Below are 72,089 nucleotides of genomic sequence, written 5' to 3' on the forward strand. Positions count from 1 at the left end.
TTATTGACTTGAATTACATCATGCGGTACTTGTAGGAAATTATATTGAAGTCAGATTAGCTTCAAAAAGAGAAAGCTCGCTTTTCATTCTTTTTCAGAATTTCATTATTCTGCTGATGAACTCAGCATAAATCACTCTGAATGAGTGCATCAGCTAAATGACGTTCTTTTTTTTTAAACGTTTCAAAGTATTTGGCGATTCGCAAGCTTCTCCATCGCTGGGTATGCCATTCTCCTCAATCCATCCATGCTGTTTATCTTTAGCATTGCATTTGGCAGATTGAGGTTTCTATACGAATGGCCTGATATGTTTGGATATAGGAATGTGGTTTTCCTGTTTTGGCACTGTGAGAGTGTCTTTTCATATACCATCCTGACACCAAACACTGGGTATGTAATATGTAAAGGCCATCTGTGGCATTCACTCGTGCTCACCGATGGCTTGGCAGCTGTATAGTGAGGCCTAATAATACTGGCCTGATAGACTGCGGTATAAAGCAATGGCACAAAAATGTTTCCTTACGGTGCTGCCTTTTTCAGGAGGGCTGAGGTGAAATGATATTTAAGCTAGATTTCTGTTGATATAAGAGAGCAATTAGCTTGACCAATCATCCTTCAAATCACACCGTGGCACATGCCAAAGGTTTGTGTTATGCATTATATTTCTCCCAGCTGGTTTAATGCACATAAAATACCCAGTGTAATTGGTGATTTTGTTGAAACTTTTACCACTTACACAGATTATTTTCTTTATTTCTTTATTTGATTTGATTTAAACTTTAATTAGAAATGAAAAACCTTGAAAAAAAATTGGAATCAAGACTGTCCTGGCCAAGGCAGACATAGTTAGTCATACCAAACATATGGTCCATCACATTGGATTGAAAGACATCACATACGTCAAACATCAAGCACAGCAACAGCAATAGCAAGCAGCAATGAAGCATAGTCTGGTAACTTTACAAAGTCAACAGAAAACCATAACTTATGGAGTTTGACAGCTTTTTCTGGACCTTTCAATTGCATCTCACAGTTGTTCTCCACAGAAGGAGTTTGATCAGTCATCATTGCCAAAGTACAGAAGCATGAAACCTCAAAAATCAGATCACCTGCTGTCTATCTGCAATTGAAAGCCCTGTAAAAAGTTACAAAGGGCTATAAGCCAGCCATATGTGTACCTGCTGCAATGTGCGCAGTGTTTTGAGACACAGTAATACAAATTAGGGTTTTTTTTATGTTGGATGTAGTGTATGGGCAGCACATCACACAGTATCATGTTGGAAAGTATTGAGTAAGATGTTTTGAGGACAAGAAGAGAGTGATTCACTGATAAATTATATAGTTTGTATTTGCATCTACATGCTTATATCTCAGGTAACATAGTTTTTATTGTCCAAAAGGAAAGATGAAGCAATAAAAAAGCCATTTTTTGTTGCTATAAGCCTTTCCCCCTCATCTCTCAGGCTTTCAACTATTTAAAAATCCTTCCTCTGTTTTTATCTCATCAAACACCATAATGCAGGGTCCATAGTAATAAAACAAGCTCGTATTCTTCATGATTGCATATCAAACAAGTCCACTCTTTCTCCTTCAGACTTAAATACAATGCGGTTTCAACATTAAGTGGTAAAATACCAGATCTCAGTGGGCCAGTAAATTTTCTTAGATAAAGTATACACAACATAATTCTCGGTACTGTGTTCATAGTCTATCACTGTAAATGTCTGTAGTTTTGTTTTTCTTCAGATCAGTCACAAAACCACTTTTCTTTATTCTCAGAAAACACTTAAGTTTCTTTTTCTCATCCGAAATTTAACACTGAGCACATTCTGGTAAGATAAATTGCTAACATTCTTTTAGAGCGGAGCATTTATTTATTTAATCTAACTGAATATCCCTGAAGTGGCAAATAAGATAATCCAGAATATGTTACAAGATCAGACTTGAATTAAATGAATTCTGAATTACTGATTGGATGCTTTCCTGATCAGCCACACTATCAAAGCCACCTGCTTCATATTATGTAGGTCCTTTTGGTGCCGCCAGAACAGTTCTGGTCTACCGGGTGATGGACATTGGACCTGTGGGGTTGTCCTTTGGTGTCTGGGGACATTAACACAAATTTTTGGTTCTGTGGGTTATCGGGTGGGACCCAAATGGACCTGTTGGTTAGGCTTGTGCAACGCATTCCTTGGATACTCAATCAGCTATGGATCTGGGGAGTTTGGAGGCCTGCTCAACACCTTGGGCTTTTTGTTGTGTTACACGAGCTGTTCCTCGGGCAGTTTTTGAGTTGTGACAGGACATATTGTCCTGCTGGGGGAGGCTGCTGCCATCCTAGAATGCAGTTCACATGGACAGGTGTTCATGGTCAGCAACAACATTTAGGTGCATGTCAAAGTCATGTCCACATTATTGCCAGGACCCAAGGGTTCCCAGCAGAACATTGCATTGTAGCAAGATGATCAATGTTTTTCTCCTCAGTTGTCAGTAACTTTAATGCCAGTGTGAATGTCTGTAGTCTGTCTCTTTGGCCTCATAGCTGGAAGTCCAGTCTAAGGTGGGCTCAGTGTCCAATGTGTCTCTGGCATCCCGGGACTGGGCCTGGCATTGGGCTGCTTGTCAAACACAGGTTCTCTTTGTTGTGTCAGCCACACACTGAACCTTGCTGGGGCCTCACATACACAAAGGAATGTTTGGATGGATCCGTTACACAGCCACACACACTGCTTGTTTGCCTGGTTGACTCCACAACAGTAATCTGACATCTAAATTAGGCCAGTGAGGTTCTTGTAGTGCTCAAAGGCTGGACAGTGGAAAAAGAGACAGTCAGAGGAGAGGAAATGCTACAGAGACAGTGAAGTCAATCTGGGTCAGGAGGGCCATACTCGGAATTGCTTGAATCGTCAAGAACAATGAAAGTCAAAGACGTACTTCTGGTGACATTGGTGTGGAGACACGGACAGATTGCCGACTATCAATTTACATACCAACACATGTGCTTTGAGGATAAGCAGACCACAAGGAGGTGTTTTTTTTCCAAAATACCAAATGAACTTCTCATGAATGTATACATTATCTGAACCCATTTTTCTATTTAGATTGTTTACTTCAATTTTATTTTTCCCCAGACTGTTTTAAGGACATGAATCCCACAAAATTTGCATGGACAGTCAACACACACTCTGGTTCAACTCTCATCTCGTTCCTGGCCTCCGGTTAACCCCACACTTTTCTTCCTGTGTGTTTGTGTCTGCAAAAGCCCACTTTGTTGTGTCTGAGCAGTGAAGCATCACAGTGAGCAACGACTTCCTGTGAAAAGTGGCTGCTATTTCAACTCCAGAGAGCTGCGCTGCCTGCGGTTTGTCTGTCTGTCGGTCTGTGTGTCTGCCCTCAAGTTTCCCCTCGGCGTGCAGAGGAAGAAGACATTTCCGCGGAGACAGAAGAGTGACAGCCAGCGTTGCCAAACCCATAGCTCCCTGTTGACAGGCTCAGCTCCACTGGATCTGCAAACAGAGAGGATTCCGGGATGTTTGACAACGGAGGGCAAAGGGCATGTTAGGGATCCACTGGACTTGGTCTGTGGTCGCTCTGAGGGGTTCTCCTTTATTCTTCTACCTCTTCCTCCTCGTGTCCTCTACATATCCTCCTCAGGTCCTCCTTCCATCTGGTGTGAGGGTTTCTGGGGAAGATTACAACTGCTGCTGGCGGACACAGAAGAGGAACCATCCTCCACACTGAGGCTGGAGCCATTACCTCAGCTTGCACCAGCATGACAATGATATTTTCAGTCATAGCGTAAACCCCATTATAAACTAAAGCTGCAGAGACATGAAAGGATTCCCATTTGGTTTTATTTTGTTGCGGTGCAACACTTTTTTACTACATGCATTCCCTCAGAGAATTAAAAGAAGGTCTCTTTTGTTTGGACTGTCTTATAACAATCAAGCTAAGTGTGAGAGCAAAAGTCATCATCAGCTCCTGATGTGAGACTGGTGCAAGATGTTCTTACGAAAGGCTTTAATATGGAAGATATTAGCATGACTCAAAAGAATTCCCAGATCACGTTGTAATTTGGGATTAGTAATTGAACAAAAATAACTTGATGCTTCAGTGTCAAGGAGTTTGCACTGATTTTCGGCTCATCAGAGCAGTGAAGTAGCTCTAGTTCTTCCCAGCAGCATTTTCTACTCTCTGAATTCAGTCGTAACATAATCAAAAATGACTATAAGAAAACAGAGACCAAAATGTTCTTCCGTTCCCCATACGCTGTACTTCTGAGTATTTATTTTATCCTTCACAGAATTTATTTGTTTTTGGTCAAATCGGCCACCTCTGTATCTCCTGGAGCCAATATTACACAAGGGAGTGGTTGGCCTATGAGTGGATTAGAACTTTTCCATTGACCAGCGGTTTGCAGAGGTTATAATCTTGCACCCCAAAGACAGATTTCCCGTTAAGCCCAGGAAAGCTGTCTGAAACCACTTACTGGAATCTAGCGGAATTTGTAGAAAACGCTTGCTGGCAGAGACGCAGATGCACATAAAGCTCACAGAGAGTGGCAGATACCAAATGTGGACAATGCAATTCCTCTTATTCGATCAATGGTGCACGAGGGCAATAAATTTGTCTTTCCTTTATCTTCATTTAGCTTGAACAGAGTAATGGCTCCCAAACGTACACGGTGCTGGCGCCGCACGCTGTTGGACAGATAAATCATTCATAACCAAGCGATTAAATATATTGAGGGATATATTGGTGGTTAATGGATGGTTGGATCCTGGCACTCCTGTATGAAATTCAGACTTGACCGCTGTCATCAGGAACCCATTCGAATGATGATGTGTTTGGGAATCACTGCTCATCTGTGTGTGGTACAATAAATTAGACCAATATGTCAAAGATTCAGCTCAGGACATTATAATCTATACGTGTATGAAACATTTTGTTCAAAAGAAGTCTTTCTTGTAATGCGATCTGTACGACTGCCTCCAAAACTCATGCAGAGTCATAAAACTTTTCTGTTCTGTCGTGAAATATACAGCAAAAAAATGTGCAATATCTCTAAATATTACCAACTTTAACAGTCAGACTTGAATCCGACATATTTTATTCTGTGTTATTCATTCATTGTAAAATATCTACAGTTTGATGTGTTTGCGATTAGCTGCCAATGAAAGATTTGGAATCAACTTGGAAAACAAAGTGGCAGCTGAGTCTTCCCAGTAGATGGAGACAAAGTATGCAGCACAGAATTGTACACAATGAGCTTGAACCATTTTCAGTCAGCCTGTTTTCTGTCTCCCCCAGTTGACTGTCAAGAAAAAATATACAGAATGCACGAAGGTAATTTTTTTTTTAACTTAGCGATGACAATAATTTTGACTCCCACCAGTAAGTGCAAGCTGAAGAAAACAGATGAAACATGCTTGGTCGAAAGAGTGCAGATAATGAACTTCCTGTCTTTTTGTGGTTTAAATCTTTTCAAAGTCTGATGGAACAGAACTGTCCTTCCTTTCTAGGTTGTGTGGACACCCAGCAGAGGGAGTCGTTGGACAAGCGTTGAGGCAGCAGTGGGAAAGGAGGTCCTTCTTTAAGCAACCCCATTAGTGGAGCCAGTGGATCCGGGACACATGGAGCAGAGGTCTGACTGTCCCCGAGTCCCTCTGGCATCTTAATTGCTGCCATCTTTGTAGGGGTAAGTCGCTGCTTAAAAGTATCGCCATGAGAGTTCCTCTTCTCTTCCCACACCACACATGAGGTAAAGGGCAGTGCTACATTGCATTTGTGTTTCTGTTAATCGTCACATACTTGAGGGCCTATCTGCCATGATAGTTTTTGTTCTCTCAAGTTCAATAAAACTGATGAACAACAGCGAATAATGAAACCGTCCAAACAGCCATCAGTGCTATCGAAGTATTTTTCAGGAGATTTACCAGTAATCTCTTACTCACTTGCAGAAATCCCCCGTATTTCTTAAGTGACCTTTTTATTCCTCTTTTCGCCTGTGTCATCTGTTTGTTTCATTTTTACTTGACGAGGCTCAGAGTAAGGGTCTCTTTCACTCTTTTTCTCCCCCACTTAATTAATCACCATGAGCTAAAGTTGAGACGGATCTACCAGCTGGCTAATGGAGGCCCAGTCCCTGCTTGCACGCCACTGCACACATGAATATCATTAATAACTTCATTAGCACTTCCTGACTACAGCCAACACTACAGTGGATTGGATTGCCAACTTGATTGTATATGTGTGTGCGTGTGTGTGTGTGTGTGTGTGTGTGTGTGTAAGTGACTGTGTAAGGGCTTTTGGGGGTGGGGGCTTGACTCTTGATTGCATACCACTTTCTAGATTCAGAGGAGCACATCTCCTCCAATTCCAGCCTCGCCGTGTGATTGAAACAGTGTCTGGCTCGGACACCCCACACTCCCAGTCCCACCAGGCGTATCACTGTACAGTAACAGTACCCCTATTAAGACTCAAAAAGAGCTTGATCAAAGATAGACATTGTGCCCACTGCTCCGAGTCAAAGTGCATTATAGCACTGGGCTCTGTTTTAGCATGTAGCACAAAGCATTTAAAGATCAAACATATGTAAATACTCTATTTAAATGTACAATCGTTGGTAGATCTCGACCGGAATTAACAGTCAAACCTGTCTCCTCTCATAGTGTTTGGACTGACATTAAAAATCTGGAATATATATAGAGGTATACACAACTTATACAAACTGAATAATAATCGCAAATGCACTCAACGATCTGATTATTCCCCTGTGAGGAAATGTCAGTCATGTCCATGATTGCATGGAGTAAAGTTTTTAAGGCTTGCAGAGCTGCATGGTTTCTATCAGCGTCCTGCATTACAACTACAGCCTGTTGGCCACCACATTTCTCCTTGGGAACATTAGCTGTTAGGGCTTAATATAACACCTATGCCGCCTTTAGGGACAAAGAGTGTTTACTCTATCCATTTATATTTTTTTGGCCGATGTTGACGGACAAGTCTGTTGACTCTATGATGTATATTTTTGTTATTTTTAACAATTTCATGAAACCAACAATGACTTGACCCTCACAAGTATTACTTGTGTAGCTAGCATTTGATCTGACATAGACTTGATTTGTAATTTTAAAAAGAAAGTGTTAAATGCATCAGCAAGCCACATCGCAGGACTGGAGGATGTGCTTGTTTCATTGTGATGAACATGAGCACTGCTTATTTTAACTGGCACTGTCCTGCTTTTGTACAAATGCAATAGTGCACAGATTTTACAGATTAGCACAGTTCTGAACTGTTTATACTTACTTTTGACTAATTTCAGCAAAAAATTATGTGTTGGCTTTGTTAGGGACTTTATTTTCCCTATTATGCCTATTATATGTAGATGTTAACAGATAGAATCATGATGTATGTTTCAGTAGAGCCAAATGGACAAAGAGCTGAGTGCCACAGTTAGGATAGGTTAAGATGACAGTATTAAGGAGTGGGACAAACCCATTGTTGACTTTGGTCTGTGGATTTGTTGACAATACAAAAAAATCTAATACATGACGAACCACATCCACTGAGTTATTTATTTTTGCTGTTTAAGGTAGTTTGTGTCTCACAATTTGAGTCTCATGTTCATGCCAAATGAATTGCTAAGATCTGGGAACAAACAGACATCTTTAAAAACAGTCTATTCAGTCAGACAGGTGTCTGTTGTCTCAGCGACAAACTTATCTCCAACATTACAGCGCTTGCAGTATAAATCTAGTGGCTCACTGGTCCTTGTCACCTGCAAAGCAGCACCCTTGTTATTTTTTGCCTGCCCTCCTTTGTCTCATTCACCAGCTCTGCTGTCATTGCAGACTCTGCCACTCCCACATGCCCTGCAATGCCCTCATCGTCTTCCACCATCCCAGTCACCTGATTTCTCACACTCACTCACCTGTTCCCCAATGCCTCATTAGTTCCCATTTCCTCTTATTTCCTGCTGGACTGTCTGGTGTGCCCATTCCATGCCAGTTTCTCAGCCTTTTGATTCTGTTCTACCTCAGTCTAATTTTTGCTTTGAAATATTTGCCCACTCATTGACAACCCAGGCATGGCTCCTGTCCACAGCCCTCACTATTCCCCTTTCCCAGTTTTACCTGCATTAAAGCTGGTGAACTATCTGAACATTTTAGTCCTGCTTTTTTTGTTTTTGTTTTACTGTGACATGACAACTGCTATTCTAAACACACCCAGATACAAAAACTACTAAATTAAGGTTGAAAATGATTGCCCTGTTTGCTATTAATGACCTTTGGTCGTCCATTCTTCCCAGAGTTGTGCAGTTTTTCTGTGGAATGAGAGATTATTACTGACATTTCAAATGCACTCAGTTTAGGTTTTTACTTGCGGAAAAAAAACACAACTATATTAGTTAGATTGTTTGCAACCTGTTTGCTTGAGTTTCTCACTTCGTAGGCCTTCATTGTTGCATTGACAACATTTGTCCTTTCATACGGTTGACAAATTAGAACATAATTGCTTTCATTACACTGTACTGCTCTCATTTTAAAAGCTGACTCAACCTTTCTCCATTTGCTTCTTCTGTGTGTGTCAGCAGGCATCCTGTTGCATGTGGCAAGAAAATATACTGCTACCAATGAGATAATGTTTTGTCCAAATTCTTCAAAGATTTTGGGAAAGCTAAAAATCAAAATGCAGTGACCCAGTAAATTATACTGGCTGAAAGTGTGCCAAAATTTCTGTCCATACACAATCAATCTTCGCTGCGTCTAGACCAGTTTACACCTTTTAACAGAGCAGACCCTGCAGCTATAAACAGCTCGACTCGTGTAAGCGCCACTGCTCCAGCTCTTCCAATCACACAGGTCACACAGAAGTTCACAGAGAAATATTCATATACGTACCAATTTACACCGATCTCCTTTGCTCCTTTGCTTAATGTTTAGTTAACGCGCAGGGTTGAAATGTACCCTTTGACCATGCATTTCATCATGACAAATACTCTGTGGTTTTTACACAGCAAAAAGTGAACACAGATGCTTTTTAAAAGTTAAAATGAGAACAAGAGCCAAAACAACATTACAGAGAATCTCCATGAGCTCTTTTTGATTTATTGGGCCTGTTTCTCCTTAAATCTCAGTTAAGCAAAGCTTCTTTTTTTTTTCTTGTCAGTGATTCTTTCACTTGAGCCACCTCGGCTGTTTCAAATTCGTTTCCCCGCTTACCCTGCCCCTTCTCGCTCTGTCACTGGGGGAGACAGCTCTGTGTCGGTGATGCATGTGCCGCCTCGCCAAAGCAAGTCTGTGGTGATGCCATTGCAAAGCGACACCAGGAGGCCCAGTGTGCTGATTCAGCCTGTGTGGAGAAGGAGGGGTGAAGGAAAGGAAGCAGTGATGCAGGGAGGAGCAAAACTGTCCTCCTACAGCAACTGAAATATCTTGAGCAGAGCTCTGTGCGAGAGAGGAGACTTCGTCCTAACAGGCGTGTGAGCATGTTAAATGTAAAAATAAAATAGAGATGCATGAATAAGAAGCTTGATTTCATCTGGTGATAAAGAGTTTAGAGTAAAATACACTGCAATTGCTTCTATAAATAGCCTTCTTGTGAATAAGTCCTATTTTCCTTTCCACACATATGTGCATTTTTTACAGTCCTGCAGTTCTTAAAGATCCTTGACCTTGCTTGACCCCTGAGCATTCCACCACAAAGGAAGTGATTGTTCTGGCCTTGCACAAGGACAATGCATGTTTGTCATCTCTGGGAGCAGTGCGGGAGGCGGGGGGTGCAAGAGATATACAGTAATCGCATTGTGCAGTGACCAGCGTTGATTGCTTCATGCTGTAAGTTCTTTGAGGTCACTCACAGCAAGGGAAAGTATGTTGTCCTGCGATAAATCCACACGTTTGACCATTAGTTTTACTAATGTCTTTCCTGTTGTTTTCTCAGCTTTTTTTTTTTTTTCACAGCATTGGCAGATGGTGACGAATGTTGCTTTTCATTGACTTTGCAAATGAAACGTCCTCCTGCCTTTGAGTTATGGCACCACATGCCCACGAAACAGATTTTACACGTGCAGTGCAGTCGACTGTGGGTGATAATGGTGGTTTGAAATGTGAGGCCAACGAGATCGTTTCATAAACAGAAAAGCAGCATTTCTCATGTCTGCTTCTGACAGTTCATGACAACATGTGATGGATAACACATGCCGTGTTGAGTAAGAGAGCTGCAGCGGGGTTGTGGAGATGGCCCAACAGATAAGTCTGTAACTGCAAAGATCTTCTGGGTCAGCTCAAGGAATAAAACCCTAAATGGAGACCATGCATGAGCGCTGACAGAGATCAGATGCATCAACAAACACTCAACAATGATCAAGTTAGATGCCACATGCAAAAATCTGTTGTGCATCAACACAAGCTTAACAGGTGTGTGTGTGTGTGTGTATATATGTGTGTGTGTATATATATATATATGTATAATGAATGCAACAGTGAATGCAAAACACACGTGTAAATGTGCCTGAGCCACAGCATTTATTTATTCTGATGAACATAGCAACTAAACAAGGTTCCTGCTGTATTTTGATATTTGAATCTGCAGTCAACTGTTTTTCATTTGCCGGGGTGAGTGGGTTCACGGAGTCTCATGACCAAAAAAATAGAGCTCATCTGAGTGCGTTATCAAGGCCTGCCCCACATCTTGTTAAGGCACGTCTGCCAGTCTATCTAAGCCTATCACTGTGCTCTGAGGGAAAACAAACAAAACCTACATACACACACCTAGAAAAACACTTGGCAGCATGGGGGCTCTCATCCTTTCCGACTTGTCCTTAAAAAGCAGGTCACAGGTAAATTAAGGGGAGTCCCATGCCTTGTTTGTCTAGCAGCTTTTGCCTCGTGTCAGTGTCAGGCTGACTTTCCTGCAGCATATGGGCAAGCTTTTGTCAACAATAATAGGATGAAGTGCCAGACCTGAAGTACCATGGGAGACCACATGATCACTTTACCTTAGATGACCCTTCTGCACATGAACATGACTCACCCTGTGGGTGTTGCTGTGGTTTTCATGTCTCCTATAATATTGTAACATGACCTTCGTGTGCACATTAAACTAAACCACTATCTGAATGGTTTCGCTGGAGCTTGTAAAAATGGCTGTTAGCTGTGTGCTTTACTTTTTAAGTTGCCATATTTAAATTTGACCCTGTTTGCCTGAGATATAAAATTTTGTCAAAGACAAACGTGCATATTTAATTTAAAGCTAATCTTTATTACGAATGTGCTTAACAAGCTGTTATGTGTATTTGTATGGCTAATGTGTAATGTCTTGGACTTTATCATGTGTTACAGGGATTTTATAAAAAATATTTTTTGAGATGTTTAGTCTCTGTAAGTGAAGATACATAAAACTCTAGAGGCCAAAGTGAATAAGTAGTCCCATATTTATTGAAATCATCATCATGAAATATGGCAGGGAGAAATATAACTTAATGCACATGCTTGCAGGTATTTAGTTTTGACTACACAGAAAAAAATAAAGCCATCTTTCAGCCAGCTGATACACTGGAAAGGCACATTCATTTTGTCAACTACCTAAGGCTTCTGAGGCAAATCCTGATAAACATACTACAGGAACGTCAATTAAAGCAATTAAATGCATTTATAAACAAATATTTAAAAAAAAACAACAAAAGTCCACTGGAAGTGGTTTGCTTTGCAAGTACTACACAACATAAATCCAGTGTTCAAGCTTTATAAAGTTATATCAAAGATAATTAGTTAACTAAAAAACAGGGGTTGGGATTTCATATATACATATATATATATGTAATTTCCTAGGTTTCTCAGAGTTCTCCTTGATGATGTCCCATGAAAATAAGCTGATTAAAAAAGAAAGAGGCAGAAATGGCAGTTTTAAGATTGGATCGAATAACATTCACACTGACAAGGTGGTTTTTCATATTGTTTTAAAGACCCTACACCTTCTCACCGTTTAACAGTCTGTTGGCATTAGACTGTCTGATTGACATGTGGTGTCAGAGCCAACACTTTCCAACATTAGCTCAAGCAATATAAAAGCACAGAGAACTAGTTCAACAAAATATAATGTTCCTCTCCAAACACTGCTGTTCATTTAATAAAGACTCAGTTTCAGTTTAACATGCAAGCCCCCAGAACTGGATACGCTCGATGAAAGCTAAATTATTAAATGGTAATGTTTTTGGAGTTCGAAGAAAATAGTCTCCTGGAGGGTTTGCAGGCCTGTGTTTCCACAGAGTATTAAGATTTTAACAAATATCAGCCAAGGCTGATAACAGGGATGGATTATAATTTTACTTGCTGATTAAGCAGGCAAATGGTCATTATTTGATATTTACATCTCAAATATAATTCATGTTTTGCTGCAAGTAGGTTTGAAGTGCAAACAATAGAGCTGATCGTAGTTATAGGCTGTTAAAATTTAAAGTCTGAAGAATGTGTTTAAACAGCTAAAGGTGCTGAAATTAAGCTGTGTATGTGCACATGTATTGTATTTCAGTAAGTCACTGAACAGCATTTTAAATTTTAAAAATGAGCTTTCAAAAATGTCTTTCAGTCAAAGTAATTACCAGGTTTCATCTTTTGTAATTTGACACAAACTGTAAATGAACCGGGACAAGAACAGATGCTGATGACTGTAGAGCATGCCTGTTATAAGGCTTTACCTCAGAGAGGCTCAGGTAGCTGCTGCAAAATAACTTGTAACTTGAGCTACATTAGCTGAGACCGGTAGGCTGGTTATGTCTTTTCCACATGCTGCTTCTCTTTGTTCTTCATTAGTTCTATCTAGTTAGGTTTCTTTATTGTGTCTTTCTCATTTTTATTTATTGTTTTTACAATCTGCTATAGAAAACAAAAGACCACCAGAGCAGGTGATTTCTTCTTGCTTTCAAATAATGACAACATAAATGTAAACATTTATTCTAATCTTTATTTTATAGAAGTGCAAAAAAATAGAATGACCGATCTGAGCTATGCAGTGAATTCATATCTCAGCACTGTGTCAAACATACTTTGAAGTGAAATGATCAAAAAGGAATGATGGAACATAAAATCAATAAGGACTGCAGTACAGGTCATGTATGCTTGTATACTGGAATAATTTTGATAAATGTGACTAGATGTATACAGTATGTGCACATACACCTCCCTAATATTGTGTATCTCCCATTCGTGTCACAGAAACAGCTCTGATCTGAGCAGATCTTTTGGGTCTTGTGTGTTGCTGGGTGGGGCTTGTCCAGTGCCTCCAAAAGATGCTTGATTAGATCAGGCTCTGGTTAGTTTGGACATCAGCCAAATGCCTTGGCCTCTTTGTTTTGTTGCTCAAGTCATTCCTGAGGAGTTTTTGCAGGTGTGTCAAGGTGCATTGTCCTATTCGGGGTGGGTAGCTGATAGACTGGAATAGACTGGTGCATACATATATAGAAAATCTCATTATACGTGTGTACAGTCACATATGACATTTGAACATTGGTGACATGGCCACCTCTGTTCACAAAAATAAAATAAAAAAATTAAATTTAGTAGATAAGTTATAAAAGTTTTTCATCAATTCTAACATGTAGAAGAAGTGAATGAAAGTCTGAATCAGTTGTAAATGTGAAAATTAATTCTGACAAAGGCATAGTCACATTGTCAAGTCTGGAAAAAATATGTATGACAAAATGACAAAATGAAAAATGTAATTATGGAGATGGTGCTTAACTGTAGAAAACAAGCTTGAGTAACAATTTTTTCCTGCTCTTGAAATTTGAGGGAAGACTTCATTTTGTTTTTTGGACAGTCGTTTACCATCCAACATGCAGCTTGCACAGAGAATAAAGACACTGACAAACAATTATGCAGAGGGTTAAGACAATTCGTGCCATTTGGGGTGATGGGGGTATACAGGTGGGTGTCGTCTGCATAAAAGTAATCAGCCATGTTAGGTTTTTAGACTAAATGACCCAGTGGAAGCATTGAATGTAGAGCAGAGTTTCACGGCACTTTACAAGTGATGCTAGCAGAAAAGAATAAGGAACAACAATGAAATTCTATTTTGATATGGTCGTATGCCAGCATGTTTGAAACCGAAGACTTTTAGGATTTTAAGCGATAACTGTACCTTGTCGGGTCTTTACTTTCAACTATGTTCTAGTCTATGGTATTGAGATTTTAGTTTGTGAGTTTGTGTTTTAAGTCATTTATATTATTTTGGTTTAAAAGGTGCAACAGCTTGAGTATCACAGACTGTGGTGATGTGGAAGAATTTGAATAAAATTCAATTCAATTTTATTCAATTTTATTTGTATAGCGCATATTTACAACAACAAGTCATCTCATAGCGCTTAGCAAAGGCAGAAGCACCCAACCATCCAAAACATTTGGATTCCCTATAAGCTTCCCCCTGCGGGGGAAAAAAAAAAAACCTCCGACAGAACCAGGCTCAGGTAGGGACGGCCATCTGCCTCGACCGGTTGGGTGGATGTGGGATGAATTATACAATTTAGTGTACAGTTAAACAAGTTATTAGAAGTTATTGTCCTTTTGTTCCTCCATTTCAAATGGACCAATGAAATATTCCATTTCGTAGTTGGTGGAGGTAACAGGAGGCATCATGGTGGGGGCAGCAGGATGCAGAAGGTGAGGCCAGCGGTTGTAGTTCAGGAGCTCCAGATCCAGAGACATCCACCGAGAGAACAGGTGCAGGAGAACCTCGGGGGGAGTCACAGAGTTAGTCATATGTAACGGTGATATACAACTATATAAACATATACATACATAGACATATATATAAAGAGGAGAGGGGAGGAGAGAAGCCCAGTGCATCATGGTAGTCCCCCGGCAGTCTAAACCTATAGCAGCATCACTAATAATAAAACACTCCAATTATTACCATCCACTTTCTGAGGTGGTTCTATGAAGGACATGTTAAATTGATAATTCAGTGATCAGATATCCAATATGTAGTTATACGCTGCATCTAAAGAATCCAAAACAAATATCAGATACAAGAACAAGAGCCAGGATATGCCATTTTATGTGTACGTGCCCTTTAACTGACTGAAAGACTAAAAGTGTCAATCAGATTAATGAGGTCAGTGGAGAGATTAATCTGAAGGACAACAAACATGAATATTAAAATCACCAAGTATCAAAACTCTATAATATTTAGTCATAAATTAAAGATAGCAGCTCTGGAAATTCTGAGATAAAAAAAAAAAAATGACTTGAGCCAAAGTGATATTTAATATGTAAACTAAGTCAATCTTTAATAGACTGATGTGGTGTTTATGAGGAAGCCGTGGGAAAGGTAGTGTCAGGTCCACCCGACATATCACCGTGAACTGAACTAATTGAAGATTATGGTGGGGAGTATGCCGTGCCTCTGCCAGCAGATAATCCCTCATCAGCTGCTGTCTGGACTCAGAATGAGGAGTGCATTTCATGGAGGGACTCCCCCCATGGAGCTGCAGAAACTGAGAGGCAGCCTGTTTAATTACTAGCCCCACTAGCAGCACTCAGAGCTGGTGGAGGCCGGGGTGGGACAACGGGGCTGAGGTTCTGGGAGTCTTATGGGGTGGGGGGTGGGTGAGGGAATGCCTAACCCCCCCATACACACACACACACACGCACACACACACACACACCCAACTGTGGAAAACATGAACAATGAGATTTTGTTTAGACTGAAGGCTCTACAGCTTTGCCTCAGTTGCCATTGTCCCCCAGACCTTTTCTTAAACCCTCGTAGGTTACAAATCCAGACGCATATTGAGTCATTCATGAATCTGTCAATGACACGGTGAAGCCCACATAGAGAATCCTGCTGTGAATTTAATGAACGTGTTTTCCTATGGATGTAGCTCTGAAAGTTAACAGAGCAGCACAAGTGAGAATAGGAGGAAAGTTAGTGACAGCCAAGAGTGTGAGATCTGCTGCCAGATTTGCTTTATGACCTTGTTGGATTTCATGCAGCATTTTAGGGGAAGTATTGTTTGTGAGTCTGGAGGGCCGTGCACCGAAAAACAACTGACCTTCAAGTGAGCGGTCAGTTTATTAAGTTAAGTATGCTTTATGTGAAAACAGTCCCAGTTTCTCTCAATCCAAATCGAATAAAAGCTTCTGCTGCAAATATAATGCAGAAATGGGGTCAAAACATCAGTGAGAATGTTCTCTTTGTAGATGGTAGCCCTATTCAGAGGCTGCGGAGTGAGCTTCAAGAGCTTCTGCAAAACACTTTGTTTACCAATAAGCATGGCTTAGTGTGCAAAGAGCCTCCAGACAGGTCAAGGAGCATTCAAGCAAAACATCTCAGCAGAATCACAAGGAGCTTCAGCATTTTACCCCATGGCTAGAACTCACACTTATGGATGACTTATGGAAGCGCTACTGAATTTGAGGAAAAGCAATGAGACAAGTCAGTCATAATCTTTAATTTAAATATCAAGTGGCTTTACAGTTGCAAGCCTGATGTGTCTGAACTCTTGGTTAAGCAGCAGAAAGGATTCATTACTGTAAGTAAAGTATAAGAAGTATATGTTTGTATAAAATCTAATAATTAAGTATATAATATATAGTAGAATATAATAAAATTTTTCTCGGATTAAAACTCAATATTTTGTAAATAATTCAAAGAAGTAATTAAGTGTAGCTATTAAGGAAACGTAAACTGTAAAAACTTACTAGATTAGTTTTTTATTATTATTTTTCTAAATGACAAATTAGGCAACACACAGTGAGGCACATTTTGCGAGTTAATCTTGCAAGTGCTAAAAATGGGGACAGACCATAATCATAACAAAGGAGTGTGCATTCCTTAAGCACTCACAATTTGTGCACGAAGTGTATCTTGTGCAAACACAAAACATCTCGTGCAATCGCTGTGGTTTTTCTTCTCCTTGCACTCCCTGAAGAAACGTCCTTATAAAGCAGTATGACCGAAACGTGGTGCTGCAGCGCTGAGCCAGTGGACACTACAACACTGTATTGAAGGCGAGCAGAAGTCTCTCCTCAACAGCTTAACATCAAGCCCACAGTAGTCATTTGATTTGACAAGCAGAATCATAGTTGTGTCTTTGTCCTTGGATTCGTGTCTGGAGCAGCCAGACGGGCTGCTGCTGTAGGCAAAACCTTGGTGTTTCCAGAGACTTTCGCTGCGCAGCCTGTGTGCATGTCATCAATCCAGCAGCTAAAGACCAACATATGGCTTGACCAGACCTGATGTGATCAAGATTCAGGCTGTTCTGAGAGATCATTCATAATTCTGCGACTGGCGTTTCAACTACAGATGGTCTTCTTCAGGTATTGTTCTGCTTCGCTTGTGGATAAATGCTCTGACATAGCAGATCTGAGGTCAAACTGAGATATAAATGGATTTAAAAGAGTTTCTTTCTTAACCTCTTGTTTTGTATTGATATTTCTAAGCACACGCTGTCAAATATATCACACAATATTGCTAATAATAGCTGTGAAGCCAAAATGCATTGCAGGCACATTGCAGTTTTGAGTTAGCGACAGACACAGAGAGCAACAAGTTAATTCCACTTATGTGGCATTCTAGGAAATGTAGAAAGTCCTAGAAATAGAAATCGATAAGGCAAACCTCAAAATAACATAATCACTGTTTAAGATGATCAGTTTGGACCCATTCTTTGACATTTATAGACCCAGAAAAGGGAAACTACGCAAATAGAACTATCTCGAGGGATTAACTCATGACCTTAAAGGTGAACTATTTGCCTCAGTGTATTGAATATAACTTACTTGGAATTTCTTTCTGGAAACAGTCAGAAATCCCTGACGCTTTATGTCATTTCCTTTGGCACAGGCTCATGGTGCCTGTCTTGCCCTCAGCCCACCGCTCTATGAACTCGATCACCCCGCCCTGTAAATCCCTGCTCTCTTAACTGCTATGATTTTGTCACATGAACTGCAGAGGCTGAAAAGCTGTGCACGCACAATTATGTGAGGACACGTCACAAACGATGGTCACACTCATGCACAGCTAATCTCATTACCCTTGTCTCTATGCAGCGCGGGGTCAACAGGGTTGCATCGCTTACGCCAGCACAGCGCGCCGGGATCAAAACGATCACTGAAGTCACCTCGATCTGAGAGGCGGTGTTAGTTCGCTATCAAGAGGCATGAGGAGCAAAAAACATGTTGCTGGGCAAAACTTGTTTGTGTGCCCAGGGTGAAAAGTCAGCCCAGGCTGTGTTTACTGTCTGTCAGGTCTGGTATTTTAGAGCAGCTCATGCAACAGGTGCAACTTAAGATACAGTGAGAGTGAGCTATTCTGAGTGATAGCTCAAGTCACCATTCAAACACCCCTAAGGCCACTCAGTCTGTCTGAAGGAGAGCGAGTTACTTGACTGCTCAAGTGCACAGCAGACGCTTGGTGCTCAATTGCTGACAAATGAGAATGTGCTTATTCCAAAACGCCTCCTTGCAACACAACAAAGAAATATAATGAAAATAAGTCGACGTATTAGCTGCCCTTGTAAGGCACAAAACCTTTGGCCAGTATTGCTGAAGTGTGCATGAGATTTGATGCATCAAAGAAACCATAACCATGTCTTCAAAATAGGTGCACTAGCAGTGCATTCTAGAGAGAGGAGAAAAAATACTATTCACAATATTTCCTCTTCCATTTGTGTGTGCTTCACAGGAAGATGAATGCATTTTGCATTGACCACAGGGCAGAATCACATCTGTAACAGCCTGCATCACACATGCATTAGTTCATCAGTTGGTTCCATTGACAATTTTAACTTGCGTGATGTTTTAATTCCTGCTACTCTAATATTTTATCAGCTAGACTTTGTACAGGGATGCTTCACCAGCCAAGATGAGTATTTTCCAATAATATTTCTAATGCTCCTTTCAGACACAGTTTACAATTTGAGCAGTTTGTACCTTCTAAGTATGGCAATGATGATTTTTTTTTTTTTTGCATTCATCCTAAACATCATATGACCTTCATGGATACTAAACTGCACCTACAGCTACACTGGAAGTCTAACTTTTTCAACAGAGCAGATTGTGTGAGTTTGGCAGCAAATATTAACTCATTAATCCAGCAGCCTGAAGCAAATAATATAACTGGTTGTGTAGGTATCTTAAAATAAACCTGGAAGTCATGGTGCTCCAGGAGTAAAGGCACAGCAGGACCTGAACCATCCGCAGAAACCAAATCAGAAAAACCAAACGAAGCCAAATAAATATTTTTTTTGCTTCCCACAAACGTTACCAGTCAAAAAGAAAAAAAAAAGCCTTGTCGGCTGTGATAATAACTTGCAGCCTTTTACGCACAGCGGAGTGAGTCAGATTCGCCGCGCAGCCGAGGGGAGATATTGGGGACAGACTGCGCAGCGGATAAAACAGATGAAAAGCTTTCTGTGGGATGTGTATAATCCTGTCCTCACGACAGCCGTCAGACCACCTCGTAGATTATAACTCGGCGGATCATCGTCGTTCTACGCTATTTGAATTAATTGAAGAGCAGCGGTGGCGACAAATATTCCGTAAATATTTCACTCTTGCGCTGAATTTCCTGAGAAGTCAAACAGCAGCAGAAAGCGGAGAGATCTCTTTTTTGTGTGTCGCCTGTTGCGCTGTGCACGCACAAGACGCAGACTTGCAGTTGACAAGCACATGGTGCCTTGTTATGGTGAGTCTCCTGCAACTTTTCCTTTTCCATTTAACTTGTTAGGAGTCGTTGTGGAAATGTTTAGCAAAATTGTAATGGACACATCAGTAGTTGTTACCCAACAGGAGGAGATATAATTGGAAAAACCTACAGTATTCTTGGAATATTTACACTGGGGCTTGTAGTGTGCTCTTTAAATGGACTTTCTCTTGTAGTTTTGCTCTGGTGTGACTTTAAAAGCTTCTGTGTAGCCCTGATAAGAAGCTGGAACATCACATCTAATGCCATGTTTTGTTATAATAATTATTCTGTAGGATTTTTACACTACATTCACGAGGTTTTGAACTGATCAATGCAATACTTCTGTGGCTTTTCACTTCATTTGTATTTGTACACACAGTTGGTAGGTGTCATGTGGCTTCAGGTACAAAAGCGCAACGCTTTACACTCAACCTTTGCCGTGTTCAGTGCAAAATGTGCAGCTGCTGAGTGCAAACTCCAGCTCAAAGGAAGGAAATCCGTGCAGCACAAACAGTTGCCTGGTTTCTGTTTGATTATTCTGAAAAAGAGGTGAAGTTTAGTGGTGAAAAATGATCTGATGAGACACGCAGAGAAACAGAAAATTGTTATTTTCAGCATTTTAGTTCAGTAAGATTGAGGAGTGTTCACACAACTTGTTGATGTGAGGCTGACACGTAGCTGTGAAAGTTAAAGTCTGTGTCAGAGGTCTGGTTTAGGAATATAATTTACTGATTTTAAATTATATTATTTGGTCTGATAAACCAAAGGGAGGAAGAGCACCTGATGAGAATTTATTTAAGTAATGAATGTCAAAAATAAAATATATAAACGTTACTCATGAAAGTTACTTTAAAAGTATGTTGGGATGACACTTCAGTACTTGTGTCAGCTGTGCAGCACTGTGTAGCCTCTTGGTATGATAATATTTGAAGTACATCATGTATTTACAGGAGTTTAAAACACACACACACACACACACACACAGGTTGTGCCGTAAAATCTCAACGTACTCATTTTATCTTCTTCTGATGGTTGAATTTTCGACACTGGATGTGGTGTTTGTAGTTTTTCTTGCTTGTGACCTCTTTTTGAGTCTAAAAGAAAAGTGAAGCACCAACTCTGAATCAATCTAACGTAATGACCCGCCGCTAACGGCTGAGCATAACCAGACTGATGGGCTTTTTCTGTGTCTGCGAAATACAGAAACACCTGGAATGTGATGATAACATCTTTCATATCCTAAAGAGGAAATATTGCTTTTTCTTCATGTACAGTTTCAGAATAAGCAACATAAAAAAACAACCTTTAGAAAACCCACCAAGTGAAGTTGTGCTTGTCATATTCTTATGTTACACTCTCATTGCCAAAAATATTTTTTGCAGCCACAGCCACCACAGTGGTCACAGTTTTGCTACCATTTAAAAATTAGTCATTTAATGTGGCCCAAAGGAGATTTGTCCTCACCTTTATGCATTTATCGACAATTAGTGTAAATCAGTGATAATGCAGGCTGCCGTTCTCACTTCTAATCTCTGTGTCATTGTCAAAACACATCCACGTCTCTGTCCAGATGTGTGTGTGTGTCCCGTAATGTTACCACGCTATGTTTTTTAGCTCTTATTTGCTTGTACAGCTCCTCAGTTGAAAACGCTGTGGTGTTTGTTGCAGGAACATTGAATCTTTAATTACATTACAGCTGCTTTTAAAGATTCCTGAATATGAATTGGAGAACAAGGTCACAACAGCGACGGTTGTTGTGAATGCATATTTTGTGCCTCATCGATCACCTCCTTCATTCCTTTTTTATCTAAATCTGCTCACTGATGTTCTGCAAGACAGTTGCACAAATATCTTCTGTCATTATCAGCAGCGTAGTTATTAGTGCATTAAAGCTTCTGGCAATATCATACAAAAGGCTTTTATCTTTTCTGTGTAACCTAATGCTTAATGTTTGCTTAGTGCAAGATCTAATTTGACTATGAGACTTAATGAGTGTATATTTACAAAGTCAGCTGCACTCCTCCATCAGCAGCTTCATATATCATGCTATGTTGACATATAAATGCCGACTGCATTTTAGGAGCAATTATACATATATATATATAGAATTTTTTTGTACCATTTATCAATAAAAGGTCAATGTTGTTGGTATTTATGTCAGGTTAATAATTAATAGCACCTGCTTTTCAACGCCGGTCATTCTCGGAAACATAATTACGAATAAATCTGCGAGTCTGGTTGTTGCTGTGCTGCAGCAGACTGTTGACTGTCATCCTGCAGTGGGAAGAAGGAACAGGTGAACACTGTCAGGCAGCTGAGCCAGACAAGCCAATAAACCAGCCTCAGGACACTGCTGACTGATGCAAAACTTGCCTTCAGTCGTCCCTCAGTGCTGCTGCTGCTGCACTGAAAACTAAGTACATGCTAAAAATGCTGTTTGTCCAGGAGTTACGGTACAAGCTGTTAGTGTACAGTGCAGGACATGTAAAATGGCACTTACCCGTCTCGACTTCTCTTATTCGGGAACGCATTTCCCCTGTGACTTTAGAAATGTTTTTTTAAAGTAGAGCATGTTTGTATGTGTGTCTGTTTGGGGCTTTTATGTGCATTACCTAATTCCACAGTGAGCAAAGATTCCGCAGTGATGGCTGTGTGGTCATGTGTGTATGTGTGTGCGCACACACACGTGTGTATGTGCGACTGAGTGTGCACGCTCCCTCCCCTCCCCCATCGCTTCCTTGTAAAGCCGACAGAGAGCACACTAAGTTCATCTAAGGACAGGGAAATGCTTTTCTTTCCAGTGTGAATCATTTTGGAAAAATGAGCCTCTGGACTGAATTGCCCCAGCAATTTGGCATGTTTCTCCATTCTGCTTTATTGTCTATTTTGGCTGAACTTGCAGTTCTTCATTTCACTGCCAAGAAAACTTCAGGTCCTATACAACAGGCAAAGCCAGTTTCTGAGTCAACTGCAGCCTGTAAGCAAATAAAATAAATCTCGGCAAAATACTGCCACAGCTTCCTGTTTAGCTGGGAATTCCAAAGAGAAGCGAGCGAGCCCATACTGTAAGTCCAGTGTCCCCAACACCTTGCAGTGGCGTGGACAATGCACCTCTGTGGGCTTTACACCTTGAAATAAAATTGCACAGGGGAAGTGACACAAGCCCACATTTTACAGAGGTGTATAACGTGTTTAGATTGCGACCCACCTCTTTTTAAAAGCCATTTTCACAGCGCAAAGTATCTGCTCTCATGCAGTTTGGAGGAAAAAACTCTGCAGTGCAGTGAAAAGAAAGTGGGAGTGGGACTAGGGTGGGGGGGAGCAATTTTGCAGTCAGCCAGCCAGCCAGCCAGCCAGCCCCCTTATATTTCTGCTGTTCCCCCCATCGGAGGGAGCAGAGATGGGAGAAGGGGAGAGGGAGTGGCCTGTGCTGAGGTTTGGGTGAGCCAGTGGTGGGCTGTGGCAGCCGGCAGCTGGGCTCCCACTACCTCTGTCCTCCAGCTCCAGCCTGAATTATGAAGGCTTGGGAATGGCAGCAAGCCTAATTACAATGACTGATTGCCCGTCTGTTGGCATTTCTCAGATGGTGATTGTCGTGCTTGTAGGATACGAGGCGAAGGAGGAGGGCCATTTCTCATTGGCCTTCCCCTTTCTTTCTTTGCATGAGAACAGCCACAGATTGAGATCTGATTGGTTGCAGAGAAAAGAGATGTTTCATGATTTGGCGAGGCAGAACTGGTGGAAAGCCAGAGACAGGTGATGTTGCACTGTTGGTGCGTTGTTGTAGGCTATTCAGCCATTGGCACAAATCACCAAAAAGCTGTGTGTTACACCACAACAGACCAATAAAATATGTTCTTGCTATTATACAGAAATACTGACGGAATTAATATGTTTTTGATGCCGTTAAGAACCTTGTCTTAACCGGTCACTAAAAGTGGCAAATTTTTAACTTGTTGACTTCTTACTGTGTATCTTGAGCATTTTCTTCGTCTATACCCCTGGCATTGTCAAACGAAAATAAAAAAAGGAAAAGGAGAGGTCTTGAATTGGCCATTTGTATGTCAGCAGAGCACTCAGAGGTGTGATGTGTGTGTTAAGTGGGAGCTGGTTTGAGTTGGTCTGCCCTGCTTTGTCCAATGCTTTGGCTTTTGTTCCTCTAGTAATGAATTGTGGAAGCCTTGGCTTCAGCTGGAGTGTCTCATAGCAACTGAAGAGAGAGAGGGAGAGCTGAAAAGGCCAGGGGAGATCATGTGTTTCTTTCAAAAGGGCAAGACAGACCAGACCATCATTTGGGCACTTTTGTGAAGAGGAAAAATCAAACTGGACAGTTTGTCCTGTCTGGACGTGACATTATTTGGTACCTTTATTTTAAAAATGACTAAATTTTAGGGCCTGAAATGGCAGAATGTGTTCTCTGAAATGTTTCTGCTTGTTAGAAAGTGCGTTGTACGACTGTGTTGACCACACATGTGAGGTAATGCAGCAGTGGAGTGAAGTGATAAAACAACACGATTAAAGATTTAAAAGGAAAATGCACCGAGACAGGCAGCCTGCTGTTGTGGCAAAGACCGTCCTGTGAATGAAAAATCAGTCGAGGCTTTATGATAGGTGGAGCTGCAACTTTTACAATGATGTTTACCATTGATTAATTTGCAGATAATTGTTTGATTAACTGAATAATCTTTGTTGCTATGAAATCAAAATAATAAAGAAGGCCTTTCTAGTGTCCATGGTGTCCTGTAATGTCTTCACATGTCTCGTTTTGCCTGAACAACAGTCCAAAACCCAAAGACATCCAGTTCAGAATCCTAATATTGGAGTAATTGGAACCGTACAATCAGTTATCAAAACAGTTGCGTAATCATTCTCTAACTAATCACTTCAGCTTCAATGATAGGTGTTCTTTCTGTCTTACTTTGATACCAAATGTGACCTTACTACATTCTGACCCATTTGGACACAGTAAATACATACATTTTGACATGTCTTAGACCAAAGCAATGAAACAAACAGGGTTTTTTGTTGTTGTTGTTATTGTTGTTGTTGTTTTTAAAACAAATACGTAAAACTTTCACATCACTCTACCATTCACCTGCATTCAACTCAAGGTGTTTAGTGATGGTTAAGCATCTTGAATATCCAGCGGCACCGTTGATTAACTGAAACCCAGTACCGCTCTGGGTTCCTATCAGTTATCAGGTCAGCTGGCAACTTTCCCCTCTGTGTGTGTGTGTGTGTGCGTGTGTGTGTGTGCGTGTGTGTGTGTGTGTCTGTGTGTGTGTGATGTTCCAAGTGTGGTTTTCTGCGTGCGTGTACATTCATATTCGAGCGCACACATGCGTTTGAGTACGGACGCGTATTCACACCAGGTTAGTTTTTTATTAACCGGCGGCCAGTGTTGAAGCCCGGCCATGTTTGCCCTGTGACCCAGACACTACCTGTCTGCTGCCATGGTTACAGGGACAGAGCAGGTTTAGTGGCCTGCCTCCAGGGATTACTTTCCCTGGTCTTAACAATCAGGCCTGTGCCCCAGTGACTGTAAAATGGACCAGACTGCACCCTAACAGTTAAGGGAGCTCTGCAGTGTGCCCTGGTGGCCTTTAAAACTGTCTTAAGTGCTGTGCGAGGGATTAGACCTGTACGACGTAATTGTTCTGGTGTCAGTGACTGTCCCTTTGTGATCAGGTTCACTTGTAGTGATTAGCTCTCATAAATGAAAGAGCTCACGGCGCTCACTGGATACAGGGCTCGAGTTAAATACACATGTTGAATCAATTTTCTTTGTCTTGCAGAGATAAAGATTTTGTGAGCAGACACATTTTTAAATTTTTGCACACATACTGACATCTTTATCTCTTTCTGTTCACCCAACAGAGCAATAAACGGAGGAAAAAACCTGAAGGCCCTGAAGCAATCGTGAGTACTTTTTATATACACGTGGTGAACACAATGACCTGAACATCTGTAAAATATAATGGCCAGATAATACATACTAGTTTTTAGAAATTCTGTTCATATCTTCAGTAAGTAAGTGATGTGTTGACTGATTTAACGATTGAATAAGTCATTGTGCACATGGACAAAAAAACAGCAGCACTGAGTTGTTTTTAGTGTAACACTGCAAATGCAGTTAAAGGCAATGACACACAAATCCTGCACGCACAGATGCGTCAATACAAATTGAAGAGTTACATTACATTGAATTGTGTTCACGGTTTTACATATAATCTATATTCCAAGTCTGCAGAGAATGAGTGTGATTGAGTTTTTTAAAAGTCCTTTGGCTCGTCCTTTCTGTGTCAGCGACCTTGGAAACAATTGAAAATGTTGACAGGACTTAATTTGCTGTCGACTCCAAGAACCTGGTCTTGTCTGGCTGACTAGATTGGTGTTGACGTTTTTATTGCCATTCGCTGACTGTTCATTGTTATTTATGCTGCCTTTGATTTCGGGATCGAACGCTCAGGTTAAACACCCCGCGTGGCCGCAGAACCGGCCGGAGCACTGAAGTCAGTGTGCTCTGGCCCAGATTTTTTTTTAGTGACTTTGCAGAATCACAAAGGCTTCTCTTATTCTCTCCAGTGACTTGCAGTCTTACAGGTGTCCACCAGATGCTGCAGGCAGCCTGCACTGTCCCTTGCATGTCATCCAGTCGAGCTGTAACATCCACTTGGAGCAAAGGGTTGGAACTGTTTCCATGGCATTAGGATTAAATGTAATTTAGTTGTGCATCATAGAAAATAGGTCCCCATTTTAAGCTATTAAGTAGCTTTGATGATGCATCTGTTGCAAAAAGTAGACTAAGGGCAGTGTGATTAAAGACGTGTCTTTAATTCCAGTGGTTTATTTCAGATTTTTTGGAGAGATGATGAAAGTAGACTCTTGATATAAAACATTATAATATGTCAGTTGTAACCACTGTTTGGGAGTTAGCTGGAGGGTTTTTTTTTTTTTTTTTTTAACCACAGCTTTCAAATTATAGTACTTCATCAAAAGTTATGAGAGATTCTTGAAAGAATATTCAATATTGGTATAATGAAAGACAGTGCAAAATCAAGGGCTGTAAATACTGTATGCAAGTGAAAACTTCGTCCTCCTGGCCGTGTAAAACGCATCTTATGCAAACCTGCTCGAACGAGGGTGAAGCTGGGTAGTATCTCATGTCGAGCAGAGCAACTTCACAGTTAACTTTGCGAACAAAGCTAGCCCCGCCACAAGGCATGCTGGGAAGTTTGGCTGCTGGTGAAAGTGCCTGCCAGTGTCCAGAGAGCGGCTCTGAAAATCTTTGCAAGGGCTGAAAATGAAGTTTGAAAGTAGACGTAAGAGGAGCAACAACGCAGAGAGCTCTCACAGCTGTAGGCTGAGCCTTCTCTTAAAGAGATATTACCAAAACATTCCTCAGTCATGGACGTGGAAGTGAAGCTCCACAGTCGAGTGCTGTTTAATTGTACTGTACGTGCTAAACGTATTCTTTCATGTGTCGCTTTTGCAGAAGCTGCTTAGATGTACTTTTAAAAACAGTACTTGTGGTGCAATGTTCATATTCAAATAATTAGAGAAAATATTAATTTAAATTGCTCACCTGTAATTATCAAAAATGCATTAATGCCAATTCACTGTAACAATATTTTAGCACTAGAGAATGTGGATTTTAATTTGACCAGAAGAATGGAAATTGTGTGTGATGACTGAAATAGGCTTCAAAGTGTTAGAATTTTCAGTTTTAATAGAATTTGTCAATAAATGAGTGAGCAGAAAGAAGCTCAAGTGTTTTGCTGAAGGACACGTGACAGGTTGCATGGCTGATGATTTGCATTCGCTGTTGCTGGAATCGAATCTTTTACTTCTTAGCTTGCTTTGCTGTGTAACTAAAAAACCTGCAATAAGGAGGCTAATTTAAAGGCCTGCTTTATGGTTTTAGGCTCATTTATGAAGCAGGTCTTAGTACAGTTTACACTGAGGAGTTTAGGTTCATAAAGGGATTTTTTTATACTTAGCTCATGCTAAAAGATTGATTAAGAACAGTTGCTCTTTTCAGTGCTTCTCTGTTTCACAGTTAATCAGTTAATCTCAAAAATACACACTGCAATTATCGTTTTTACATTTTCGGAGCGTGCCTTCGCTCATGGCCACGTCCACACTTTTTCAGTTTTTAATATTCTCGTTATTAGTAATTTATGATTTCAATTTCCAATTTTAATTCCGTTTTGACGTTGAGCACAGAGCTGCAGCATGTGTGAGCCTGGCGTTGCTGTGATCGTAGTGGTGGTGGTCAGCTTTGTGTTGTGGAAGCAGCCTCAGCTCAGCTCGGCTCGGCTCAGCTTGGCGGAGTGGTCGGCAGCCTGGAGGGTCCTGAGCCTTCACTTCATAGCTCCCTGTTTGGCTCTCACACATTGTGCCATTCAGAGCTCCAGACCGTATATTCACCCTGCTCTGGGCACCCCACCATTGTGAGAGTGAGCTCATTTGAAAAGCCTTCAGGAGTTTCTGATGCAAGCAAGTCAGCGCTATTTGCATTTGTTCCAGTCTCACAGATTTTACAGGTCAATTGAGACAGGCAGAATATCGAATATGTGAGTGAGTTTTCCTCCTCGCTGTCAACTTCATCATCCTCTTGGCTTTGTTTCACAATCTCTAATTCACAGCTCCTGATTATTTTCCTAATGTCTCTTGATTTACTGAGGTGAAGTATATTAGGTCTATTGATCTGGTTTCTGCAGGAAATAGTCAGATCAAATGGGTCCAGAAGAAGATATCATCACGTATTGATTCCACAGTAAATACATTTAAATTATGAGATAAAGATTAAATGAAGAGAACCTTTTAATAAAAATCTCTTAGAACACCAGTTTGGCTCCAAAGGGTGCATTTTAATATTCTAAATTTAAGCCCTAGCACTTGTGCTATTGTTATTTCAAGTCCTTTTCCCTTATTTTTCTATCGCAGACAAGCATGTGTCCATATCTCTCTCCCTCTCCCTGCTGATTAGGGGCAGAAATACCTTTGTTGGCATCTAGGGTAGCAACAGGGGATCAGATAGAGGAGAAAGTGGTAAGTGCCAGCCTTTCATTCCTGGCCTCCTGGCAGGCAGACTGCAGGCAGGCCGAGCGTGGGTTAGACCCGAGCCAGCAAACCAAGACAGTGCTCAGACAAAAACACCTAATCACTTTAATTAGCCTAAGCCTCCCTAGTTGGGCTCATCATCAGGTTTGCTTGCTTGCGTGCGTGTTTGTGTGTGTGAGTATATAAGAGTGAGAAAGAGAGAGAGACGAGTAGAGACGATAGTGAGTCGTAAAAGTCCAATCTCCGTGTCAAGTTAGATTTAAATCTCAGCTCTGCATAATGGTTCAGATAATATTGCAATGAGTTAGAGGTTATACTCTATTAAGTAATTCAGGAACGCACACACAAACCCAAACTGTAATTTCTTTCACAGAAAGACCGATCTTATAGAAGTTTGTTGTAGTTTGCGGTTGCAGACAAATACGGGAACTTAATCAGTATTACAGTATTTCCAATAACAATGTTAACTACCATGGCTAGAGGCTATCCTATGTTTCATGTATTTGAGCTAAGCTTTTAAGGTATGATTAATTGATTTTGACCAGTAGGGGGCAGACAGGCCTGAAAACAAATCCCTCGCAATAACAATTAAATTTACAGGGTTGTGTTGTTTTGGCTAGCATGTTATGGCTAATGATGTAGGAAATTTCTACTTGTTTCAGTAACATTAGCAAGCATGTGGAACGATTTGGAATTTTGTGACCACGTATTGAATGACATTCAAATGTTCAATAGTCTGTGAAAAAATACCTCATGTTTTTGAAACCTAAAGCTTGGCTCTACGTGTTTTTATAGCAGGAAATTAACATGATCAACATAGAAACAAATTTTTAGCCAGCGAGCAAAAACGATATCTTAGAATAGTTATAGCAGGTTAGAGAATAAAAGATTAGAATTCAAGATTTGTGGGACAGCCTGAAATTTACACAAAAATGCCAAATGCAAATTCAAAATCTTAAGCGATGTTTGGTTGGGACAGCAAAAAGAGAAAAGGAGGTGAGATGAAGTCCACTGTTTGTTTACTCAGAATAAAACCATGTAAAATGTAACAGGTTACAAAAAACAATGAGCTGAAAAAGGTTCATAACAATGAGAATCATTTAAAATGCAATAATTGCAATATTTCTGATAAATGTGCTGCTCAAGATGGGTTTATATAATTATGTTCTTATACTATGAGTTTTGTAACTCCAAAGATGGCTCTTAACCTGCAGTTCTTCTTTCCTCCACCATGTCAAAGTCACTGCATCGCACAGTGTTGTATCTCAGAAGTACAGTTAGATGAACCATGTCATGCTTTTGCAGTGGTTCACACTCGAGTGTATTACCAGGTTTGGATTTTGAAAATATGATATCTCTGGAATCAAGCAGCCACTTTGGCTGTTGATCGCAAAAAAAAGTTAATTTTAAGATTCAACAACATTTAGCTTCTGCTCTTTTCGGTTCCTTCAACCAAGTATACACAAAACTCAGTCTTGTACAGTTTCAGATGTATTTTCGGGCAGAAAAATTGTATAATGGTGCTGGGAAAATAACTTATGCCACCTCTCTTGCTAACAAGCTTACTATAGTGAGATAATGAGCTCACTAACTAGCTAACATTAACTCATTAGCTATCGAGCGTGTTACTTAATGCATCCCTAGACAGAGCTCTCCGAAAGCAAACTCTGCACTTTTTCCTCCCACCTTAAAAAAAAAAAAAAGAATATTAACAACTTTCAGCGAAGTGCAAGAGCATCAGCAGCTTTAGCCTCATGTGAAGGGGTTCGTGACTGTCGTTATGGGGGCGCTGTCCATCTGTCCACTGCTGAAAAGGGCCATATGACTTGGTGCTAGCAGGATAGGAATCTGCCTGGCTTATACATTATGATGTCCTGGTCAGGGGAGGAGGCTGCTTATGGGATGTGACGTCTTCTCAGCAGACGGGATGTCAGTGGGAGTCACCTCTCCTCTCGGGGGAAAGGTTGCACCAGGATAGAATAGACACTTTCCGCATTTAACGCTCTCATCCGGAGATTGATAGGTTACAGGCATAACAAACAAGGATTGAGGAAGCTGCAGTGAGATAATAGAGTAGAAGACAGTGGCAGAGGCATCTGAATCTAAAGCTGAACTTGATGATGGATCTCATTTTCTCACCTTGACCGTTCAAATGAAAGGTTATCTCCTTTTTAGCGGGTCAAAAGTACAACTGTGGTGAGGTGATGCTTCTGTCTGAGTGTTTAACCTGTTAGGAACATGTGATAGTTAAAAAGTAGGTTAAGCTTTTCTAAGCCTGTAATCCTTTGTATCAGATAAGTTTTACATGCTTTCCTGTACTTGTCCAAACTATCTGGCACTACATTTGACAAACCACGTTTTCCCAAGCTGGTTGAAACAAACACTGTAGATTATTTGCAGTTAGTATTTGACCCTGGTCCACTTGTTAGGCAGCTGATGGATCTCTGTGATTCCACTATTGGGTTACCAGTCTCTGTATCCTCTCTGCAAGGCTTGTGCCCTCCTCCCTAATGTATGAACCTGGCAGGACCAGGGCTGCTTGGTTCTCCTTTTCCGTGCCCCATCCCCCACCAGACACAGTGATGGCACTCAGTGCCAGAGACACCCCTCCCTCCCCTCCCTTCCCTTCACCAACACTCTTCTCTCCTCTCCGCCCTCCCTTCCCTCTCCGCCGCAGGCAGACCCAGGCATGGGATCTCCATCTGTGCACAAAGGAGCCTCCTCTATCTGCATACGCTGCACATAAAAGGGCCTTTTGTCATGAGCTCTGCACACATGACCGTCCGCCTTTCACCCCGCTAGAAAAAAAGATCACTCTCTCCAGCAATCCAACCCCACCCCCAACACCAGACTCAACCCCGTCCCCCGACCCCCACCCCACCAGATTTTCGTCTGTGGAGAGTGAGAGAGAGAGGGAGAGAGAGAGAAAGAGAGAGAGAGATCTGCTCCGAACTTTGTCGAATAGAGACAACCATCAGATGGAGCAGCTTCCATCACTGCTACAAAATCCCATTTTCTCTTTTTCATTTCCTCTTTATCGTGTCTGCCTTCTCCTTCTCTCTCTTCTGGGGTCCTTGTGTGCCCTCACTGTGAGGCATCAGTGCATTATAGCATCTGCCATGCTGAAATATGAATGTGCTCCCATTTTTGCTGTCTCCCTTCCTTTCTGCAGTCTCTGACATTTAAGGGGCATTAGTGGTTGGTTCTGTGCCAGGTTATCACCCCCCCATTACAGAGGCACAGGCTCAATTGACAGCAGTCCGAGAGCTGAGGCTTTTCTCTCCCTCTCATTTCAGTGCCTCCTGTCTTTTAACCCCTCGGCCCCACGCTGCTCAGCAGAGCCAGAGGTATTTGTAATGTGTGGAGATAATGACAAAAAATTGTCTGTACACGTGAGAGCCATATCAACAAGACAAGGTAGAATTCTCCACCGTTGGGAAACAAGTGGGCTGCACGCCATTTTGGCTACTAAAGATGACAGATATTGGTGTTGGGGGATATTGAGTCGGGGTGGGGATGGAGCAAAGACACAGAGGCAGGCGAATACACACTGTCAAGTGCACGGGTGCTGCCACAAAAAACGCTTTCCTCAGCGTTTCCTTTGAAACACACACGGCCCTGATGCCTTGCTCGCAGCCAAACGAGTGTGGATTTTGGAAAGCCCTCTAGCTCATCTTGCTGTCGCTGCACACAGGCCTGTGGCGGAACGGAAGGATAAGATTGACTTCTCCCTCCACCGCCATGTCCTCTACATGACCCTCTGCCTCTCTGAGCTGGTGTGAGAGGTCAGGGGCTGCAGTTTCCCGCATGCTGTCCACACCTTCAGCCTGATGATGATGATGGTGATGGGTGGACCAGAGGATGTTACACACCATCAGTGTCAGCACACTTTAGCACAAGAAGTCCACACACAGAGGGACCCTGAGTCACAGAGTAGCATTATAATACTCTAGCATCAGTCAACTGGAGTGTTTACCTTTTTAAGTGTCTGTGACCATAATCATGAGAAACATGGCTGCTTTTCCTACAAAAATATTATAATATCATTAGACATAATGATTATGATGGCAACGATAGCAGAAATAATAAACATTGTTTTTTATCACACATTTAACCTGAAATGCAACTCAAACATCTTTATATTTAAAAAAACACACAGCTTCAAGCATTTCCAGGAAAAATAGAAGTGAGAACATATGACATAAAATATTTAGATCATTTAAAGTGCACATTCGCTTGCTGTATCCCAGTACATCCAGGACGCACACCAACCAGTTGTCAGCACACAGGATTACATAAAGAACATCTGCGTACACCCAAAGGTTCAGGCTTATGGAGGCAACCCCTTAATACAGCGGGCTTGTCCTCAGATGACCAAGCTCTTTACTGCCTGTGCACGCTCCTCTAATGGGCACAAAGATAACAGAGTAATAGAATAAGTCACTGCATCTGTACAAACTAATTTGTCTACTTAAAGGCAGTGCAGGAAACAACATACAGAAATGTACCTTTACAATAAATGATCATTACTTTAAGTGTCTGCATACTTTAAAATATTGTCAACAAGTAAAGTACAAAAGAAAACAAACATATATATATAAACAAAACATGTGCAATATATAGTTTTAGACATATATGGAGTTGGCATGAGGTCTGTTTTCTTTGAAAAGTGAAGCATTTTGGAAAGACGTATGATTTTGATATTTTTAAAAACAATATTTTGCAGGAATTGAAAGAGCCACTAAAATTGCAGAAAAAGCCCATGGAGTACAACCTCTGTTTACGCAGCTGTCCAGTGAAGCGCTGCTTTTCTCCCACATGGATAAATATCCTCCTGCTAATAGCATTACACATATCAATTATAGGCTGTCAGCACAAGTGGAATCTGTGTAATCAGTGTTTTTATTTGTGCCACTTTCGAATCAATATCAGGGCTTATAGTGTGTCGCCTTTTATAGGGTGCCGCATTTACTCTGCAGAAAGTTTGAAACAGATATGAAGCTCATTAAATAGCATTGCTGAATTGGGAATTGGACAAGCGTATGGAATATTTCCTTCCTTACTTGTTGTCTTCGAGTGAAGCTGTTGTGCACCTAAGCTAATATCGTTGTGGTAATCAGATGTTAGGAAGTGCTGCGAAGCGACTCGAGGGCTGCAGGCTCAGGGGCTCTCTGAAGGAGGAGAGCACGTTTGTGAATTGGATAAAGCGTATTAGGTGCATGTTTTGCTGTTCTCAGTCGAGCAAGGATGCTAGACGGAGTGTGTGAGATAACAAAACAGCACGCAGAAAGTGTTGGTTGAGGCAGTGAACCGCTGAGTGCGTATGGCTCAGCTGCTGGACTCCTTGCAGCCCTGCGGCGCAGACACAGGCGTTGTGACGTGGCCCCTAAAATGCCAGGGCTGCACACTCTTGGCTTAGTGATGAGGAAGGATAAAAACGAAATGGCCAAGGCTGTTTAAAGTAGGTACTAGCAGCCCTCAGGGGGGAAAACTGCAATGGGGAGAGTTCAGGTATGTAGAAGTGCGACACAGCTAGTCAAGTGGACAGAGAAGGAGAATGTACTTTTTTATTATTATTATTACGTGTCATTGACTTTTGAGAATTTGTCCCGGCACCTCAGTTAAACGTGGTGCCGCAGATCAGTCTTCTCACAGTGCAGTTTCTCTAACATCAGATTATACTCAGTGCCAATGTGTCTGACATGTACAGGGCTTTTACTACACTGAAATGTCTCGTGATTTCCGTAACAACACTGGTGTTACAACTAATAAATCATCAGTAAAAAGAGTTTTCAATTAGATTTTTTTTTTTTTTTTAAAGTTTGATTTCTTACATATTAATTTAAACAATATGTTTGCTTCTGCTTTAATGTAGTTTTGTCATCTGCAGCCTTGTAGTGTGGGATTAAATCAGCACACCATGTGTGTCAGCATTTCATTTTGGGCTTGTAATGTCACAGTATTTTTTTAAAAAAGTACGAAGAAACATTTAAGTTGGTAATAATAGCATTTAAAAAAAATAAGTAAATCTGTGCAAACTCCACTGTGTAGTCTGAAAATCGTAGTTGATTTATTTTCCTCTACTTTGCATTACCTATTTATGTTTAAAGTTTGATGAGAAAAATCTTAAAAGGATCACAGTTTACAGTTCAAACTAAATCTAAAAAACAATGCTTGAATTTCCTTTTAATGCATTGTTTTATTCTCAATATTGTTGATGCTGTGGCTGGATGTGGATTTCCTGCCTGAGCTGCCCTCGTTCGGTGCTGCCATACGAAAGCGGCCCTGATCCAGGACAATATGTCTGGCTGTTGAGGGGTTGCCAGAAGTAGTTGTTAGTTACAGTTAGGGCGCGTCCCTCCTAGGATAGGTTGTCCACTCTGAGGTCTGATATCGAATAGGTCCATAATTTCCAGCTTATTCCCAGGATAAGCTCTCCTTTGCTCTTTTTCTCTCTGTGTCTCCCTTCCTCCTCTTCTTCCTTCAGAATCCTGTGAGAAACAGTGGGGTGAGTTAATTCCTGCTTTTAAAAGTCTTTACTTGTTTCTGTTTGTTAAGATGAATTGAACTCTTGCACATGATGTCTCTGCAAATTCTATTTCTTTCGAATACGCCTTTTAAACGATCTTAAACGCAACTGAGGATTTCTTGTGATGTATTGGATTTATTTAACATGAAGGCACCAGATCAGAAGCTAGCTGAAAGGTGTTTGGCACATTGAAAAATCAAGGTTCTGCTTTGCTTTTTAACATAAGAGACCATTTCAAATGAAGTCGATTAAACTGAATTCCAATAGAACTAAATACACATAGATCCAATAATAACTGCATTTATAATTAATGAAGTGATTTAAAAATATGTCCTGTTTTAAAATGCTTCACTGTAGGACAGGGGGAAAAAATACATAATTATAAGTACATAACAGTTTATTATTTTAAGTCTAAAGGAGATGTTCTCTTTTAAATTTAATCAAGGTTTATCTTCAAAAATGTAACTTGTGTCTGTAGTTTGTTGTGACTAAAATCTCTATTCATCACTTCACTTTAGAAAGTTCATTCTAAACTCTCTTTTGTTAAGTATAGTTTTCCAAAAGTCTTAGTAAAATGTTAATGTGTGTTTTTCAACAGGGAAGGGCTTTTTGAGAAAGTTGTCTATGTGCTATGGTGTAATTGTATTTTTTGCAGAAGCAAAAATTAATACAATAGAAAGATAGCAAAACAAAAAAAGATGGGTTTATAGCATTAAACTTATATATTTCATACCTAAATGTTTGTCAAAATAAAATCAGTATTTTTGACATTTTTCATTTTTAACACTAAGTTCCCTCTTGCACCTTGCAAGAAAGCTATCATAAAAAAAAAGAGCTTTGTATTTTCCAACACTGAAATAAATTAAAGTTAAATACTCCACATTTTTGCAAATTATTGTTGAGCTTTTTTGTTTGTTTCTTTTGTGTATTTGTTTGTTTTATATATTATATGAGCTCAGCGTTTAATGAGAAATCAGTCAGAAGCTTTTTTTTTAACCCCAAACTAAATTTAAAACACAATATATTTTACAAAATACACTAAATCTCATACACAGACGTTTTGTTTTCAAATTAATTATGTATTAATAAATAAGGGCTCAGTTGTAATATCTAGAGGTGCTACATGTGAAAAGAACTTGTGGAAAAACTTGAACATGACCTTGATCTTGCAAACACACTCCAGTCCTGACACCCTTTTATATTCTGTATTTACTGGATTGATATTGCGTTTTTATTTCAGAGAGAGCTCCAAACCATCTAATGACATGCAGAAAATTCAAAAACAGTGAACGTGAAATATGTTTCATAAGAAGTTTTTACTGACTTGCTTTTTCCTGGACACGCAGGGTTAAGTAAGCTCAGCACGGCAGTTTGCTTTCACCTCTCTGCTGAGGCAAAAGTAATGTTCGAGTAGCGTAGAGTTTGTAAAGAAACTGCTCCTGTCTTTCCTTTTATTATCCAGAACATCAGTATTATCATCCTTTAATATATATAGAACATCATGACTGCGCATGTCTTGCGTCCACCATTTTGTGGTGAGAACTTTATTGCACGTGCAACCATTTTATGAACTTCAATCGAACACGTTCTTTCAAGTCGGAGGCCTTGAAAAAGGTTAATTTAAATGAATCGTGTTTAGTTAGGAAGCTATACTTGCTGGAAATATATGTACACAGAGGATGCACAGCCTGCTAATGCAAGTCAGACGTGTTTAATTTCTGAGCCTGAGTGCGATGCAGCTGCAAATACTATGCAGTCATAAAACTGAATCATTTATTTATGTTTGTTCAGACAGCAATGTTTTCGTTAAAGCTGCGCTGCACCTTGCAGTGATCCTCCTCATTCCTTGTATGTGTGCGCGAGTGTGCAAGTGTCAGACAGAGGGGAGAAAGTGGTGGTCACAGTCGGCTGCCTTAGGTGACTAGTGGGGTCAAAGGTCAGGCTGTGTTAATAAGATGTGATGTGCTGCCCTGGGACCTCGGTCCCGTGAGGGATAACCCCCTAATCGGCATTAGTTAATGTGTTAGTAATCTTTACCTTCTTAAAGCAAACAGCAGTGGAACATTCAATGGGCCCGCTTGGCCTCCCATGTAACACTTTTGACCTCAGGGTCATGGCCTTTGTTCCCTGCTCGATGGGGAGTGCCCTCAAAGGTCTCGGGTGTAATAGAGAAGTTGTTTAGACACGTGCAGGGCTTAAGTAAGACCACCTCATAGACTCTGCTCCTGCTCCTGGAGAGTATAAAGTCTTCCCTGGTATTGAAGGGATACTTTGTGGTTAGCTTTTATCCCCTTGACTAAGTCCATTAGAATACCTATGTGTTTTTATGTGCCACATATCATGTCTCGATGTTGATGTAGCAGTGGTTGCTGACCAAGCACTGAGAAACCCCTCTTTCACTCCCCCCGCAAACTTCCTAATGCCTCCTTGATGTTTGCAAATGCCTAAGTGCAAATATTGTTTGTCTTTGTGGATCCCCTGCCCACTGCAGCTCCATATTACTGCAGCCCTCCTCGTTGTTTTCTGCAGCACTCGAAAGAAAACTCCAGAAAACCTGTGTCTTTTCAACAGGCCCTCATCATGTCCACATATCTGAGCTCTCTGGAATACACAGTGTTTCCTCCTCGCAGACGAATGTCTTTTACAACACCAAAATATGTGTTTAGTGTGTTGTCCTGACTGCAGAAGACCACAGCATGGTCATTAGCACAATCAACATGAGACTGACGGTTTTTTCGAGGCACTGTTATGCAGGAAATTATTTTGGGATGCAAAATCACGTTATTTTCTCCTGACATTAGATACATATGCACTACATTTATTTATTTTTTTCCACTTTGTATAGTTTAACCGTTAAAAAAACACATTTAATCCTCTGTGTATTCATCTCAATTTGCTGTTTGCATTTTTTTTTTTAAAGATACAAATAAATAGAATTTTTAATATTATAATTTTCATCGGTTATCTGCTGCTTTTTGTTAAATCGACAAACCGATTTGCAGCTTACAGTGTTTTTGTTTCTAAAAATCATAGTCAAATGATGTGGAGCAGAGTCTATAACATGGCGCCATCTGCCATTTTGTTTCACATCGTATTATCAATCAGCCTGATTGACTGATTTTTGTAACACCCAGATGCAGCAGGCACGTACTGCCGAAGAGAAGCTGTGGCTTTTCACAACCTATTGCTTTAATTATGTAAATTAAAGAGGAGCTGCATTTTTGTGTCACTGTTAAGATTGATCAAATGTTCATCGTTTTTGATCATTTAATCTGGAAAAAAAACATCAAGTGGAGTAAGACTAGGTAAAACCGGTGTTTCAACTTCGTGCTCTTCAGCTGTTGATTTAGTCACTTTAAAATGCCTGTGTTGGTTTTTAAAATATCACAACGTGTAACTGCAAAATTAAGACATGATAAGGTAAACGAACCAGAGGAACAATGTGGAAGTGCACAGAGGTGAGAGCTGGCACCAAACCCAAAATCTGTATCCTGAAACGAACTTTATGTTGCACAAAGTTTAGTGTGCACACTAAGCATAAATTCACAAAGCGTGCCTCTCTAAAAGAGCTACTTTTATTCGTTAGAGTCCTCACATGTTCTGTTTTATGATCCAAGCTATTCCCAAAATTAGGTTTCCTAATGTATAGACATGGCAGCCTTATACATTGAAACCATAATGAAGTCATGGGTTTCTCAATTGGTTAAAACACATGGTGAGATGTGACGTATAACTGCACTCCTTCTAATAGGATTCTATAGCTCGTGCCAACGTAGACGCCTCGACCGAGCTCGTATCTCATTTAGGAAAAGAGAACTACGAGAACAAATAAATTGCAGTCGGACCTTTTTCCCGCACTTTGTTAGTGTAAATAAAGCCAGCGTTTTTTCCTCTCGCTGTCTGTACGCCGTCTCCGGCCACCTGTGTTTCTTACTGAAACCTGCCGAGCGAAGAGGAGTGCAGAGAGGGGAGAATAGTTTTTGTGGAGTCCAGTCCGTGTGCTGCTGTGGTGAGGAAGAAAGCCGGAGAGGAACGGGGTGGTGGCCGAGCTATGAAAGCAGCCCTCACAAACTGTGCAGCCTGAAGCAGTAGCAGCCATGTTAGACAAATCTGAGTGAGCATGAGCCCCTACTAATAATGCAGCGCACTCCAAAAACACTAACAGAAAGTTTTCACAGTGTAAAAGTAAGAAAAGTTGAACCCCCACCTTTTTTCTCTCATTGTCTCTGCTTAGGCATGTAGTCCCCTCTTGCCCTCTTTAATTCTCAGCAGTTTATAAAGCAGAAATGAAATCAAAATAGTTCCTCAGTAACAGATACACTTTACATATCCCCTTCCTCCTTTTCTTCCCTCATAGAGCTCCTGTAGTTCAAGGCCGAGGGGGGAAAAAGTTAAAGCCACGAGCTCTGCCTTTGCAGTTTTTAGAACCAGAGCCAAAAGAGGCAGGAAGTTGTTGTACAATAGCGTTACAGTAATCTGCCACAAATGGAAAAAGCCAAATGCTGATCGCCGAGTAGAGAAGGTGGCAGAACAGACAGAAAGAGGGAGGGAGGGACAGAAGGGGAGAGAAAGAGAGCTAGCGTGTGTGAGAATAATCAATACAATCTAAGATGGTGGAAACAGCCCTGCTGTTTAGGTCTCCCCCTCCGGTTCCCTCTCCGGCTCACTTCATGTAAATCAGTGCGTCGACTTGGTTTGAACAAATTGTCTTAGATCGTCATGTTTTCTTTTCTCTTTTTTCCTTCCTCTTCTTTATTTTTAAAAGGACAAATCAGCATCTCTTAGGTAGAGGGGGGGGGTTCACTAAATTTTCTCTTAACTGTTGAATGTTGAATACCGGGCAAGTGGCAGCTGTTTTTCCTCGAGGAAAAGCAGCGGAGTCTCACCCAGAAATGCTTATCAGCCTTTTGACTTTGTGCCAAAATAGCTGCAAGGGTTCAGCTCCAGCGTTCAGCTCCGCTTTGTGACAGAGCCGGGGCGAGGAGGAGGGTCCTAGCTCGGTGTTCTCTGCCACATGTTACAGAAATTAACACTCTCCACACTTTTCTCTTTCCCCCCTATGTGTTTCTACGTGTATGCGTGCGTGTCCGATCTATTCTACGCGTTCACGCTAGTCGCCGTGGCATGCCAAAGAGTTAATGCACTCCGAGAGTGTGTGTGTGTGTGTGTGTGTGTGTGTGCTCCTTTCAGTGTGTGCTCCCAAGTCTGCTGGAGCGACAAGAGCTCCACTACAGTAAGAGATAAGGTTAATAATTCAACAATGCTCTCAGAAGTGTTGCATATTTCAAGGATCCTTCAGCAGACCGGTCCACTCTGAATGACTGTGTGTGTTTTCCCCTTTTCTCCTGCTTTTCTTTTCACTAGTTGATATAGTTGCTGAGGTACTGTATAGTGTATCCCAGTATGGCGTGTGAGTGTGAGCACTGCGTCTGCGCACTGCTGGAGGAGTGGATTTCTGTGTCATTCTTCTTCCTCCACCCCTCCCACATTTAGTGCTTTCCTCCCTCCCACTATCCCTCTCTCTCTCTCTCTCTCTCTCTCTCTCTCCTCTCTCTCTCTTTCCCTCTGTGTCTCCCACCCATCTTATGCTCCCTCCCTTCCTCCTCCTCCTCCTCCCCCCGTCCCCCAGTGCAAATACAGTTCCTTGCCGTGTTGGACATGTGATGAAAAAGTGACTGGTTCGCGCGCTCCGCTGCACCTCCTATTTCATCATCAGCGGAGCTTTTCTCTCCTTCACTGTGCGCTCGCTGTCTCCTCCTCTCGTCCTCTCTCTCTCTCCCTCTTCTTTTTCTCTCTCTGTTTCGGTTGCTCCCCTCTTTCTGCTCCAGCCACACGCAAGGGGGAGACTTAAGCTCTGCGAGGGAAAAAAAAAAAAAAGAAAAAAAAAAGTCTGCTGCTATTTCTACAGTCAGGGCCTCCCCACAGCCCGCCCTTCCATAGACGGAGCTTTTTTTTTTTTCACTCACTACTGGCTGGATTTTAACCCTCTGCCTCCAACTAGCTGCACAGCAGCTCTGCAAAACCTGGCAACAAGTTGCTTTTTAGGGGCCTTTTCTTACTTTTGCCGCATTGATTTTTGCACCACTTTGGATTTTGGTACTGTTTCATCTGTTTTCCTGTAATTTATTTTCTAAAAATGTACCGTGTCTTCCTATTTTTTTTTTTTCTCCGCTGCTGGGTTTCTAGTAGTATTTATTTGGTTTCTCTCTTTTTTGGATGGAAATTTGTCAAGGTGGCGTTTCTCAGTGTGATGGGCCTTGTTCCACCTGGAGTGCCAGGGCGCCATTTCTGACGGGTAACCTGCTTGTGGTGGTCTCGTGGTCTGGATGACCACTATGGATGACAATCAGAGAATGTGACCAGTGTCTAAGCGCGGTGCACATATGTGTTTTAAAGAAATGTCCGCGATCAGCGCCAGTGACCGGCGTGAAGCAGCGCACCTTGTTCGTCTTTACTCTGTTTCTCCTTCTATTTCCTTTCCATGTCCTCTCTTTCGCTGTCTCTCTGTGTCTCTCTCTCACCCTTGTTCTCTCTCTTTCACACCGACTCGCTCTCCTAACACGGGAATGAGTGGTGTGCTGAGACGGAGCTCTTTCTGGGACAGGTGCCAACTGCAAACAAAAGACATTAAAAGGCAATAAGAGGAAAAAAAATGTTGTAAACTGTAAAATGTCAGCAGTAGCCCTGCATGTTGTGTCTCTACATGACCAATTTGTGCTGCCATTGCATGTTGGTATGAAGTATTATAACTGATGTTGTGACCGAAGCTGTTGGTAAGACAGAGGTTTGAATACTTTGCCACACTTATTCTAGTGAAGGCATTTCATTCGGGAAGAGGGAGGGAGTAATGTGGGAGACCAGCATATAGACTGCTGAATTATTCATGTGCTCAGCCAAGGCTGTGACTGGACTGGTTGTGCTATTTGCATGCATCAGACATGCTGTTTGTCTGTTTGCTAACATTCCTCATTCAAAGACTTGTTAACCAGCAGACGGGCTTAGCTGGAGCCTTGCAGACAGCCTCATGGCCTCCTATTGTTTCAGGCCTCACCAGGCCTGGACCCAGCTGGTGGCAGGGAAGCCGTGCAGCCCTGAGCTTGGGGCTGAGACTGTGAGGCTGAAAGAGGGAGTGAGTCTGGAGGTGAGACTGACCCGGGCGCTCAGGCAGGAGCTGGGGCCGAGGCACGGCTGTGAACGGGACAGTCTGAGGGGCAATCACTGGGTCTTGCAAGAAGCACCAAACGGGAGCTTATGGCTTTCTCCTCTTCTTGACAGAGATGTGGATGAAAGCGGGAAGAGCTACCGAAATTCGCATCCCGACCGGACATTTACCATCTTTCCCCTCAAAAATCGGTGAGTAATATCTGTTCCTACGTGTGTGTGTGTGTATCTCTGCATGGTTTCGATGGAAGTTTATCCGCGTATTTACGTTTTAGGCTTTCAGTGTTTAACAGGAACCCTGAACAAATAAACATTCGATGCAGTTGAGCTTCCTGCACAAAGTTTCTTTTCACCTGAACGTGCATTTCCACATCTGAATCTAAAAGCCTGCGTGCACATGTAGCTCAGGAACACATACAATAGCACATATAACAACGTCAGCGACTGCTCCCTTAACTTTAAGAACATTTTTCGCTAACTTTCCTGAAACATGCCTGCAGAAACCCTATTCATAATTTAGCAATGCAAAAACATAAGCCATAAATAGCACTTTGATTGCTACTGGGATAATCCTGCTTCGTGGTAATCAGTGAATGAGTGGAAGGCCACAGTTGTGGAGGTATTTCATAGGAGTGATGCGGTCCGGGCTTTGTATGCACTATATGAAGAGAAGTACGTGGTGTACTCATCATTTTGATCAGTTTCGCGTTCTGAAAAGCTTCAATATTAGCTTGTTTTCCACGAGAATATTCATTGAAATTTAGTATTTCTTTGAATTCGAGGTTTTGCGGGTCGTATTTGCCAAGCTTGTATTTATTTTAAGACAAATAGAATCGAGACTAAATATAAAACAGCCAAACAACAAGGTATTTTTCACTTATGTATACATAATCGTAACACTGATCACATATTTTGTGTTTGTGTGTGAATCTACACCTTACATCTTTAAACACAGGATTTTACAGGATTTATGCTTTTGCACAATAACATTTTGTGCGAGTGCATAAAAGCTTCCCTTAAAATGCATCAGGAATTATATTGATACACATGAGAACATCCCCTTGTTTTTATTTGAAGGAAGAACAAACATATAAGAGCAATAAATCTCCATAAACACTCGTAAAACAATTACGCAGAAAACAAAATGTTTAATATATGCAACTAAATTTGACTTCGGATTAGTTATTTTGAATAAAATGTTAATTTCCCTTAGCTCAGATAGTAGATGGTTAACTTTATCAAAATAATGGAAAATCTGAGCTGCATAAGTGTATGAGAAATTGATATAGAAAATATACACCCCCAGGTCTATTCATAACATTTAGCTGGTAGCATTGTTTGTAAGGGTAACCGAATACTACAGCATTCACTGTTTTCAAATATCTTCTTTCATAAATGTGGCATATTTGCAGCTTTTAGAAGGAAACCTTCCGTCTTTGGCCCATATTGTGGTTTGGTTTTCTGATGTGTGCTCTGATGTTGGGCTGCTTGTCTGTAGAAACGAGGACTTTTTCTGAAGGGCAAAGCCAGCCTGATACCACTCAGAGCTTTCAGGTGATTTGAGATTCAGGATTAGCTTTTCTGTACATTAGCGGTTATATTCATTCATATGAATACGAGCTCTGCTTAACTAGCTGTGAACACATGGTTTTGGCTGGCAGAGTATCATGCTACTCCACCCCTAAGGCCTTTTTGGCAGTGAATGGCAAGAGTCCAGGGGAAGGTTGCATGTTGAGAGGCAGATGGCAGGGTTTGTGAGGGTGTTCAGTATTTTCTCTCTCTGTAAAAGTATACCTGACCAGGACAACAGCCTTGTGCAGGCCACAGTGAGGCTTGCTGTGCACTGAAGCAAACTTCAGCTTTATTGCAGCTACACAGCAAAAGCCAATGATGGGACACACACGCACACACACACACACACACAAATGCGGGCACACAGTGAAACATCCATATTCATACGCATGATTATTAATTTTCTTTGAAGCGGTTGCTTAAAATAATACTTTTTAACAAAAGAAACGCTTTTTTTAGTGGTTGTGTCCTCTTTGCTCTTTCAGTGTGTTTTCTTAGGCTCGAAAAAAGGTCGATTTGAAGTGTGCATTCACTTAAATCCGTACAACAGTCAAAATAACTTTTTAGATATTTTATCAGTTAATATATTTCATTTGTTTTCAATCGCTGTATTTTTAAAAATTTGATAGAAACAGCATTGTTCCATGAGCACACTGCAAAAGTAGAGCAAAAACACACTGCAGGCCACAGCTAGAACAACAAGTTCCCAAACTTGAACATGACTGTGGCCTTGAACTTGAACGAGAAAATCTGTCCCTTTCATGAAATCGTATGTTAAATCAGTATTTTTCTCAGACTATATTAGATAATGCTAAGTTCATCGAGTTTCTGTGAAGTTGCTGAAAATTCCATCTGACAAAACTTCAAAAGTTTTTAAAGGTTTGAGCTGAAAAGTGCAAAAGAAAAATATAGCACCATGGTAAAAAAAATCATACATTGTGTAGGATTATTGCTCTACGGTGTTCTCAGTAATTGTAAGTAATTATTATTATATGTCATTTTTATCCAGGCTCTTTAGAAAATGTTTCAGTAATTTTTCGTTTATGTGTTACCTTTAGTCCGTTTTAATTCGTATTTGAATTCGACATATTTGAGTTTTACGTACCAAGTAGTAAACACAGAGGGGGGAAAAACAAAAATATTGCAAAATAATATACTCCTTAATTTTTTTCCTGTGAAGAATGAATTACTTAAAAATTATAAAAACTCTGCCATTCAGTTCCAAACATTACTTAGGGATTTTTTTTCCTTTGTATGCATCTATACACAGGAAACTACACCAGAGTGCATGAAACTAAATAACATCTATTATAAGACAAATGTGTATATTTTTATTTTTATTTAAATGCAGTAATAGTTGACGAATGCACAGCATCAGCATATTTAGCTGTGAGTGTGTGTGAGAGTGTGTGTGTTGGAGAGTGTGTGTGAGTGTGTGTGTGTGTGTGAGTGTGTAAAACAATGCATGTGCAGGTTTGGGCATGTGTCCTCCACTTGTTGCTGGATCGTGAATTCGATTTTTTGTGAGTGGTTGTGGATATTTTTAATTGTTATAATAGTTCAATGCAATTTGGGATTTTAAAAATAATTTTATGGCAAAACCAGAGATCTAGCATATGTGTCTTTATTATTATTTTAAACAGTTACAATAAAAAAAGTACGTATTTATTGTTGTGATAATTCTCAGAATTTAGTTTGACCTTATATTTATCTAGTTTTACCTTTAGACTGGTGTAGGAAAAAAAATGCACAGGGCAATTATTGCATGAGTTATTTAATTCTGGATCCTAATTGCTCCAAATTTTGTGTTCTCAATAATATTATGAGCATAAATAGCCTTACAAACTGCCAGCCTGGGGCACTGCCACATGTCTGAGTTAATCGTACTTAATATTAAAAATCGCTTTTCACACAACACTGACAGAGGGAATTAACAGATGGGAACAATACCATTTGGGGGTGTAATATTGCTGTCTGTTGTGCTGTTGTTGCCTAAATAGAGACGAAAGATAATTTTGTTCTCTGGATTACTTCAGATTGTGTCCTCTGGTCATGTGTCGTGTAGCAGCACTGTAAAGACTCCCGAATGCCTCTGGATGTGAGTTTTTCAGCCAGATACATTTGAAGTGTTGAGTGTGTGGTTTAGGTCATGTGCCAGTACTCAGTGTATTCTTACTAGTGCAGCACACAGTGAAAATGACTCATTCACCAGTACAACACAGCAATAAGCCACCAATACACTGCTTCATTTGTTAAATGGATAAATTGGTATTTAAGATTATGTGATTTTGTTTCATTTATGAGCTCGCTGTGATGTTGTGAATTCCATCCAATTTCCTCCTGGCTAATATGAAATCCAGATTGGATTGGTGAATGGGGGCCAAGTCAGCACTCACTGTAAATATTTTTTTTTTCTGCCATTATAATGAAGCCTCTTTTATTTCTTGCTGCTAAAGTGGCTTCAGTGTTCTGTTTTAAGTATAATAAAACTGAGAAACCCAGCATAATGAAAGTTAAATTGTATGTTTTACCTCTCGGGAGGACTGTGAGGGTTTGGGATTCTAGACGTACATGACTGACCAGGCTGCCTTTACTGAAATGCATGTAGTACATTTAATATATTCGCCCATTCAGTATTATTTGATTTACTATGTATTTAATAAATGTTTTTAAAAAAAGAGAGAGATACGTTTATTCCTTGTTAACTATATACCGTCTGAAATTTAGATTTTTGCTAAAGTAATATATTTTGTGTTCACAGATCAATTTAATTGCTCAAATAATTCAAAAATGTAGACACTTCATGTGAAAATCTCTCGCTGTAGGAAAGGTAGACATATTTTCTATTCTTAACAAATGGATATTTAATGTGTTAAAATAATAATAATAATAATTTGATGTTACAAATGTGTTTATATAGGTTTTCTACATTGTGACTTTGCAGTCCCTTCTCATACTGATGTGCAGTATTCTTACACAAAGTGGGGAAAAGTAGCACCGTGCAGCGGGTTAATACACACAGGAAAGAAATGGAGTTAACTTGAAATTAACCACTTTTGTAGCCCAGCACCTCTAAAGGTCACAGTGCATTCCACAAAAACCTGTGATACACTTGTATTTTACCGTACTTCTGTCAATCACAGCAGCTTCTTCTTTGGGCTTTAAATTAGCAATTGTTAGTTCGTTATGAAAATCAAGGTTCAAAATCTCCTCCGGTCCAGTCAGATCGGGTTTCTGCGGTAGAAGCTGACCAGGCTTCCCGGTTGCCCTCCTGTACTGTGAATGTGGTAGAGCAGATGAGTGGATCTACAGTGGCCACTACAGGCTGTGGCACACTCATACAGGATCAGCACCACAGTACAGTAGAAAGTAGGCCAGGCCTGAAAAGAGAGGAGAAGAGCTGGACAAAGAGGCCGAGACTTCGTTACGTAGACTCACATATATCCATATACGTGCGTTTTTGGTGTTGCGGTCGTCTGTGCAGGTGCTGAAATTATTGCACAAAAACGAAATAGTCAAGGCTTAATAAACATTATAATTACAGACACGTATATGGATGCAGTTACACACATGTTGCCATGTGCACACAAAAGTCTGTAAACCTGCTTTCCCTCAACCCTCCCACTATACATGGAAGCCATTAGTGCATTACACCAGTGACTTCTAAGGACTGGCCATTTTATTCTCCCTGTGTTAATCAGGATGTCAGCTGGGAGTGTCACATGTAATTTATCCACAAAACCACAGCAGCTCCACAGAGACGGTAAGCACAGTCGAAATGACATAATATTGGACTGGGGAGAGTTTCAGGGGGTGACAGATGATGTAGATTTTCCCCTCCTGTACCTATCCCTCTTTTCCTTCCGATGTTCTGAAACAAGACCTGTGCAACTTTCACACGGTTGCTTTACATTATGGACTTTTATAGCTGAGGTTCAAGTTTTTCTCTCTCTTTTTTTGCAAGTTTTTTTTTTTTGTTCAAGGGCATTTTTTTTTTTTTTTACACATTTGCTGCACAACTAAAGTCTCGCTGCTGAAAACTGAGCATTTAAACATCTTTCTCAGAGAGAATTTGTCAAAAGTTTGACAGATTTCTTCAATCCATCAACGATTTTATTTTAAATCATTCAAATGAAACTCGCTCAATGCATTCAGTATGTATTTTAGAAACTTCAGTCTGTGGTGTACAGCATCACGTGTGAGTGTCTCCCAGCACGCATTGTCAGGACAGATACTTGTTTTATGTACCTGCCAGGCAAAGCGATATTCCAGATAACGCTGCGCTGCACCCACTCAACTTTTCTTTTCCAGCGCTCATATATTTCTTCAGCTTTTGGCCTCTGCTGTCGCCAAAGCAATTTAGTCAGAGGAAAAATGCAGAATCAGCAACATTGTTCCACTTGGAGGTAAAATTGGAAGTGTTGAAAGGCCTCGCCTGCAACTCTCCAACTATCAAAATACTGTAAATCCCTTCCCTCACCTCACCTCCACTTCATCACTTTCATACTGCTCATCAGCGCTGAGCTAAATTATGTTGGCTACATTCTGTGAAATGCACCAGTTTGGGCTTTCTTTTGTTTCTCAGTTTGGTTGACTGCAGTTTCTTCTGATTTCCACTGTGTAACCCAGCACTCCAGTAATGTTTATATACTCAGGTTTCCTTGCTTACACTGCTGTTATGTCTGAGTGACCGAAAAGTTGTAGGATTTTGAGTCAAACACAACAGGAATCACCTCACCGATAGGAGCACTTCAAAACTTCAGCTAAATAAAAAATATTTTATAACACAGGCCGGTTTTTAAAACTGTATTGTTTTCCTACAGTACTTGCAGCCATCCATGTGGTACATATACTGTAGACTATCCCCTCTGCACATACTCGCCCAGGCTTCATGAGTCATCAACATGCATACACACACAAACAACACACCCACACTCACACACAGAGTGCAGCGAGTGCACAGCTCGGACATGAATCTCCCTCCATGGGCTGGAGGAGTTGGGTTACTCATGAGCCCATAAACATGTGCTGGCAGCACTCCAAGGCACTGCACTGTAATTACAAACGTTAGAAACAATATATAAAAGACCCTTCCCCGGCAAGGCCGTGTCCCGCGCTGCAATTAGCATCCTTGTACAGAATTATCACCCTTCAGCAGCCGCCACCGCACCGAGTGGAGGCCTTTAATTGGCAGTGTCCTCCTTGGTCTGCTAGAGGACAACCCTCACATCTCTCTTTATCCTCCATCACACTCTATTTTTCTGCAATCTGAGATTTGACTAATGATGACTAACTGCCCCTGTTGTCCTTCGCCCCATTCCACCTCCACACGATTGCGCTGGCAATCGCATGCACGCTGCAAGACACCAGCAGCACGGGCGCATGTTAAAAGCCATCTCGTACATTAACGCTGTGCAGCCCGTACGTGCCCTCATGTGTGAACTGAACATACTGTGCTGCATGTGCAGAAAATCGCTTATTATACTCACAAGTACACGCAGATGCGCCACTTCACCCACGCACATGACACTGTAGGCTTTCAGTAATACAGCATGCCAAAGAGTGTGCACGTATGCAGCGAGTGGGTGCTACTGGGCAAGGCCAAGGCCGCCGCCGAGCTTGTGTGTTGGTGTTGGGTGAGCATGCGGCAGTAAGAGTTGGCCAGTGCACAGGCCAGCAGAGAGGGTGCGGTGTGTTACATGTTCCACTAATGAGTTTCCTTGGCCAGGCAAAACTGTAGGGCGAGCTTATTAGTAAACAGGCTACAGAGAAAAGACCCTACAGCCCAGTGCTGCTGCTGCTGCTGCTGCTGCTGCTGCTGCTGCTGCTGGCTCTCTAACTGATCACTCTCTGTTTCTGCTCCTCTCTATTGTTTTCTCCTCCTCTCTGTGTCTGTCTCTGTAAATTGTCTCTCCCTTCAACTCAACAATTCTCACTCTCTGTTTTTTTTTTGTCTGTCTCTCTCTTCTTGTAGCCACAGGCACAAACAATTTGGCCAGCAAGTGAAATCACGGACAGACAGACTGGCGATCACAGCAGCATTGTAAGTACTGTAATGTACTGTAAATTTAATATGTTGTTATTTAATAATGTAATGCCATTGTGTTGTCTTGCATTTCATTTAATGAGATAGGGTCTGTAATTAGATGCGGTGAAAGTTTCATTTGTTATAAGCATGTAACTGCTCTGTCTACATCTATTTTCCTCCTCTTTCCGAGACTTATTATAATGTGAGCCTGCATTAGATTAAATCATCATGGCGGGATATTGTGTCTTTATCCCATTTGAAAGGCCAAGTGGTCCCATTGGCTTATTAGTGCGGTACATTAAGACGCAAAAACAAACATATTCTTCAGTGCACATGCAGAGAAAACACTTACGGTCTAATCTTAATTGTCCACTAGGCATAGTGGAAGTCTTGACTCTGTCTGTGCCTGGTCCTGGATCTGTTAGAAAATGGCTTCCACTCTGTGCCTTCCAGCTCTCAGCTCCCCACCGCCATTTTGTGTATCGCTGCCAAAGTAGTCAGGTAGCAGGATGAGAGGGACAGAGTGAAGTGGGAGAGAAAAAAGTGGGTGCAACTGGATGCTGAGTTAAAATAAACTGAGAGGAGTGGAAGGAATCGGAGGAAAGCGGCGCTCCAATGCACAGTGACAGAATACTTAACATGTCTTTTTCTCATGGAGAGATGTATTAATTGTTCCTGGCTGACTATACAGAAACATGCAGCCTCCCTCTTTGGACCCCTTCGCTGCTCCTCTTCTCAAAGAGCTGACTTTGGGTGGACACCAGAAACACTTCTTTGTCGTTTGGGCAAACGTGCTGGCAGAGGCCACAGCTGTATCGCCCCCTCCGCCCTCCATCAGTCCTCCCGCTCTCCTAACAAAACCTGCCTGCTCCTGCCTCCCCAGAGCCTGTGTGCACGGGTGCAGCTTTAACCTCTGCTTTAATACCTGTCTCCACCCTAACCACTGTGTGCCGTTAGCTGTAGCTTCAACCCCAACTGCGCCTGTATCATATGCACTTAGTAACCCCAGGCCCCACCCTACAACCTCCAGCTACAGTAAATAGCTGTCTGCAGCTCTGGAATTCTGCATGCGCCAGGCATTTGATTACATGTGCAGATGTTATTAAAATCCTCCTCTCATCTGACCCCAAGACCACAGATACTATATCAAGTTTTCAGTTGGTGTCTGATGCTGCTGTCCTCTCGGTCGCCCACCTACCTGACAAAATCACTCTAAATCATCAGGCGTTTTAGCTCATGCTATTATGAGCGAGGCTTTAAGATTATTGGGAAAAAAATACAGACGATGTTTTTTTTCAGTTGTATAAAATCAAATTATTATAACTGATGAACCATTTCAAGTTTAACAGCTCAATATTCATCAGTTGCCACATGATTTTTTTTCAACAGTTTAAGGAATTAGCTTTTAAAGGTTTATTGTATTTTAAAAAGAGGTGCTAACTTTGACACCTTTGACATAGATTAAACATTGTTGTTCAGCTTTATGCTGCTTCATGGAAGAACCTCAATCATCCTTAATACAACTTTATAAATGAGCAGAAAATATATGTTGTTGTCTGTGGTTTAAAACACATAGAAAAACAGTGCAAGCACATAACTGGGTAATATATGTGTTTATGGCCTGCAGCGATGCTGTAAAAACTCCCTCAGTGTATCACTGTGTCTCTCTGCTGCCATGTAACTGATTTAGACACTAGGTGCAAAATATAGCAGACGTCCCTCCAGCAGTAAAACCTGGCCTATTTAGGCCTGTCACAGACAAGCTCTCATTGAGACAGGCAGTCAGTCAGTGGCTTCACTAACAGTTCAGAATGCCCTCTGTCCCCTTTGGCTACTCACTCCTTAATCTGGCCATGTGTTTGCATATGGGACAGAGCGGCCTCCATATTGTGTTTGTGGAATGAATTATGAATGCTATTGCATAACCGTGGCCTGTTTCTAGGGCATACTGTATCTCTACAGCATCTACCCAGAGACCAAAGCATGAATACATTTACCCAGCCTAGACCTCTTGGAAATGATACTGTGAAGCTGGCCTGCCTGCGTTTGTTTATGGTTATATAGAGCAGATGGCCATGCAACATGGTCACATATCACACACTGGCTGCCTCGCTGGTTCTGCCACACACATAAATGCTTATAGGCAGAAACGTAGCACTATTTGAAGGCGATTCAAAGCCACAGAAATCCATTCATTATTCCTCTATAACTCACTAGGGAGAAAGTATTAAATCTCTTTATCAGAGAACATTACTGTGTATTCCCCTTCATACTGGCAGCTGTCCTGGAACTATAGGCACTAGTGCTAAAAACTGCTGCCAAATCAAGCTTTTCAATGCTAACTGTGGTTAACTGTACTGTATTTACAGCCTTAGCTTTCAGCTGCAACTGCTAACCACAGTAGTGAGTGTGACTACACCCAGCTGTATCCTGGAAGTAACAAGCTCTTCAAGGTTACAAACTGTACAGATCCCTGTCTGCGTACTCCGGCCTTCTGTCTGTCAGCTGAAGTTCATATCCAGGGAGAAAGGTATTTGTCCCACCCTCTAAATATAGCTGGCGACAGATGCAGCTCAATGGGGCACTGCCCAAGCTGAAAGGGGCCCTGCAGGCAGGCCAGAGCAGAGCAGGGCATGCAGACGTGTCAGAACTATAGACTTCCTCTAATAGACAGACCCTATAGGTCACCAGCCGCCACATGGCAGTGCATGTTTCACCAGCTCCCATTAGCATGGCGACACAAAGACTAAGCCTGCAAACTTTTACATGAGTATAAAACAGGCAGCATTTAATGTATTTAGCGTTTTATGAGATGAATATTGACAAAGTGCATTGCTGCCAAGTATCAAAGTGCCGTCTGTCAAGAAACAGAAATTCGTTATCATCTTCCTCATTAGGTCTTTATAGACATAATGAAATTAGTGCTTTACTTTGAAATCTTTTTTAGCTTGCCCACAATTTAAACAGTTTTAGTGTACCGAATTACAAAACTTTTAACCTTATAACCCTAAAGAGGCTGCACCAGTCCTGGGTCCTGGATGCTGCTTCTCCTGTGTAAATTTGCATCTGCTTCTAACAGAGGAAGTCATTCAAGCATATGCCGAAAACTGACATGAGAAAATAATGGATGAGGTGCAATTATGTACTTTTCTACCACTTAGCAAAGATAAAACAAAAATCCATTTGTAAAAAAATAATAATAAATTCTTCTTATTAATGTGTTAAGTGTCCTCGATTTAATCATCAGTTCAGTTCAGTTGAGCTATTAGAGTGTAATGAAGCGTCTGTGTGGGGTTTTTGTCTTCCCCCCCTAAAATGAGACTGGTTACCTTTAGCGCTAATGTACGTGGTGGTCGAAGCGTGTTTAAAGTGTTCTAATATGCAACAGTAACAGACACCTGCTATAAACAAGCCATTCCTGTGTAGACCTGTGTCATGGAGTGCATCCTGCAGCCTGTGAGCATATGCATGCAAATGGGGTGTATGTTTCTCTGTGTACATGTGACTGTATACTGTGTGAGAGAGATGAGAAGCAGCTGGCAAGGTTGGGCTGAGTGGTCTGGGCAACCCCTGCTGCGTGCCCTGTCATTACAATGATTGGGGTCATTTTTTACCTCTAAAGATGGGGCCGCGAGGCTGCGCCGGGATCAGCTAAGTCTGCCTAATCCAACCCTTTTCACCTGGCATGTTTATGGCCCTACTGGGGGATGGAGGGGTAAGTCACCGGGGCCAGTTCATCTCACAGCCTGACAGGCAGACACACATATTATGCACATAGGCGTGAGTACATGCACACTCCATCACACACGTATGCACATGTTGACCTGCACACAGAAACACCACCAGTACGGTACACATGCATCAGTGTTGGTGCCTAGACCTTTTACTGTACACTCACGCACCCATAAAGTCGCTGTTCTTTCTCTCTCCTAACACGCATTCGCGCAAGGTTTGCGAGCTCAATATCTGCCTCATGCAGAGGTGACGAGGAGGTCAGCCTGTCTGACTTTGAGCAGAATCCCCCTGTGGCTTGCCCCAGCCATTCCCTGTGGCATGTGTAACAGGACCTGCCCATGCAGCCTCTCCTCTTCCCCCTGCTCCTGTCCTCCTCCTCCTCCTCCTCCTCCTCCTACTGCTGCCTGCCCCTTGGCCCTGGTATAAATAGATGGGTCATGCCTGCTGTGCTACCCTGAGGGGGCGTGTGGGGGAGGAGGGGGGCACAGTAGCCATGCTTCCCTTTATAAATGCTCTGCCGTTTTCTATGTGGATTCCTCCTGTCTGTACCCAGGCTTCTCTTGTGGCCGGGCACTCACGTAGATGCACACAGACGAGAGAGAAACAGGTATTTCGGACCACATCAGTCGTATATAGGGAAGCCACAATGACGAGCACATTGCGGTTGACTGTACTTGTAAAACTTAAGCGTCCATATAGTGTTGTGGTGCCGTAAAGGACAGGCGGAGGAGGAAGTGCCTGAAAAAGAGCCGTTTCTTTAAAGTCACCAAGTTTAAATAAAGATGAAAAGTGAGCTACAGTCAGTACAGTGAGTAACTTTCTACACTGAATATCACTTCATTTTTTTTTTTGCTATATTAGTGCCACTACAAAACCTTTCATTTCAGGAACAAAGTACAAATACCTCAATAATATCCTGAATTAAATAATCCAAATTTGGTATGTTAAAAAAAAACAGCAATTATCCAATCATATGTGAGTAAACAAGATGATGATGTCACATTTCTGCACTTGAAATTGTGCGATATTCTGTGCTGGTCATCAATATGTGTACTCAACAGTTTGATACAAAGCCTTATTTATGGGTCCTGCAATTGCCTCAGTATTTGCACAACTGTGCTGCTATCATGGTCAAGAGTCTCTCACAATGGAGATATCATAATCTCAAAAACCTATCTGGATAATTTAAGGCTTACAATAAATGTACACATGTACACACCCACAACCCCCACAGCACATTTACAACAATAAACAAGCGATTTAATCAAATTGTTTTTAACTTATAACATGATGGATGAGTAGAAATTTGCTGGATTAATTAGGATTTGAGGTTGTATGTTGTGTAAAAGCTTCTTTTTCTGAATTATCCGCCCACTGACTGACCACAGAACCCCCAAAGATCAGCTTACAAGGTTACAGCGCTCCACCTTACTATCGCTGCAGTTCAGCTCAGCTTCGGTATTGATTGATAGGCGCTGTAGCACTTAGACTCAAGTGTGATTGAATTAAAGTGACTTTTTAAGCCATGCGTGCCTTTGCTGTGAACACTGTGTGAAACTGTGATGAGGTAAATGAATACCATGTTTTTTAGTATCAACTCTGAAGGGTGTTTTTCCAGGTTTGCACGCGCGAACATGTGCGTGCATTTGAAACGGTGTCCTTGTGTGTGTGTGTATTTGTTTATGCACCCGTGCGTACATGCCCCACGGTGTGTGTGTTTGTGTGACATTATGAGACGATGAGGTGTAGAAAGCAGGACTTTGCACCACGGCCCCTCTAAACAGCTAATGGAGGTGTGAGGCTCAAGCAGCATATCGGTTACAGACACTGTGCTTTCAAGTGAAGGAATGTTTGCTGAGTTTGCATACTTTTAAGAAGGCTGGATTTCAGGTGGACAACCTCTCAATAAAGGAGGTGTTTTTAGATCGCATTGCATAACTGCATAAAAAACCCCTAAACAAGTGTGCGCGAGGGTACACTGCTGTGTGTATATGTGCTTGCATTGCATATTGGTCTTCTGCAGTACGTGTGTGTGGGAGTGAGTGTGAATATTTCCCTGTCACTGGCTGATGGCAACTGGCTTCACTTGAAAGCAATAGCTTTCCTGGACATGCACTCTATTGGTCGGGACCCCAGGGCCATATACTATATTAGATTGAAGTATGTCCAGTCAGCAGACTGAGAGGACAGTGTGCCTTGACCCTACCTTATGAAGTCGGGGCCCCACGCCTCTGAGCGTTTTGCAGGACTGCACAATGAGAACTGGCCTACATGCTGTAGCAGACAGTTTTCTGTATTTAGTTACTGTTTAAGCACTTCAAGTCAATGCATATTAATGATTTTTTTAAATGCTTGGTTTGAATATAATAAAAGAACTACTTTCATTTAAAGTTCAGGTTTTCTGCATAACAGTGTTCTAATGCTCATTTCAAGTTCAAAATGTAAAAAAAAACAACAACAATTTTTCAATTTTTATTGTTGTTTGTTTTGCTGTTGAATAGCATGAGCTTTAAATGAAATCTGTCCCTGTGCAGTATTCTCTCTGTGTGGCCCTACAGTAGGTTTCCTTATTTCTACCATCAGCTTGTGTCTGTCTGCAAAGTGTCTGTGTGCTCCATGTGTGTGTGTGTGTGTGTGTGTGTTACCTCGTAAGGGTGTGTGCCTGTGCATACTTACAAGCCACAGCGCTATGGTGTAAGTAAGGCAGTGTTGAATAATGCAGAGAGCCTCAGACTCACCACTGAGCAGACACAATGGGGCCTCTCAGCTCAAGACATACCGTTCTGTATTGTGCTGCGCTGTACATTTGCGCCTTCACATATGTGATGCTATTACTGAAGAGGTGCATGCTGACAAAGATCACTCAGATATGGTTTTTGCTTCAGCGGATTGTGTGACAGTCAAACATGCAAAACGGTGTGGTTTTATCACACGAGCATGAGCCGTGCAGAGTTTCATGTGAGCATACTGTAAATAAACTTAACCCCACGCACAAATTGTAAGCAAACCTCAACAATATGTTTTCACCCCCAAAAAATCCAAACCTCTCTCTTACAAACTGTCAGCCACCGGGGTGTTTGCAATTGATCTTGCAGACGTCAAATCTAAAAGTCATCATGTTGAGGTATTTCTGTATTTCTCTGTTTTCCTTTGTTGCACAAGTAACAGATTTTCCCTCTCCGGGTTTTGTTTTTTTTTTTCAGACGGAGTCTACCTGACATGCTGTTGAAACGGTGATGGAGGGAGGAGGCGATAGGCCAGTGCGCCCCCCCTCCTCCACTTCGCTGCATGTTACAGAGCAGGTGAGAAACATTAACAGAGGCAGCGACTGCGGCCTCTGCTCCACACATGTGGGCCAGGATATGAGCTAGCTCCAGCTCGCCTACTCTCAACACTGGTCAGTAATGTTAACACTCTCCTCTCAGAACCACAGAATACGGCCCAGAGGAACTGGAAACAGCACAGATTATTGTGCAGATCTTTTTCTTTTTGTCACTTATCGTACATTTTTATAAACATAAGCTACAGAGCAGTTCTTTACCTATGTGATAGGTACAGGTTGCAAACAACTAGTAGTTTTCCTTTCAGACTTTCATGTGAATCATTACAGAGCTCTGAAATGGCAAAACTTAATTCTTTGTTCATGTTAATCTTCCTGCCAGCAGTCTGACATTGATATACTAAATTCTAAAACACACATAGAAAGTATTTATTGAACATTACACTTGATGTTGATAGTTTAGAGGTGAAACTACTTTCATTAAATTTCTCATTGTTAATGTACCATTTTAGTTACTTATTGGGTGCATTTGAATATGTAAATATCTTGGCTATACAATTTGTTTGGGACATGTGCACCTTGTTGGGTCATTTGAATTCCCTCTCAGCTCCAGCCATGAACTCAGAGACCCAGTTGTCACATTGTGTTCTGAACACACAGACTCCAGTCAAAGCAGTTGAGGTGTCCCACAGGAGAATGGCCTGTATATTTGTGTTTCTGTGAATCATAACCGCTGTTTTGCATTCAGTGAGGTGTGTCAAAGCGGATTACCTGCATGAACGGGGACCTGAAAGGACTTTGTTTTTTAAGGACTGTCCTTTGGGGTGAGGTAGTAGGTTGTATAGTTTTAGGGTCATACCCTTCCTGTCAGATAACTATACAACTTACTGTCTTTCCTGAAGTGGCTGTAATGTCGTCAGATGCCATTGTTGGAGCTTTTGGATCCAGATCAACACTGGAATGTGCCTGTTTGCTCACTGACTGCTAAGGACATAACTCGGTTGCAGCATTTGATAGCAGTAAGTCATTTAGGATTGTATCTGCTTGAAGAATTTTTCCATCTTGTGATTTTCACAGTTGTACTTTATGATCAATAAAAACTTTTTTTTTTCTGAATCTCTTTGTACTACACAAACAACAGCAAAACTATTTTCTTAATATCTCCTGTGACGCTGTATGCTGTGTAAACACTGTCAGCTTTTATTTACTTTTGCTCGTATTTAACTGTCTCGTGTATGATTATGACAAGATTGTGTTTTAAAAATTAAAACTTGACTTGCAGGCTTAGTCGTTGCTGCTTCTCTGTGATTTGAAGTGTATCTGTTGTTGAATGAGTATGTGTTTATGTTGCTATGAGCAAATGCACCGTGTTTGTCTGTTCACACCAAAGACTGCCAACCTGTAGGACCTTTCTGATGTTCGTACGGGGTGAGGTAGTAGGTTGTGTGGTTTCAGGGTAGTGATTTTGCCCAATCAGGAGATAACTATACAACCTACTGCCTTCCCTGAAGGGCAGCAATACTACACCATACAGACATCAGGAGACATCAGAAAGACTCCCAAAATCAAAAGACCAAACCAGGTCAACTGTCTGGCCTAGAGCCACTTCTTACCTGGGAAACAAGCGTCCGCAGTCAATCGTAGCAAAGAGAACCAGCAGGTAAAGTCTTTTCACTCTGGAATTTTTCTTTGATTTGGATGTTCTACTTCAAACAATAATAAATTTAAAAAAAGAAAAATAAGATGAGAAATTTGTCTTTTGTGTTCTGTTCTTTGGTTTGTTCTCACATCCCACGTTTCAAACTCTGAGGCTATTTACAGTTGAACAACTGCACTGATGCCAAATGGTTTCCAAAGGCCTGCCAGTCTTGTGATGAAGTTTACATACAGGATGCGTGAGAGCTTTACTCTCTTGCTGTGAAAGCCAGAACTTATCGTCAATGTGGCACTCATCTGGAACATCGCTGGTCAGTTCTGATCACTCCATCCAGTCTGCTAAGCCTGTATTGAACATATCCAAACATTGCTGTCATTGTGTGCTGAGTTGTTTAGAAAATATTGGAACTATATCTGGGGGGGGATGACATTTTGACTACCTCCATCCAGTCCTGGGATCAGCTAGCAGCCTAGATAAAACCCCAGAGCAAAGCAAATGGAAAGAAGAGCCATGGCACTATCTCACCTCCTGGACTACAGCATGATCCATATGGCAACAGATGATGGTTATAGTATTCTGTCACTCTCTGGCCAGCAACACACACACACACACACACACACAGATAACGAGGTGAGTGCCAGCCGGTAATAGGCCAACTTGGGCATCAGACATGCCTCACTGTCTGAGACCGCAGTCCTGTATCTCATATCAAGGTCAGTGAGAGCCCTCGCTCACCCCTGTATCTGCACTCAACAGCCAAGTAACCAACGATCAACTTTGTGTCAAAGGTAACTGCTTATTAATATGCGGTCAGCGCAGACATTAAAATTCTACCGTGCACACTTGTGCTGCCTCACTTTGTATGCCACACATATCAGTCAGCGTTCACCAAATGACACAGTGAGAGAGGTTGCTTGACTGGACATCACCATGGCACAGAGCTGTAACATGTAACGTGGGAAGAAGTCTGCCACTGTGTTGTGTCCTATGCGTCTAGACCAGCGTTGGGTGTATTTGTATGTGGGCCGTCCCCCGCCAGCCACCATATTGAATTGATTTAGCCTTGGCCATGGTGATAGAGCAAAGGGAGCTGAATACTAAGCCTGATGAGACAATGGCTCTGTGTGCATCCTGTCTCTAGAGTTGCATCTCTAAAGGCCATCCTCCATCCTTCATCTCCTCCTGCCTCGCCACTTCAGAAAAAAAAAAAAAAAAACCTACCAAAAGCTTTGACATCAACCCTGGGATATTTTTTTCCCACACAATAAGGAACTAATGAAATGCTTGTGAGAATCAGTCTGAAACACGTGAGTCAGAATTCAATAACGTAGTGTTGTTTTATCCAAAGTTGCCAGGAATTTGAAAAGAATGATACTCGCAGCCGTGCTTTTCAAAGCCTTTGTATGATGTCATAGCCGTATAAATGGAATAGTGTTATTGATTGAATGTAAGTGGATAGGATGGATTGAAGGCTCTGTGTGGGCTGCTCCCTCAAATAAACCACCAAGCAATGTGCATTTGAAATGAAGCAAAAGCTAAGCAACGGTTTGAAATAGATGCAGCCACATTAATCAGTGACACGGCGATTATAAAATGTCACATTCCATTTAAAATGAAGGCCAAGAAAATGAAAGAATCCATCTCTATAGCAATTAAATTTAGTCACTGTTAATATTTAGATTTCCTACACGTAGAAACACACAATTTTAATATAATTAATCACTCATATAACTTCAGTACTAGCAGTTCTAAGGCCCATCTCTCTCTCTGTTATAGGTACAACAAAAGCGCCACCTAGTGGATCCCCTCCAACAGTCTTTTTGTGTATGCACTGAATTCACCTAATATTCTCATTCTGTTATACTGTTGTTTCCTCCTCCTCTAAGGCCTGCACCTACTTGGATTATTGAGTAACATCCAGATTTTTTCTTGTATAATCATTTTGTCTAAGAATAGTGAAAAATCTTTTTACTATTAACCGACAATGTTTTGCTTTCTTTTGTTTGAAGAAACAGTATCCAATGATTAACAATTTATTATGACAGAAGACAAGGGAAAGTAGCACATTCTTAAAATTGAGAATATGGCAGTAATTATTTTTTGGTCATTTTTAAAATGTTTTAAACAGCTGATGATCAAAATATTGCCAATTAGCTACTCAGTAAATCATCTAATTATTGCAGCTCTGATCCTCCATTTCACTATAAAGCACACAACATGCTAACATAGTGCAATGTCAGCTCACTTCTGAAAGTCCTTCTGCCTTCGGAGCGAGAGTATACATGCACAGCCATACATGTGTATTGCACATTCCTCTCCCCACTTCACACTCTGCATACAGGACATTGTGTATGTAGGTCTGTCTGGAGACTTGGTACATTGTGTTATTAATAAATGCAATAAGGGCACTTGGGAGAGGCAGACAATGACAACACTGATATCTTATGACTCAGATGACGGAATTTGTCACTGAACTGTTGCCTACTTATAAGTAACCTTTGTGTGAACTGTGACAATACTCCTTCCCACTGACTGCATGTGTGTCCATAGGGAAAACTCTTTATTGTTCTCTTCTGTTTTTATCCTCATTCACTATTAGGGTCAAAGGAGGGTGTTGTATGTTGTATAGATTGCAAAATTTGCAAATTTGACATTTGGCCAATTTAAATACAGTTGACTTGACACTGCATGAAAGTATACAATTAATTAGCTGTTAGGAAATTTAGTCATTTAAGTTATTTGTAGTTTACTGTGTCAGTGGGTGGTTCTTTAGAAAAAAATCTAAAATCATAGTGACTGCAGGTGCAGTAGCTGCCATCTGCTGGTTCTCAGCAGCAGGTGGCAGCAGAGGTTTGTTTTCTGATAAACCTAATGACCCACTTCCATACTGTACATCAGTAGGTCATCGAGTTAACGCTTGTCAAAGGTGCAAGTTAGTTCCAAAAAACCTGACACTTGTGTTTTGTAACACTCCAAATACATATGTGACTGAGACATTGTATGTTGCAGTGTGATTTAGTTGAAAGCAGTTTCAAAAACAGGGAAACCCATGAAGTTCAGTGTGGAGCACTGATACTTCCACTGAGCTGTAATTTTGAAGGCTTGGTTCCCCTTCATAACCATAAATTACTTCATCATGCCGTTGCTTCTTCATAGTTTGTTTTATTACAGCTAGGTTCAGTTCAGGGACAGACATGTTGTAAGCAAATGGGCAGTTGTCATTATATTATCTGGATGTGGAGAGCTCTCTAAGTCTCCTCTTAATTGGGAAACCAGCTGCTGTCCAGACAGAAAGTCTTGACCGTAGCCTATTACTGTGGACTCTGTTTCTGTCTGCTCTCTTGAGTTGTGTTGCAACGAGCCGTATCTTCTGAGTCTAATGTTTCTCCATGTCCTCCTTGCATGAAGAAATCACCAGTGGCTGTGGATAAACTCAGTGCACCGCAGCTGGCATCTGTGTGGATGTGCGCTGGAATATCACCTATTGCTGTAAGATTTTGCATTTACTAGTTTTATATTTATTGTAGATCTCTCTGACTTTCAACTTGTTCTGTTGCAACGGTGGAGTGTAACTATACATTTGTTTATGTACAGTTACTATGCTACACTTCCCACCTTATACCACTAATACTTCTGATCATAGTAGAATCAAATATTGTACTTTCTACCCAACAATAATGTGATAACTGCAGTGATAGTTTAGTGCCTCTAAAAAGGATTCACCCCCTGTGGACGTTCCCCTTTTTATTGCTTTTCAACACTGAATCCTGTCAATATATTTTGACAATTTAAACAAGAATTTATAAAAAAAAAAAAAGCTCTTGCATGGCGAGAAGCATCCACAAATCATGATGCTGCCACCACCGTGCTTTGCAGTGGGGATGATGTGTTTTTGGGGATGTGCACCGCTTGGTGTTCATCAAAGATATCGTCTAGTCTGATGACCTAAAAGCTCTATTTTGCTCTCATCAGATCAAATAAACTTCTTCCACTTGACTTCAGAGTCTCTCACATGCCTTCTGACGAACTCTAATAGAATCTAATATGAGGTTTCATCCAACAGTGGCTTTGTCTTTGCCGCTCTCCCATCAAGCTGTGACTACTGAAAACCCGGGGTAACAGTTATTGTCTGCATAGTCTCTCCCATCTCAGCTGCTGAAGCTTGTAACTCTTCAAGGGTAGTCATAGTTGTCTTGATGGCCTTTCTTATTAGTGCCTTCCTTGCACAGTCGCTGAGTTTTTGAGGACGGCCTGCTCTAGGTAGATTTATGCATGTGCCACATTCCTCCCATTTCTTAGTGATAGATTTAACTGTACTCCACAGGATATTCAGTGATTTAGAAATATCTTGCATCCATCCCTTGATTTATGGTTTTTAGTAACCTTTTCATAGAGTTTCTTGGAGTGTTCTTTTGTGTTCACAGTGTAGTTATAACAAGGAGTACTGATTCACCAGTGATGGGATATTTCAGATGCAGGTGTCTTTACGCTACAATCACTTGAGACACATTCACAGCACTGAAGATGGTCTCCATCCCATTGTGTGATTTCTCGCACTATGTTGCGCACCTATGTTGACCTATGTCATCTATGGGATGAAAGGATGAATGAGATGGTCACTCATTCACATTTTATACAAAAGTTTGTAGAAATCTTTTTTCATTTTGACATGAAAGACTATTTTTTATAAATTTTTGTATAAAAAAATCAAATTATATTGAAATATGGTCCATTGCTATAAATTATGGTTCACTTATGTTTCTTTGTGGGAGCTCTTGACCATGCAAACTTTTCACTCGGTTATCTTGAGATGGGATTGTTTTGTCCAAGGCATGTTTTTCAAGGTGAGGACTGAACCTCCGGCTAGAACTCAAAGAGTCATGATTGAAATCAGTTCCTATGTCAACAGATTTGTCTCAATTGTCAAGAATGAGAACGACCATGAAAATGGTGGGATACAGGTCACAGCTCCATAAAAAGCTAGTAAGTGGGCCTTTAGGTTGGACTGTTTCATCAGACGACGATAATTAGTATTAACAATCTATAAACATATAACACTATAACAATCACAGTAGTTTTTCTAAACACTGATTACTTTTACTTTACATATTTGTAATATCTTCTAATATCTATACTTTACTCACTTACTGTAGGTAAAGCATCTGAATACTGCCCACCAGTCTGCTGAAATAACCGCAAAGTCATTCGGATTCTCTTTGTGCAGTACAAGAGAGATGTCTTCATGCAGTATGGTTGTGCAAGAAAAAAATGTTTTAATGAGGGACAGTTGGGAAAAAATCAAACCTGACCTGATTTACTTGTGTATGTGAGTCATTTTTACAACTAAACTTAAATAACTGTTTAGCAGCACATCATTGTATACTACTTCATATTTTAAATCTGCAGGGTTCATTTGCAAGTTAAGATTTAGGATGAAAAACAGACGACGAGCTTATATAAGAAAACAAAATGGCCTTGTCATGGATTCAAACGCTTAAATTAACTTGACCTCAACTCACAACATTAAAGTTCTGCTTATATAACAAGGCCTCAGATAAGGTATCTGTTAGGTTTTAAAGAGAGTATCATATATACCACACATCTGAATGCTTCCATCACCATGCATGAGCTGCGAATGCTGAGTGTGCAAGGAGGTCATGAGGGCCCACTGTGGTCCGAGGACACGTGCTGAACAGCGAGCGTTCTGCTTCTAGGCCCCGAGCCAAGCTGCAGAACGACACCCACATTGCGAAGACGTGTGATGGGGAGCTGGGACAGGGAGCGGGGTGAGGAAACAAGAGAGCAGAGAGATGCAATTGACAAACAGGGTCGCACACTCAGCATCTGGCATAAGCTGGGAAAACAGAGCCGCTTCATTAATGAGCAGTTTATTGCAACAGTTTGACTCGAAATCCTCATAACTTGGCTGTGTGTCAGCGCGGAACACAATGTTTTCTCCAGCTGTCACACGAGTCTCCTGAAAAGTACAGAATTTTCTTGTGCACAATTAGCCGGAACATGAACTGGTCAACATCCCATAAATTATACCATGCAGCCAAGGCATCTGGAAATTTAAGGATTTGGTCTTTTTTGCTCGGATATGAGTGAATTGTATGAAAAATCATGTTAGACCTCTACAGTCCGTTTGTTTTCACTCAACTCTAAAAGGCTGCTTTCTCGTTTATATTCTTAAAGGTTTCTCTGTCCTCAGCTCGGATATGAATTGCTTGCAATCAGTTTAGTTTTTTTTTTTTTTTACCTCATTATTTGTGTAAAGGTCAGTTGTCATCCAATATGCAACATACAGAAGAGAGACATGGAAAGTTGAATCTTCCAGTGCACATATATTGAGAATGAACTTTAAAGTTCTGTATTTTTCAAAGACAAAGGGGCAGCAGATACACAGATACTCTCACTGCTTAACAGTTTGTTTTTAAAGGTAAAATGCTCATTCAAAGTGTCTTTGGTAAAACTATTCATGCAAAAGAAATGGCTTGTTTGTTATCTTCTTACAGTCTAATGATACAGGGCTTGTTGAGTCTTTACTTTCTCCAGCAAACATATTTCTACAGATGTGATGAGGAGAAATTTAAGAATTATTTAAGAATAACATCTATTCAATATAAGCTATTCCTGCACTCTTTGCACCGTCATAGACAACCCTGCCCACAATAATTTAACAAAGTCCTTTTATACTTCAGTACATTTATTTACCATCTAGTTCCTGGTATTTGCATGCCTGTATATGGATTAAACCATCCATAAGTAAATTACTGCAGGTAAAATTAACTCCACCTCAGCCAGCAGCAACATTAATGTAGATGCTATTGCATTGAAATAATGATACAATAATTAAAAGATTGGGACTGACAGATGCATTAAGCCATGATTTTTAAAGTTTACATACATTTCACTGACATTACTTGTGTTCTGAATGCAGTGATTCCGCTCTAATAGAGTATTGTAGAGAGTGACAGAGTGGTCTTCTTTGAACACACCAGACCTATTGAGAAATGACAAAAACGTGCACACATGTGTCCGTGCGCTCTTCCAATTGCCTCCTTCCTTTTCTTGCACCTACAGCCGAGCCTCTGTTCTGTACTGTTCTGTGACAGACCGCTACTGTTACTACTTTTAAGTAAATAATCTGAATGTTGCTATACCCATTTGTTTGCCCATATGTGTATTTTACTGAAATCGGGTGTCAAATTCCCTTCAGGCAAGTTGAGAAATACAATTTCTTGGTTGCCTTTATGTTCTTCATCATCATCATCATCATTTAAGAGTTTCTTAAAACTACATTTTTATACTGTGGCCTTGTTCCACAGGACCTCTCTGACCTATCAGAATACAGATATCACACAAGTAGGCTGACTGAAATGTTTATCAGTTGGTTGGTTGACTACATTCATGTGTATTGTGTTTGCATATACGAATCCGCTGTATATGCATGTTCATATTTTATTATGTTTTTCATTTGAAGAACAGATACATTTGTTTTGTATTTCACCAAAATGATCCATTTCTTTGAATTCTGGCAGTTTCACCTCGTGTCTGTTTAAGCATTAAGCTGTCATAATGTAGATAGATAGATAGATAGATAGATAGATACTTTATTCATCTCCAAGAGAAATTTACAGTTCCAGCAGCTTCCAAGAAGGGAACACAGGGGCATGCAGTGTTCTAGTACAAAAAAAATAAAATAAAAGGAAAACGCTAATGTAGCTGTTTTACTTACATATCTTTTGTGTATTTTGTGTTTTATGTTTCGTCAGTTTGCTGCCATTTAAGCTCCACCGTGCTGCATGAAGCAGCAGTGGAGAGCAGGGAGGGAAGGAGACTTGAATGACCTGAGGAGGGTCATGTGAGGACAGTGTCACAGCAGATTTTGCCTGCTGCCTCCATTCTTCCAGCTCTGGATCATTGTATTTCATTACCAGTCCTGCTCTTTCACCCCCCCTCCGATCCAACACCCCATAAGTTTGCAATTAGCGCGCAGTGATTGTTTTAGCGCGTTTTGGGTGCGTTCCGGACACTTGTGCACTCCTCGTTGCGCTCTCCGTGGTTAGGGGGCGTCCTTCACAAGGGAAAACTGCTGCGCTCTTTCTATTCGCTGAAACTATAGGTGTGTCGGAGGGGTGTGCGCTTTCTCCGGGCCAGCTGTCAGTCATGAGGTCACTTCCGGCGGGTGTGAGCGTTATGGCTCTGCTTTGTATGGACGTGGTGGGGGATTTTTGACAGCGGCAGCGCTGTGGGGAAACAAGCAAGGACGCGGTTGGTGTCGGGGACTATTTCCTCCCTCCTCGCTCCTCTCTCGCTCCTGCACCGCCCGCTTCTCAATCCGCCGAGGTTTTCCGAGGATATGGCGGCTTCGGATTGTGCTGTCTGCTATAAGGTATATGTCTTCATTTTGGCCTCTTTTTTTTTTTTTTTTTTAATCCAAGAAGTGCATTTTTTTTTTTTTTTTTTTAATCCAAGAAGTGCACCCTCCTGCAGCAGCTGAGAGCGTCTGTGAGGGAATGTGGGGCACAGAAATGGTTGCAGCCTACAAACACTGCAGGATTTCCGATTTGTGCGTTTGTAATGTGCAGGTTTCTGATTTGCAATCATCTGAGGGGGGGGAAACATTGTTTAAAATCTTCCAGGATTATAGGAACATTGTTATTGTATGGGGGGGTGGCTAATCTGTTTTCAGTTTGCACGCCTGCGCAGCTCGAGTGGCGCTTGTTCATCAATAGGCATCATCTCCCTGTGATGTAAGCTATTCATTAGACAGCCATGCACTCAACACAAAGGCTGTTTATTGCCTTGTTTGTGCGCCCTATCACTCTAATATAGGCCATGGACAACTGTGGATTTCTTATTAGGGCTGTTTATCATGTAGGCCTGTGGTCAGCGTTTGATTGATGCTGACCGGTGACAATTATGCCAAAAGGTCAGCGCAGGGTGACAGATTCAGCACTGTAAACGTCAAAAACGTGTGCAAATGCTGTTTGAGTCAGGCCTGAAGCACAGGGGACAGTGTGATCTGATGGCTAGAAGCACCTGCACAGCACCTGCATGTGACTTCTGTAAATATTGTTGGCGAAGTGCATCAAAGAGCTCCATGTTGGAAATAGTTCTTTGCTGAAAGACCCAGATTTGTAGTTGGGAATATTTTTGTTTATGCCCATTGCTCAGCTTTATTATAATGTGACAGGTAGTGAGAGAAGACAGAGGCAAGGTGTGACATGCAGAGTTGTGTGGTTGTACATATTAGACACCCACGTCTGCAGGAAATGACAGATTTTATTCAGTGCTTATGACTGGTGTCCAGCACTTCTGCACCACAGGTCATTTTCTGTGCGTTGAAGGGATGGAGGGATGAATGGGTGAAGCAGTGGTTAATGTGTAGCTGCAGGTGCTGCAGAACAACTTCTACAGTAACCCTGAGGCATTTTTCTTAATCTTCGTCACCGGCTCCTGTCCTTGTGAAGCAAATTCATAGCTATCAGAAGTTGTGTTACTGAAGCTTGGCGACAAATTTATTTATTCGTTAATGCTTGGAATTCTGCAGCTCAACTCAGATTAGAGAAACTGGCTTCCACGCCACAGTCATTTCTCAACAAGCACCACTTTTCTGTGAAAGTGAAATTTGACCGAAATCCTGCCATACACGTCCCATTCCCCGAGGCAAAACAAGAAGGCAGTTCCTGTGTGTAATTACGTTGCATCTATAACCATCAGTGTGATAAGAGTGAATCCAGAATGAAGGCACATCTCATTACCGCCTTTTTTTAAGTTGCTTATTCTTATTGAAACATCAAAAGCAAACCTCTTAGTTTGTGTAAATAATGTCTCACTTTTCTTCTGTTGCAATACTTGTGAGACTGCATGAGGCCTGACTGCATACCAGAGTGACTGCTGACTGATATGTGATGGTTGAAGGTTTGTTTATATTGCTCATGGTTAGCATAGACTTACATTTTTAGTCACGGTTGAAAAGCTGTATCTGGGATTCTAGTTCTTTGCTGACATGTTCCTGAAAAGTGAGACTCTGAAAATGATGTGAAAAGAGATACCCTACTCTGCGACCCAATTCCAAATGCACTGAAATACAGCTCAGTCCTCTGTGCCAGGCTTTTACATACGTCCCTCTCTGTTTGCTAACCCTTAAAGTCCGTCTCCACATTTACCGTGGGATCAAAGGTCTTTGCTCAGAACCATTTTTACATCCCTTATCATTCAGGTGAGTGTGGTTAAAAATCCATTTAGTCTTGCCTAATGCATCAAAATGACAGTATCTTTTATTTTTTGTTGACAGAGTGAAGTGACTTCAAATGATCATGTTCAGCATTTGTTCTCCGCGTGGACAGCTTGTTCAAAGAGATCATATCAAAATCTGCAAACCAAACCCTAATCAAATAGTAAATGCAAATACGTGGGGTTTTTTTTTTTTTTTTTAACATACTTGTGAATACCTAGTGGGTGGGGTTGCTGCACTATCGTATAAGAACGTTCACATCTGTGGTTTTTTTTTTTGACATGCCGTTCAGACTTGACAGACGCTAACATGCAAATTGTCAACCAGCTCTGGTGGTGCTGCCAGTAGTTCACCTTTATGTTGCAGTTAAATGGACACAGTGCATTAACCTTATCTCTCATGCGCAGAGCATAAAACCGCCTCAGAAGCAAACTGTCTGAATTCTGCTCAGACAAACACTCGTGCTTCTCTGTGAGTTCTTGCCGAACTTGTCCCGCCGTCGGTCCTTTGTTTTTTCCATTCTTAAGTTTCTGTCCGGCTGAGCTGCTGCACTCTGACAGATTTGTCTCCAGGAACCTGAGACCTGTAATCAGCTTCTGCCTTGGTCGCAGTCGCCTGCCTGGAGAGTCAGGGACAAGAACAGAAGCGAGAGAGCGAGTTTTCTCAACTCAGCTCCTCAAACAGGACTTTCAGGTTCTCTTCCCTGCTGAACAGTCTCGAGAGCTTATCAATTGTCTCGGTGGTGGGGCCATGAAGAGATGTATTGTGAACACGTTTAGCAAGAACAGCGTAGTTCCACTGACCCATTTTTCAAGTCAGTTCATCACAGATGGTTAAGAAGCAGTGGAAGTCACTGGTCTGTCTCAGGTCCTACCATGGAGGATTTCTCTGGTTTGCATTACAATTGCTTTTAAGGCAGACTTAAAGTAAAGAAATGAATTTCCACATGCTTCTTGAACGTATTCGCACCTGCAAGAGCAAGGACGATACGTTGACTACATGGACTGCTGTAGCGCTCACCAAATGCCAACCTCTCATTTTGGAATCTTTTGAGGGCTCTGGCAAAAAAATAAAATAAAATAAAATAAAAATTAAATCTGCCTCAACTTATTTCACAACACAGTGCAAGAATATCTGGTTTTTGATTTTTGTCAAACAACAATGGGGAATGTTACTCAAGACTGGAGGATAAAATGATTGCTGCTATTATAGCTTTCCAAACTTATAAAATGCCTCCTCGTATTATAGACAGCTGACCAATGTTTTCAGACTAATGGATGTTATTTAAACTAAACTTCCTGGGTCAAATTTCACCTTCTTACTGGTACCTGTAGGAACACACCCACACCAATACCAGTGGCTTTTTTTTTTCTATGCAGTGCTATTTTCAGTCTAAATGTGGTCTTAGCATAACACCATCTGGCTGTTTGTAGGCAATTCTGTGGTCTGTTTGTTTTGCAACTTGTGTCCTCTATTGGCCAAGTCTGACCTTCATCTGAGGCAGATCTTTTCCTCTTGAGCCTTCCTTATGGTAAAGTCCTTCTGGGTTGAATAGGATTGGGGCCCTCCAGCCAGACTTAGAGTAAGCAGCTCTGGACAGGAGATTGTCTGTGCTAATGATCGGGGAGAGATGCTATATGTAAGCGTAATTTCTATGTCGGACCATGAGGGGACTTGACAGGAGAATTTGACTGATTCACAGAACCAGTGTCTTTATGTTCATCTGAGTGTCACTTCACTTTAAAATCATGTTTACCGAAACAGGCTGAGTGATGGAAGATTTGCTGTGCGGACATAGGGGGTCTGATCCTTGTCCACGTGAGGAAAGGCATGCAGAAATCCTCATCAATGACCTATCTCTGGTGTTATCTACTCTCCCATTCTAATTATATTACTGACCAAACCCACTCTCTTTAATCTTAACTCACCAGCTGAAACAGAAGCATCAGATGTGACCTCATTTGACTTTGATTTCATAGTGAAAAAAAAAGAGCCAAGGCCTGCACTGTATTCATCTGATGTTAGGGGTTTTTTTGTTTCGGTGTAAGGCAGATCTTTGACACTTGTATAGAAAATCACAAATGACCAAGATTGAGGGAATTCAATGAATGCTGATGTAAAACTAACACGTTTGTTTGTTGACTACAAACATCTGTTTTAGGACTTGCTAATAACAGCTAGCGCTCACTTGCCTTATGCAAGAAGCCGAAAGAACATTTTGATCTTTTGTTTTGCTTATGATCTTACTACAGTAGCAAATCAGTGCCGTTCTGTCACCAGGCCTGTGTGCTGCATGCTTCCCCACAAACACGTAGGCTGGTTTGGCAGCCCGAAAGGGGTAACTAAGGACTCCAGAGTCATGCTGGAAAATGAAATAAGATACACACAGCTGTCTGAGGAGAAAGAAATGCTCTCAGCTCCATGTTGTTCTCATCTCAGTATTGGTGATTTCTGCACTCAGGCACTCCCCAATCCATTGTTTTTCAGCAATGCAGAAACTCCCTTGAAGGTACTCTGTGGACTTTTTGAACTCCAATAACACTATGGAGCAGTTTATCTGTTAGTGTGTTTCTGTTTCGTCTTGTGCACGCAAATGAAGAGTCACATGCACGTTCAGATCAATGACGTCACGCTGTTCCACTGGTTTACAGGTGGTGGTAATACACCAAGAAACACAGCAATGTGCTGGCAAAGACAGAGAAGGGGGGAGATAGCTTGCTGATAAAAATGGATGTAAAGAATGCAACTGTTTTTATGAGGGAGTAAGTGCATCATGTTTGTTAAACCTCAAGGATACACAGTGTATCTTGGTGAGCAACACTGTAGTGTAAATATAAGTTGTGTTTGTTTATCAGAAAACCCCCCAGGCTACCTTTTAATGCAGTTTTGGAGAGTTTTTGAGCTCACCTCAGTACAAAGATGAAGGGAGCTTAAGAGAAGGTTTAAGGCTGCCCTTTTTGGTGACTTATTCTGGTGGAGATGCAACTATAACTCAGTGTGATTTAAAATGCAGAATGCCCTTGGAGCATGGTTATAATACACTCTACAGTTAATGGCAAGACATGGGATAAAGCATGCAGTAAGAAAATGAAATAATACAGATACAACAACCATGTGAAGATGATGCCCC

At 41.3% G+C, this 72,089-nt stretch overlaps 2 long non-coding RNA genes across 2 annotated transcripts; one reads left to right on the forward strand and one right to left on the reverse strand.

Moving 5' to 3' along the window:
- The first annotated feature begins 18,072 nt into the window (after positions 1 to 18,072).
- LOC103366740 (uncharacterized) lies at positions 18,073 to 58,803 on the forward strand. The gene is made up of 5 exons (XR_520683.1): positions 18,073 to 19,688; positions 25,566 to 25,607; positions 42,559 to 42,636; positions 49,991 to 50,059; positions 56,983 to 58,803. It is a non-coding gene; the product is annotated as an uncharacterized LOC103366740 (long non-coding RNA).
- On the reverse strand, positions 32,836 to 39,862 carry LOC103366739 (uncharacterized). Its single transcript, XR_520682.1, has 2 exons — positions 39,491 to 39,862; positions 32,836 to 35,245 (listed from the first exon to the last, which is right to left on the reverse strand). It is a non-coding gene; the product is annotated as an uncharacterized LOC103366739 (long non-coding RNA).
- Positions 58,804 to 72,089: the final 13,286 nt, after the last annotated feature.

The sequence above is a fragment of the Stegastes partitus genome, unplaced genomic scaffold (assembly GCF_000690725.1).
Source record: "Stegastes partitus isolate 25-593 unplaced genomic scaffold, Stegastes_partitus-1.0.2 Scaffold971, whole genome shotgun sequence".
In the NCBI taxonomy this organism is placed as follows: Eukaryota; Metazoa; Chordata; class Actinopteri; family Pomacentridae; genus Stegastes; species Stegastes partitus.